This window comes from Hordeum vulgare, unplaced genomic scaffold (genome assembly GCF_904849725.1).
Source record: "Hordeum vulgare subsp. vulgare unplaced genomic scaffold, MorexV3_pseudomolecules_assembly, whole genome shotgun sequence".
Taxonomy (NCBI): domain Eukaryota; kingdom Viridiplantae; phylum Streptophyta; class Magnoliopsida; order Poales; family Poaceae; genus Hordeum; species Hordeum vulgare.
Window position 1 is genome coordinate 1 of NW_025422734.1, and position 53856 is coordinate 53856.

General features: G+C 36.3%; 8 protein-coding genes and 10 non-coding genes across 18 annotated transcripts; 9 read left to right on the plus strand and 9 right to left on the minus strand.

Moving 5' to 3' along the window:
* The first annotated feature begins 848 nt into the window (after positions 1 to 848).
* TRNAT-GGU lies at positions 849 to 920 on the plus strand. The gene has a single exon. It is a non-coding gene; the product is annotated as a tRNA-Thr (tRNA).
* Positions 921 to 1572: 652 nt separating this feature from the next.
* Positions 1573 to 1654, plus strand: TRNAY-GUA. Its single transcript has one exon. It is a non-coding gene; the product is annotated as a tRNA-Tyr (tRNA).
* Positions 1655 to 1951: 297 nt separating this feature from the next.
* Positions 1952 to 9714, plus strand: LOC123423430 (DNA-directed RNA polymerase subunit beta). The gene has a single exon (XM_045107854.1). It carries the CDS (start codon positions 5738 to 5740, stop codon positions 8966 to 8968), a length of 3231 nt encoding a protein of 1076 aa, XP_044963789.1. The 5' UTR covers positions 1952 to 5737; the 3' UTR covers positions 8969 to 9714.
* TRNAD-GUC lies at positions 2014 to 2087 on the plus strand. Its single transcript has one exon. It is a non-coding gene; the product is annotated as a tRNA-Asp (tRNA).
* TRNAC-GCA lies at positions 4502 to 4572 on the minus strand. The gene has a single exon. It is a non-coding gene; the product is annotated as a tRNA-Cys (tRNA).
* Positions 9715 to 16488: 6774 nt separating the features above from the next.
* LOC123423437 (ATP synthase subunit a, chloroplastic) lies at positions 16489 to 17827 on the plus strand. The gene has a single exon (XM_045107860.1). The coding sequence runs from the start codon at positions 16884 to 16886 to the stop codon at positions 17742 to 17744; it is 861 nt and encodes a 286-aa protein (XP_044963795.1). The 5' UTR covers positions 16489 to 16883; the 3' UTR covers positions 17745 to 17827.
* A 2558-nt stretch (positions 17828 to 20385) lies between these two features.
* Positions 20386 to 22109, plus strand: LOC123423433 (ATP synthase subunit alpha, chloroplastic). The gene has a single exon (XM_045107857.1). It carries the CDS (start codon positions 20489 to 20491, stop codon positions 22001 to 22003), a length of 1515 nt encoding a protein of 504 aa, XP_044963792.1. The 5' UTR covers positions 20386 to 20488; the 3' UTR covers positions 22004 to 22109.
* Positions 22110 to 22128: 19 nt separating this feature from the next.
* Positions 22129 to 22200, minus strand: TRNAR-UCU. Its single transcript has one exon. It is a non-coding gene; the product is annotated as a tRNA-Arg (tRNA).
* Positions 22201 to 22205: 5 nt separating this feature from the next.
* On the minus strand, positions 22206 to 25351 carry LOC123423432 (photosystem I P700 chlorophyll a apoprotein A2). Its single transcript, XM_045107856.1, has one exon. It carries the CDS (start codon positions 25253 to 25255, stop codon positions 23051 to 23053), a length of 2205 nt encoding a protein of 734 aa, XP_044963791.1. The 5' UTR covers positions 25256 to 25351; the 3' UTR covers positions 22206 to 23050.
* Positions 25281 to 27730, minus strand: LOC123423431 (photosystem I P700 chlorophyll a apoprotein A1). Its single transcript, XM_045107855.1, has one exon. The coding sequence runs from the start codon at positions 27531 to 27533 to the stop codon at positions 25281 to 25283; it is 2253 nt and encodes a 750-aa protein (XP_044963790.1). The 5' UTR covers positions 27534 to 27730.
* A 104-nt stretch (positions 27731 to 27834) lies between these two features.
* On the minus strand, positions 27835 to 37517 carry LOC123423438 (photosystem I assembly protein Ycf3). The gene is made up of 3 exons (XM_045107861.1): positions 30076 to 37517; positions 29089 to 29316; positions 27835 to 28365 (listed from the first exon to the last, which is right to left on the minus strand). Exons 1-3 carry the CDS (start codon positions 30197 to 30199, stop codon positions 28205 to 28207), a joined length of 513 nt encoding a protein of 170 aa, XP_044963796.1. The 5' UTR covers positions 30200 to 37517; the 3' UTR covers positions 27835 to 28204.
* Positions 30810 to 30896, plus strand: TRNAS-GGA. Its single transcript has one exon. It is a non-coding gene; the product is annotated as a tRNA-Ser (tRNA).
* Positions 32112 to 32184, minus strand: TRNAT-UGU. The gene has a single exon. It is a non-coding gene; the product is annotated as a tRNA-Thr (tRNA).
* Positions 33781 to 33853, plus strand: TRNAF-GAA. Its single transcript has one exon. It is a non-coding gene; the product is annotated as a tRNA-Phe (tRNA).
* A 701-nt stretch (positions 37518 to 38218) lies between the features above and the next one.
* On the minus strand, positions 38219 to 40188 carry LOC123423434 (ATP synthase subunit beta, chloroplastic). Its single transcript, XM_045107858.1, has one exon. The coding sequence runs from the start codon at positions 39805 to 39807 to the stop codon at positions 38311 to 38313; it is 1497 nt and encodes a 498-aa protein (XP_044963793.1). The 5' UTR covers positions 39808 to 40188; the 3' UTR covers positions 38219 to 38310.
* An 89-nt stretch (positions 40189 to 40277) lies between these two features.
* LOC123423435 (ribulose bisphosphate carboxylase large chain) lies at positions 40278 to 42133 on the plus strand. Its single transcript, XM_045107859.1, has one exon. The coding sequence runs from the start codon at positions 40590 to 40592 to the stop codon at positions 42027 to 42029; it is 1440 nt and encodes a 479-aa protein (XP_044963794.1). The 5' UTR covers positions 40278 to 40589; the 3' UTR covers positions 42030 to 42133.
* An 8107-nt stretch (positions 42134 to 50240) lies between these two features.
* Positions 50241 to 50314, minus strand: TRNAW-CCA. The gene has a single exon. It is a non-coding gene; the product is annotated as a tRNA-Trp (tRNA).
* Positions 50315 to 50453: 139 nt separating this feature from the next.
* TRNAP-UGG lies at positions 50454 to 50527 on the minus strand. The gene has a single exon. It is a non-coding gene; the product is annotated as a tRNA-Pro (tRNA).
* Positions 50528 to 53856: the final 3329 nt, after the last annotated feature.

The window sequence follows — 53856 nt, forward strand, 5'->3', positions numbered from 1 at the left end:
TAATCATTATTTACTTTGCGAGGACGTAAGTGTGCCAGACTGCTAAATTGTTTTATTATTCCTACAATATAAACTAGGGGATATAGGGGGTAACACTGTCCCTATAAATTCCTTTTTTCCTTTTCTTTTTTGTCCAGAATTGAACAAAAAAGAAATTATAGAAGATGTTTTCTTCCCCCATTAAGTCCGAGCCATAGAGTAAGAGTGAGATGAGTTTTCCAAATTCATCATAGACTTTCCCTATGGCTTGATAGAAGTAAGAAGCAAAGAGTTGTAACTTAAAGAGTCGTAACTTAAAGAAAAAAACGGACAGGGCTGACAGATTTACCTGATGTAAAGAAGATCCTAAAAGTCTATGATTAGTCGACTCTCTCCATTTAACACTTTCTCTCTCTCCTTTTTTCCACTGACTCAATGCTAGTTTATTAGATTCTTGTTTAAAAGAATCAAAAAAGTTCAATAGAACTAAGAACACATAAAAAATAGCATAGAGGATCAAGGCCATTACCAAAAGTTCCTCCCAAGGATCCTATCCTATTGGGTATCTGTTCCCTGCCTTTTCCCGCTAGGATTGGAAATCTTATATTTTCCATATACCATTGAATCCTTGGGGTTCCAGAATCCGCCTATTTTACTAGCCTTCGGAAACGGAAAACCATGAACCAAGAAGAGTTGGGTATGTTTTTTTTTCTTAATTTTATTTTGAGCTCTCAAGATATCAATACATATACAATCTATACATAATGTCTCTCTCTATATCTCTATATATTATATATATATAATATGTACATTATGCAGTAGACCCATAATGGGAAATCAAAGTGGCAAATTTTTGAATTAAATAAAAAGCCCTTTTAACTCAGTGGTAGAGTAATGCCATGGTAAGGCATAAGTCATCGGTTCAAATCCGATAAAGGGCTTTTTAAATTAGTGGTAGAGTAATCTCGTGCTAAGACGTAAGTCATTGGTTCGAATCTGATAGAGTACTTTTCTACTAAATTGATTCGCTTTTTTCTTTGTTTTTGAAGCTTTCTCTTTAGAGAATTTTATGACTTAGTGCGGGATGAATGCATTTTTGGTCTGAACACTAAATGAAGCACGGAATGGAAATAAAAAAAAAAATTGGACTCTTTTTCATCTTATCTTAGATCAATAAAATAACTACCTGTACTGAACTAATCTAGAATCCCTTTTAGTAATCCATTCTTATTCTATACATTTAAAATGAATTTCCCTAAAAGGTAGAGGATGATCCATGAATTAATCTAACCATCAACTAAAAAAAATCCTAGATGAAAACATAGCAGAAAAGTTAGAAAAACTCTTTGCTTTGGATCTAGTTATACTTTTCGAGTATATTGACAATTCAAAAAAACTGCTCATACTATGATTATAGTATAATCACGAGCGGTTGTATATGGCCCTATCGTCTAGTGATGCCCCTATCGTCTAGTGGTTCAGGACATCTCTCTTTCAAGGAGGCAGCGGGGATTCGACTTCCCCTGGGGGTAGGGAGTATTATGAAAGGAGGTTAATCATAGATTAGCAAAAACCCTAGAATAAATTCTTCCTGGGTCGATGCCCGAGTGGTTAATGGGGACGGACTGTAAATTCGTTGACAATGTCTACGCTGGTTCAAATCCAGCTCGGCCCAAAAATCTAGGGCTTCGTGAATATGAACTAAATCCTTTTGTTTTTCTCCCATAAAATAAAATGTCTGATCTATAGAAATAAAAGAGAAATAAAAAAGGGGATTTTTTTTTCTAATCCATATCTCTCTCATTCCTTTCTTACAAACAAAAGAGTTTTTCTTGTTGAAGGGTGGATTATTATCCATTTTTAGTGATAAAAAATCACGACATACTAGTTATGTCACTCTCACTATACCCACGTATAATATAATATTAATATGTGGGTATGTAGTATATGATTCGTCCTATTTCTTAGAGTACGACAGACGAATCGAATCTTCTTATGGTTCTATTTAAGAATGGGTATGCCATACACCCCGCGGGGATTGTAGTTCAATTGGTCAGAGCACCGCCCTGTCAAGGCGGAAGCTGCGGGTTCGAGCCCCGTCAGTCCCGAACTAGGGTTCAATGAATGGAGAAATTCATATTTCCTTTTTCCATGAAAAAAAAGGGGCAGGGAGCAAGATCAAATACCCATAGGGCACCCTTACTTCACTTTTTTATTTTGCATCTCTCATTAAAGAGGGAGGGAAGGAGTATAGGAATTTTTTTTCACTACTCCCGATCGATAAAGATAAAGAAAGACACACATACGATATGTGGATTAGTAGAATTTTAGGATATTACTCTATCTTTCTTTATGATGATACCATCCTCATCTTAATTTCCTATTCCACTGTTATGGAATAGAGTACCGGTATTTTACCGGAATCCATACATAAATTGTATTCCCTTTTTATTTCAGACCTCTTTTCCCCATCTCACTTCTACTGCTTATTTGGATGTCTATGTGACCCATAGAAAGTTGCTCATATAATACATACATAATTGTATGTATAACTATAAGAAAAAGGAAGAGAAATTGTATAAGATTAAGAAAGCTCGTGGGTTAGAGATATAGAAAAGAAAAAGTAGAAAAAAAAGGATTAAAAAAGAGGGAATTCCTAATCCAATCAAAAAACCCATTTTGGTCTTAGTATGGATATAGGATCTTCCTATGTTATACTATATAACTCTCATCCATGAATTGATTTGATAGATCCGATATTCATAATATTGAATTGATTCAGTATTATCAGAATGCAAGCCCTACCCTTGAATTTACAAGATACCCCTTTTTCCTCTCCATGGGATTACATCCCGAGTTATTGTGAAAATAAAAAATAAAGAGGTTATGGAAGTCAATATTCTCGCATTTATTGCTACTGCACTGTTCATTCTAATTCCTACTTCTTTTTTACTTATTATTTATGTAAAAACAGTCAGCCAAAATAATTAAGTGGAATTCCAATTAATCATTGAAGAAATGAAAAAGGGATTAAATAAAAAAAATCCAAGTCTTAAATGAAAGGATCTGGTTGGAATCTTAAAGTGTGGTAGAAAGAACTACATATAGTTTTTTCTACGACACTTTAGAGTCCTTTCTATTATATTATCTTTGAATCTACATAGAATAGATTAGTAGATTGAAATAGTTAAGTAGTCTAATTCAATTTCTTTTTTCATTGCATCCACTTAATTTCAATCAGGTCAAAATAAAAAAATCGAAGACAATTCTTGACCAAAGAATCCATGGAAGGAAAGAAAAATAATATAAGAATAGACTATAGTAAAAAGTAAAAGGAAAAAACCAGCGAATCTTTCATGCTTAAATATCCCGCGAGATGCTTCAAAAGAGAATAAAAATTATTCTAAGAATAAAGAAAGAGTATAAAACAAATGGAAAATGTGTGATATGCCGTGAATAGTTCCGTGGAAGAAAGTCTAATTTTCTTATGTATAGAACTTTTTTTAACCATTAGTCATTTCTAGTAGAAATTCTTAATTGGTATAATGGCTCTTTCTTACAATACAAGAGTTTCTTACAGGAGTGAAACAAAACTAAAGAAAAAGATTAAAGAATAACGTTTGACAAAATAATTAATGCAAAACGATCAATTAAAAAAAGAATTGATACAACAATTTGATTACTTAATCAATTAGTAGTATCGTATCCCTAGAGTCCACTCCTTCCCCATACTACTAGTGAAAGAGAAAATGTAAAGACTACCATTAAAGCAGCCCAAGCGAGACTTACTATATCCATCTAAATTATGTCTCCTATTTCTATGAAGGGATTATTCTACTATTGATCAATAATCATAGTGGAATCAAGGGTACAGAGTCAAAAAGGGCTTCTGCCCTAAGGCCATGGATCAATCAGTTCAAGGAATTTACTCCTAACAAATTCTTATAGGAATTCTTGTAGAATTAGAGAGCATTAAAAATACGATACTATAAAGCCCTTTTTTCCTTACCTTAAAAAAGAAAGAGTACGGGAATGATGTCCTGAATAGAAGAAGCGGGAATAGGAAGATTTTTTATTCCTTTTGTTACTCTAGTGTATGTAGGTCACATAAGATGTACGATAAAAAAATGTATGATAATTAGGAAGTCTTGATATTCTTTCGTGGAGTCCCTTCTGGAATCTTAGATTGAAAAAGAGAAGAATGCCCCTTAGGGACCTTTCTTTGGATACCAAGATTTCTGACATCTTATCCTCGTATTTAAAAATTCTCAAATCGAATCAATTAAGAACCAATTCAAATTCATATAATAAAAGAATAAGGAAACACTACCTCACCCCTATTGATAACCATTTTGGCCACTACCGCCAAAACAAACCCTAACCCTAGTTTAAGGATAGAACTATGGTATGGTTTCTCTAAACCCAGTATCGGCAGGCTTAGTTACTCTCTTGCCCGAACTTATGCGAAGTAAAAATTGATTGAATTCGATCAGTACTAGAAAACCTAAGTATTTTATTGATCAGGCGGCACCCAGATTTGAACTGGGGATAAAGGATTTGCAGTCCCCTGCCTTACCGCTTGGCCATGCCGCCAAAAAATCCGATCGAAAATCTAGAAAACAGCAAGTATTCATCCACGTTTTCTTACGAAAAGCCCCTTTCTTTTATTTTGAATATAATTAAACTTACTTTTTTCCAATCTTTTTCAAAAAAGATACTCCTGCTTTTTTTGATCCAGTTTCGATTATTCTCCTCGATAGATTCTATCTTAAAACATACATTGCTAACACAATAAAACTTCCCATTTCTTTCTATTGAGATGAAAAAGAAGAAAAGTGGATTTCTAGTCACAGGCTGCAAAATTCAGAACAAATTGGAACCATTAACTAGAATTCTCTTTCTTTTTTGAATTGCAGTAGTGAACTACTCTTAAATCGGTATTATCTCCCCCCCTTCAATTTCAATGGCATAATAAAATATTATGGCTTTATGCTTAATCCGTGTATAGGTGAACTTTAGGTCCGAGCAGCATTATTATCCAAAGATCCCCTTTATGTACATATCTCTATGGGGAATCGTGCTTTAATTTTTCAAAGTATTAAATTAAATATCTTGAATAAAAAAAGGAAATTTGCTCTGATATTAGAGTATAACCTGACTATCTTGGCCTACCCAAGTGAAATTACGATAAAAGAAAAGCATGGATATGGGGAGAGGTGGATAATTAGATTGGCATGTACTTAAAAAAGGGACTTACTTTATTTTAGAATTCCACAATGAAATACTTAATTTTCTAGCAATTATACTACTCCGATCCGAAATAAAAAAGAACCCTCAAATTATTTTTAGAAATTAAAGTAAGCACGCTATTCTAAATCGAAGTAAAGTAAAACTTTCTAGTGTATTATATTACGGCTTTATTACATTCATAGAAAGGGGATAAAATGAGAAATCTTTGCCATTCAATCTGATTAGAATATTATAAAGTATAAGTGGCATAATTTTTTTTGTAGGAATATTTTAGCAATTCATTTTCATTTCATTTGTACCCCTGGTAAACTAGAATTTTCGTCGAAATGGTCTCTATTCATATGTATGAAATACATATATGAAATACGTATGTGGAGTTCCCTAGAATTTCATGTGATTCAGTAAACAGAATATAGATTCCATGATTGCTAGATCAATCCGTAGGGATTGATGAAGAGTGAGCTGATAATGGAATTTTTCTTTGATAAACAGGAAACTTAAGATTAAGATGCTCCGGAATGGAAACGAGGGAATGTCCACAATACCCGGATTTAGTCAGATCCAATTCGAGGGATTTTTTAGGTTCATTAATCAAGCCTTGGCAGAAGAACTTGACAAGTTTCCAACAATTAAAGATCCAGATCACGAAATTGCATTTCAATTATTTGCGAAAGGATATCAATTGCTAGAACCCTCGATAAAAGAAAGAGATGCTGTGTATGAATCACTCACCTATTCTTCCGAATTATATGTATCTGCGAGATTAATTTTTGGTTTCGATGTGCAAAAGCAAACCATTTCTATCGGAAACATTCCTATAATGAATTCCTTAGGAACCTTTATTATAAATGGAATATACCGAATTGTGATCAATCAAATATTGCTAAGTCCTGGTATTTACTACCGCTCGGAATTAGATCATAAGGGAATTTCTATCTACACCGGGACTATAATATCAGATTGGGGAGGGAGATCGGAATTAGCAATTGATAAAAAAGAAAGGATATGGGCTCGCGTGAGTAGAAAACAAAAGATATCTATTCTAGTTCTATCATCAGCTATGGGTTCGAATCTAAGAGAAATTCTAGATAATGTTTCCTACCCTGAAATTTTCTTGTCTTTCCCGAATGCTAAGGAGAAGAAGAGGATTGAGTCAAAAGAAAAAGCTATTTTGGAGTTTTATCAACAATTTGCTTGTGTAGGTGGGGACCTGGTATTTTCGGAGTCCTTATGCGAGGAATTACAAAAGAAATTTTTTCAACAAAAATGTGAATTAGGAAGGATTGGTCGACGAAATATGAATCGGAGACTTAATCTTGATATACCTCAGAACAATACATTCTTGTTACCACGAGATGTATTGGCCGCTACGGATCATTTGATTGGAATGAAATTTGGAACGGGTATACTTGACGATGACGATATGAATCACTTGAAAAATAAACGTATTCGTTCGGTTGCGGATCTGTTACAAGATCAATTCGGATTGGCTCTTGGTCGTTTACAACATGCAGTTCAAAAAACTATTCGTAGAGTATTCATACGTCAATCGAAACCGACTCCCCAAACTTTGGTAACTCCAACTTCAACTTCAATTTTATTAATAACTACTTATGAGACCTTTTTTGGCACATACCCATTATCTCAAGTTTTTGATCAAACGAATCCATTGACACAAACTGTTCATGGGCGAAAAGTGAGTTGTTTAGGTCCTGGAGGGTTGACGGGGAGAACCGCAAGTTTTCGGAGCCGAGATATTCATCCGAGTCACTATGGGCGTATTTGTCCAATTGACACGTCTGAAGGAATCAATGTTGGACTTACTGGATCCTTAGCAATTCATGCGAGAATTGATCACTTGTGGGGATCTATAGAGAGTCCGTTTTATGAAATATCTGCTGAGAAAGCAAAAGAAAAAAAAGAGAGACAGGTGGTTTATCTATCACCAAATAGAGATGAGTATTATATGATAGCAGCAGGAAATTCTTTGTCCTTGAATCAAGGTATTCAGGAAGAACAGGTTGTTCCAGCTAGATACCGCCAAGAATTCTTGACTATTGCATGGGAACAGATTCATGTTAGAAGTATTTTTCCTTTCCAATATTTTTCTATTGGGGGTTCTCTCATTCCTTTTATTGAGCACAATGATGCGAATCGGGCTTTAATGAGTTCTAATATGCAGCGCCAAGCAGTTCCACTTTCTCGGTCCGAGAAATGCATTGTTGGAACTGGATTGGAACGCCAAACAGCTCTAGATTCGAGGGTTTCCGTTATAGCCGAACGCGAGGGAAAGATCATTTCTACTGATAGTCATAAGATACTTTTATCAAGTAGTGGGAAGACTATAAGTATTCCTTTAGTTAACCACCGTCGCTCTAACAAAAATACTTGTATGCACCAAAAACCTCGGGTTCCACGGGGTAAATCCATTAAAAAAGGACAAATTTTAGCAGAAGGAGCTGCTACAGTTGGGGGGGAACTTGCTTTAGGAAAAAACGTATTAGTAGCTTATATGCCATGGGAAGGTTACAATTTTGAAGACGCAGTACTAATTAGCGAACGTTTGGTATATGAGGATATTTATACCTCTTTTCACATCCGGAAATATGAAATTCAGACGGATACGACAAGCCAGGGCTCCGCTGAAAAAATCACTAAAGAAATACCACATCTAGAAGAACATTTACTCCGCAATTTGGACAAAAATGGAGTTGTTAGGTTGGGATCCTGGGTAGAAACTGGTGATATTTTAGTAGGTAAATTAACGCCTCAGATAGCGAGCGAATCATCATATATCGCAGAAGCTGGATTATTACGGGCCATATTCGGCCTTGAGGTTTCCACTTCAAAAGAAACTTCTCTGAAATTACCTATAGGTGGAAGAGGGCGCGTTATCGATGTGAAATGGATCCAAAGGGACCCCCTCGACATAATGGTTCGTGTATATATTTTACAGAAACGTGAAATCAAAGTTGGGGATAAAGTAGCCGGAAGACATGGGAATAAAGGGATCATTTCCAAAATTTTGCCTAGGCAAGATATGCCCTATTTGCAAGATGGAACACCCGTTGATATGGTCTTCAATCCCTTAGGAGTACCCTCCCGAATGAATGTGGGACAAATATTTGAAAGCTCGCTCGGATTAGCGGGGGATCTGCTAAAGAAACATTATAGAATAGCACCCTTTGATGAGAGATATGAGCAAGAGGCTTCAAGAAAACTTGTGTTTTCAGAATTATATGAAGCCAGTAAAGAAACAAAAAATCCATGGGTATTTGAACCCGAGTACCCGGGAAAAAGCAGAATATTTGATGGAAGAACAGGCGACCCCTTTGAGCAACCTGTTCTAATAGGGAAGTCCTATATCTTAAAATTAATTCATCAAGTTGATGAGAAAATTCATGGGCGTTCTACTGGGCCCTACTCACTTGTTACACAACAACCGGTTAGAGGAAGAGCCAAGCAAGGGGGACAACGAGTAGGAGAAATGGAAGTTTGGGCTTTAGAAGGATTTGGTGTTGCTCATATTTTACAAGAGATACTTACTTATAAATCTGACCATCTTATAGCTCGCCAAGAAATACTTAATGCTACGATCTGGGGAAAAAGAATACCTAATCATGAGGATCCTCCAGAATCTTTTCGAGTGCTCGTTCGAGAACTACGATCTTTGGCTCTAGAACTGAATCATTTCCTTGTATCTGAAAAGAACTTCCAGGTTAATAGGGAGGAAGTTTGATCGGAATAAATATAAATTCTTTTCTTATTTCTATTTTATGATTGACCAATATAAACATCAACAACTTCAAATTGGACTCGTTTCCCCTCAACAAATAAAGGCTTGGGCTAACAAAAACCTACCTAATGGAGAAGCCGTTGGCGAAGTCACAAGGCCCTCTACTTTTCATTATAAAACCGATAAACCAGAAAAAGATGGATTGTTTTGCGAAAGAATCTTTGGACCCATAAAAAGCGGGATTTGCGGTTGTGGCAATTCTCGAGCGAGCGGAGCTGAAAACGAAGACGAAAGATTTTGCCAAAAATGCGGGGTAGAATTTGTGGATTCTCGGATACGAAGATATCAAATGGGATACATCAAACTCGCATGTCCCGTGACTCATGTGTGGTATTTGAAAGGTCTTCCTAGTTATATCGCGAATCTTTTAGATAAACCTCTTAAGAAGTTGGAGGGCCTAGTATACGGCGATTTCTCTTTTGCTAGGCCCAGCACTAAAAAACCCACTTTTTTACGATTACGAGGTTTATTCGAAGAGGAAATTGCATCCTGTAACCACAGCATTTCTCCCTTTTTTTCTACCCCAGGCTTTGCAACATTTCGAAATCGGGAAATTGCGACAGGAGCAGGTGCTATTAGAGAACAATTAGCAGATTTGGATTTGCGAATTATTATAGAGAATTCTTTGGTCGAATGGAAGGAATTAGAAGACGAGGGGTATAGTGGAGATGAGTGGGAAGATAGAAAAAGACGAATAAGAAAAGTTTTTTTGATTAGACGCATGCAATTGGCGAAACATTTTATTCAAACAAATGTAGAACCAGAATGGATGGTTTTGTGCTTATTACCGGTTCTTCCTCCCGAATTGAGACCTATTGTTTATAGGTCTGGAGATAAAGTAGTGACTTCAGACATTAATGAACTTTATAAGAGAGTTATCCGTCGGAACAACAATCTTGCCTATCTATTAAAAAGAAGTGAATTAGCGCCAGCAGATTTAGTAATGTGCCAGGAAAAATTGGTACAAGAAGCCGTGGATACACTTCTTGATAGTGGGTCCCGCGGGCAACCGACGAGGGATGGTCACAATAAAGTATACAAATCACTTTCAGATGTAATTGAAGGTAAAGAGGGAAGGTTTCGCGAGACTCTGCTTGGGAAACGGGTCGATTACTCGGGGCGTTCTGTCATTGTTGTGGGTCCTTCGCTTTCATTACATCAATGTGGATTACCTCTAGAGATAGCAATAAAGCTTTTTCAGCTATTTGTAATTCGCGATTTAATCACGAAACGCGCCACTTCTAATGTCAGGATTGCTAAAAGGAAAATTTGGGAAAAGGAACCCATTGTATGGGAAATACTTCAAGAAGTTATGCGGGGACATCCTGTACTGTTAAATAGAGCACCTACTCTGCATAGATTAGGCATACAGGCCTTTCAACCCACTTTAGTAGAGGGGCGTACTATTTCTTTACACCCATTAGTGTGTAAGGGTTTCAATGCAGACTTTGATGGAGATCAAATGGCTGTTCATCTACCTTTATCCTTGGAAGCTCAGGCGGAAGCCCGTTTACTTATGTTTTCTCATATGAATCTCTTATCTCCTGCTATTGGGGATCCTATTTGCGTACCAACCCAAGACATGCTTATCGGGCTTTATGTATTAACAATTGGAAAGCGTCGAGGTATTTGTGCAAATAGATATAATAGTTTCAGAAACTATCCAAATTTAAAAGTCAATTACAATAATAATAATTCTAAGTATAGGAAAGATAAAGAACCCCATTTTTCTAGTTCTTATGATGCACTGGGAGCTTATAGACAAAAACTAATCAGTTTAGATAGTCCCTTGTGGCTACGATGGAACCTGGATCAACGCGTCATTGGGTCAAGAGAAGTTCCGATTGAAATTCAATATGAATCTTTGGGGACTTATCATGAGATTTATGCTCACTATCTAATAATGGGAAATAGAAAAAAAGAAATTCGTTCGATATACATTCGAACCACTCTTGGTCATATTTCTTTTTATAGAGAAATAGAGGAAGCCGTACAAGGATTTAGTCAGGCCTATTCATACACTACCTAAACAAGAAAGTTAGATTCGGCGATGCCCCTCCCCTTTGCTTTCGGGGGGCATTCCGATTTCCCTAGTATCATCATTATTTGCCACGCGAATCCAGATTGAGATTGAGGCAATTAAGTTAATTAAATTTTCGAATCACTGACTCAGGCCCATTGTCGAATCCTACTCAGCAATTGTCGAATCCTACTCAGCCGAAAAGGGGGGTACTTATGTATGGCGGAACGGGCCAATCTGGTCTTTCATAATAAAGAGATAGACGGAACTGGTATGAAACGACTTATTAGCAGATTAATAGATCATTTTGGAATGGGATATACATCCCATATACTGGATCAACTAAAGACTCTGGGCTTCTATCAAGCCACTACTACATCGATTTCGTTAGGAATCGAGGATCTTTTAACAATACCCTCTAAGGGATGGTTAGTCCAAGACGCGGAACAACAGAGTTTTCTTTTGGAGAAACACTATTATTATGGGGCTGTACACGCGGTAGAAAAATTACGCCAATCTGTTGAGATATGGTATGCGACAAGTGAATATTTGAAACAAGAAATGAATTCAAATTTTCGGATAACGGATCCTTCTAATCCAGTCTATCTAATGTCTTTTTCAGGAGCCAGAGGAAATGCATCTCAAGTACACCAATTAGTAGGTATGAGAGGATTAATGTCGGACCCTCAAGGACAAATGATTGATTTACCTATTCAAAGCAATTTACGCGAGGGACTTTCTTTGACAGAATATATAATTTCCTGCTATGGAGCCCGCAAAGGGGTTGTAGATACTGCTGTACGAACAGCAGATGCTGGATATCTTACACGTAGACTTGTTGAAGTAGTTCAACATATTATTGTGCGTAGAAGAGATTGTGGTACTATCCGAGGTATTTCTGTAAGTCCTCAAAATGGGATGACGGAAAAACTTTTTGTCCAAACACTAATTGGTCGTGTATTAGCAGACGATATATATATCGGTTCACGATGCATTGCCGCGCGAAATCAAGATATTGGAATTGGATTAGTCAATCGATTCATAACTGCCTTTCGAGCACAACCATTTCGAGCACAACCAATATATATTAGAACCCCCTTTACTTGCCGAAGCACTTCTTGGATCTGTCAATTATGCTATGGCCGGAGTCCTACTCATAGTGATCTGGTGGAATTGGGAGAAGCCGTAGGTATTATTGCGGGTCAATCAATTGGGGAGCCAGGGACTCAACTAACATTAAGAACTTTTCATACTGGCGGAGTATTCACAGGGGGTACTGCCGACCTTGTACGATCCCCTTCGAATGGAAAAATCCAATTCAATGAGAATTTGGTTCACCCCACACGTACCCGTCATGGACAGCCTGCTTTTCTATGTTATATAGACTTGCATGTAACTATTCAGAGTCAAGATATTCTATATAGTGTGAATATTCCCTCAAAAAGCTTGATTCTAGTGCAAAATGATCAATATGTAAAATCTGAACAAGTAATTGCGGAGATTCGTGCCGGAACGTCCACTTTACATTTTAAAGAAAGGGTACAAAAGCATATTTATTCTGAATCAGACGGCGAAATGCACTGGAGTACTGATGTTTACCATGCGCCCGAATATCAATATGGTAATCTTCGTCGATTACCAAAAACAAGCCATTTATGGATATTATCCGTAAGTATGTGCAGATCCAGTATAGCGTCTTTTTCACTCCACAAGGATCAAGATCAAATGAATACTTATGGTAAAAAAGATAGGGAAATTCTTGATTATTCAACGTCGGATCGAATCATGTCCAATGGCCATTGGAATTTGATCTATCCTTCTATTTTTCAAGATAATTCAGATTTGTTGGCGAAAAAGCGAAGAAATAGGTTCGTCATTCCATTACAATATCATCAAGAACAAGAGAAAGAACTAATATCCTGTTTTGGGATTTCGATTGAAATCCCCTTTATGGGTGTTTTACGTAGAAATACTATTTTTGCTTATTTTGACGATCCCCGATACAGAAAAGATAAAAAGGGTTCAGGAATTGTTAAATTTAGATATAGGACCCTAGAAGAAGAATATAGGACTCGAGCGGAAGACTCAGAAGAGGAATATGAGACCCTAGAACACGAATACAGGACCCGAGAGGACGAATATGAAACCCTAGAAGAATCTAAATATGGAATCCTAGAAGACGAATACGAATATGAAACCCTAGAAAACGAATATGGGAGCCCAGAGAAACAAATATGGGAACCCAGAGAACGAATATAGGACTTTAGAGAAAGACTCAGAAGAGGAATATGGGAACCCAGAGAGCAAATATAGGACCCAAGAGGACGAATATGGAACTTTAGAAGAAGACTCAGAAGACGAATATGGCAGCCCCGGGGAAAGCGGCGAGGAAAAATATGGTACTTTAGAGGAAGACTCAGAAGAAGACTCAGAGGACGAATACGAGAGCCCAGAGGAAGATTCCATCTTAAAAAAAGAGGGTTTGATTGAGCATCGAGGAACAAAAGAATTTAGTCTAAAATACCAAAAAGAAGTAGATCGGTTTTTTTTCATTCTTCAAGAACTTCATATCTTGCCGAGATCTTCATCCCTAAAGATACTTGACAATAGTATTATTGGAGTGGATACACAACTCACAAAAAATACAAGAAGTGGACTAGGCGGACTGGTCCGAGTGAAGAGAAAAAAAAGCCATACGGAACTCAAAATATTTTCCGGAGATATTCATTTTCCTGAAGAGGCAGATAAGATATTAGGTGGGTGTTTGATACCGCCAGAAAGACAAAAAAAAGATTCTAAGGAATCAAAAAAAAAGAAAAATTGGGTCTATGTTCAACGGAAAAAAATTCTCAAGAGCAAGGAAAAGTATTTTGTTTCCGTTCGCCCTACAGTGGCATATGAAATGGACGAAGGAAGAAATTTAGCAACACTTTTCCCGCAGGATCTCTTGCAAGAAGAAAATAATCTCCAAATTCGACTTGTCAATTTTATTTATCATGAAAATAGCAAGTTAACTCAAAGAATTTATCACACAAATAGTCAATTTGTTAGAACTTGCTTAGTAGTGAATTGGGAACAAGAAGAAAAAGAAAAGGCTGGTGCTTCCCTTGTTGAGGTAAGAGCAAATGATCTTATTCGCGATTTCCTAAGAATTGAGTTAGTCAAGTCCACTATTTCGTATACACGAAAAAGGTATGATAGGACAAGTGGAGGACCGACTCCCCATAATAGGTTAGATCGCGCCAATAGCAATTCTTTTTATTCCAAGGCGAAGATTGAATCACTTAGCCAACATCAAGAAGCTATTGGCACTTTGTTGAATCGAAATAAAGAATACCAATCTTTGATGATTTTGTCGGCATCCAACTGTTCTCGAATTGGTTTATTCAAGAATTCAAAACATCCCAATGCGATAAAAGAATGGAATCCTAGAATTCCTATTCTAGAAATTTTTGGGCCCTTAGGGGCTATTGTAGCTAGTATATCGCATTTTTCTTCATCTTACTATTTACTAACGCATAATAAAATCCTGCTAAAAAAATATTTGTTCGTTGACAATTTGAAACAAACCTTCCAAGTACTTCAAGAACTTAAATACTCTTTAATAGATGAAAATAAAAGGATTTCCAATTTCGATAGTAACATAATGTTGGATCCATTCCTTTTGAATTGTCACTTTGTCCATCATGATTCTTGGGAAGAGACATTGGCAATAATTCACCTTGGACAATTTATTTGTGAAAATGTATGTCTATTTAAATCGCACATAAAAAAATCTGGTCAAATTTTCAGTGTAAATATGGATTCCTTTGTTATAAGAGCAGCTAAACCTTATTTGGCCACTACAGGAGCAACTGTTAATGGTCATTATGGAGAAATCCTTTACAAGGGAGATAGGTTAGTTACGTTTATATATGAAAAATCGAGATCTAGTGACATAACGCAAGGTCTTCCAAAAGTGGAACAAATCTTTGAAGCGCGTTCAATTGATTCATTATCCCCCAATCTCGAAAGGAGAATTGAGGATTGGAATGAGCGTATACCAAGAATTCTTGGGGTCCCTTGGGGATTCTTGATTGGAGCTGAGCTAACCATAGCCCAAAGTCGTATTTCTTTGGTTAATAAAATCCAAAAGGTTTATCGATCCCAAGGGGTACAGATCCATAATAGACATATAGAGATTATTATACGCCAAGTAACATCAAAAGTGCGGGTTTCCGAAGATGGAATGTCTAATGTTTTTTCGCCTGGGGAATTAATCGGACTATTGCGAGCGGAACGAGCAGGGCGAGCTTTGGATGAATCGATCTATTATCGGGCAATCTTATTGGGAATAACAAGGGCTTCCCTGAATACCCAAAGTTTCATATCTGAAGCAAGTTTTCAAGAAACTGCTCGAGTTTTAGCAAAAGCTGCCCTACGAGGTCGCATTGATTGGTTGAAAGGCTTGAAAGAAAACGTAGTTCTGGGGGGGATTATACCTGTTGGTACCGGATTCCAAAAATTTGTGCATCGTTCCCCACAAGACAAGAACCTTTATTTCGAAATAAAAAAAAAAAATCTATTCGCGTCGGAAATGAGAGATTTTTTGTTTCTCCATACAGAATTAGTTTCTTCAGATTCTGACGTAACAAACAATTTTTATGAGACATAAAAACCCCCATTTAACATTTAACCCTAAGGATACATAAAACATATTTTTTACTTTACTAGACTTTTGAACTTAGAACACTAACAGGTTAAATTTTAGATTTTTAAGATTTTTATTTTAATAAGTAAAACAAGTCAGTTAATTCATTAAATTAAGGTTTTGTTTATACCATGTATCAATGTATCAATGGCCAACTCTTAGTACAAGGTTCTCTCAGAACAATTATTATTTTATTTATTTCAAGCTATTTCGGATCTTTCTTAATCTTCAAAAAGAAATAAATTCCGTAATGGAATGTTAGGATGAAAAAAAAAGGAAGTGTGGAAAAAATGACAAGAAGATATTGGAACATTAATTTGAAAGAGATGATAGAAGCAGGAGTTCATTTTGGTCATGGTATTAAGAAATGGAATCCTAAAATGGCCCCTTACATTTCGGCAAAGCGTAAAGGTACTCATATTATAAATCTCGCTAGAACGGCCCGTTTTTTATCAGAAGCTTGTGATTTAGTTTTTGATGCAGCAAGTCAGGGAAAAAGTTTCTTAATTGTTGGTACCAAAAAAAGAGCAACAGATTTAGTAGCATCAGCTGCAATAAGGGCTCGTTGTCATTATGTTAATAAAAAGTGGTTCAGTGGTATGTTAACGAATTGGTCGATTACGAAAACTAGACTTTCTCAATTTAGAGACTTAAGAGCGGAAGAAAAAATGGGAAAATTCCACCATCTCCCAAAAAGAGATGTGGCAATCTTGAAGAGAAAATTATCTACCTTACAAAGGTATCTCGGCGGGATCAAATATATGACGAGATTGCCAGACATTGTGATCGTCCTTGATCAGCAAAAAGAGTATATAGCTCTTCGGGAATGTGCCATTTTGGGAATTCCTACTATTTCTTTAGTCGATACAAATTGTGACCCGGATCTCGCGAATATATCGATTCCAGCCAACGATGACACTATGACTTCAATTCGATTGATTCTTAACAAATTAGTATTTTCAATTTGTGAGGGCCGTTCTCTCTATATAAGAAATCGTTGATTAAGAATATATAGTGAATTCTTGGACAACTGCGTAGATTTATGGAATGACTTACTATATCTTTTTTTGCATAGAATTTGTTTTGCATAGAAAAAAGAAGGGGAATATTGATATATATTAGAGGGTATTGATATATATTATGATCTGATGTGCTTTCTTGGTATCCTAAATATCAAATTAATAGTTCAAGTTGCTGAGTTGAGAAAGAGATGGTTGAATCAAAAGAATTCCTTTTTTGAAGTTCAATTTTTATCAGAGGACAATATGAATATTATACCTTGTTCCATTAAAACACTCAAGGGGTTATACGATATATCGGGTGTAGAAGTAGGCCAACACTTCTATTGGCAAATAGGAGGTTTTCAAATTCATGCCCAGGTACTCATCACTTCTTGGGTCGTAATTACTATCTTGCTAGGTTCAGTTGTCATAGCTGTTCGGAATCCACAAACCATCCCGACCGACGGGCAGAATTTTTTTGAATATGTCCTTGAGTTTATTCGAGACTTGAGCAAAACTCAGATTGGAGAAGAATATGGTCCCTGGGTTCCCTTTATTGGAACTATGTTCCTTTTTATTTTTGTTTCAAATTGGTCGGGTGCTCTTTTACCTTGGAAAATTATAGAGTTACCCCATGGGGAATTAGCAGCGCCCACGAATGATATAAATACTACTGTTGCTTTAGCTTTACTCACGTCAGCGGCATATTTTTATGCTGGTCTTAGCAAAAAAGGATTGAGCTATTTCGAGAAATATATTAAACCAACCCCAATCCTTTTACCAATTAACATCCTAGAAGATTTCACAAAACCATTATCGCTTAGCTTTCGACTTTTCGGGAATATATTGGCGGATGAATTAGTCGTTGTTGTTCTTGTTTCTTTAGTCCCCTTAGTAATCCCTATACCGGTCATGTTTCTTGGATTATTTACAAGCGGTATTCAAGCTCTTATTTTTGCAACATTAGCCGCAGCCTATATAGGTGAATCCATGGAGGGTCATCATTGAATTGACTAGTTTTGGAATATAGTATTTTTTTTTTCAGCTTAGCTCAATTCATGCATGGTTCCAGATAATCTGCTTGGTTGCAATAGTTAGAAATGCGTATGAATATATAGCCTAGAGTTGTAGGAGAGAGAATAGAATAGACTATATTATGGAATTTTCAAAGTATATATGCATTAAGGAGGGTGGAGTCAGGCTAGATCTATACTATAATAAATATCCTTAATATCTATAAGTGGAGTCCTCTTTTATGCGGGTTTCCACTTTAAGCAATGATTTTAGAATCCGATTCAATAGAAAATGAGAAAATATGCAAACAAAATAGAAGAAACAAATGTATATAGGATATTGATATTATATTATATATTCCTAGGTTAGATTCATTATCTAATCCGATATATGGATATAGAATTCCCTTCTATGTAGTTCGGACAATTCACATTTCAATTTGATTTCAATTTGTACTTTTTAGTTACTTTACTTCTCCCCAATAGAGCTTAGAAGTAAGAATTTTTTGGTTGATTGTATCCTTAACCATTTCTTTTTTTTTGACACGAGGAACTACTCACCATGAATCCACTAATTGCTGCTGCTTCTGTTATTGCTGCTGGATTGGCCGTAGGGCTTGCTTCTATTGGACCTGGAGTTGGTCAAGGTACTGCTGCAGGACAAGCTGTAGAAGGTATTGCGAGACAGCCAGAAGCAGAAGGTAAAATACGAGGTACTTTATTGCTTAGTCTAGCTTTTATGGAAGCTTTAACAATTTATGGACTAGTTGTGGCACTAGCGCTTTTATTTGCGAACCCTTTTGTTTAATCCTAAAAAAAAAAGTTCTTTCGATTTCGATTAGATACTTTTTTCTTTTTTTAGTAAATTGGTATTTGCTTCCGCAATTCCAATTATATCAATACTTTATTTAATTTACTCCTATTTATTACTCCTGGAATTATCTATTTATCGGGACAGATAATACCGCATTCTAGGAAGGGCTGAGTTGAGTATGATTAATTTAGAAGATATGCTCGCCTTCTTATTTCCCGTCCTTAGTTTAGGAAAGTGGAAAGTTTTTTCCTTTTATTTTAGGAATTTTGGGAACGGAACATTTCAACAAAGGAAGCCTTTCACCGGTCAAACAAGACCTAAGACTTAATCTAAAAGAAATTACTAGATTGAATCTATTTGCATTAAAAAAACCGATCAAAAAAGGGCGAGCGAAGTAAGTGATCGAAAAACTTTGTTCTTTGTTCGTCCTATCTATAAGAGGAGAGCATATGAAAAATGTAACCCATTCTTTCGTTTTTTTAGCTCACTGGCCATCCGCTGGCAGTTTCGGGCTTAATACCGATATTTTAGCAACAAATCTAATAAATCTAACTGTAGTGGTTGGTGTTTTGATTTTTTTTGGAAAGGGAGTGTGTGCGAGTTGTCTATTTCAAGAATAGATTGGATCTATCCGGCTGCACTTTAGAATATTTTTTAGTATTTTTCGGATAAATAAGAAAAGGGTGCACGATCTCGACGAATTACTTCTGAATAAATTCAGAAATCATATGGAAGAACCATAGCATTTCGCGACTCATTGGTAAATCAATTTTGATTCTCTATAAACCAAGAATGTGAGACCATTAACACGGTTAAAGCTAAACTGCTTGAAGTCCAGGCAAAAAGAGGTACTCTTTCTACAACTATATTAGTATTAGTACCGAATTTAAACGGGAAATAGCTAATGTAAAATTTATCTGATATAGAACACTCATATCGATAAAATGGTTTGAACTATTTACTAGAAAAAAAAAGAAGGGGCACCCTGCCCTTTTTTAACCAATGCCGAATCGACGACCTATGTATAAAAAAGAGAAATTTTTTGGATTTGAAGAAAAAAAAAAAAGAATTCTATTAATTTTCATTTTCCATTTATTTAGTTAGTTTTTCTTAATGAAATTGAAATTATTAACTAAAGGGCAAATATAAATAAAGAAACAACTTTGCTGACCATGATATATTTTTATCTAGGCGGAAGAGTCCTCTTAATATTTATCTAGTCTTATATAGGTTTCGGTATATTGAAATATAAACATAAAAAATAAGATAGAGGATAGGCTCATTACTTATACTTAAAAAAAGATATGGAAATTGCTATAGCAAAAAAAGAAAAAAAGGAGCGTGAGAGCCAAATGAATCGAAAGATTCATGTTTGGTTCGGGAAGAGATCATAAAAGTTGTAAACTTACAAAATAATCTACTTTCATTAAAAGATTTATTAGATAATCGAAAACAGAGGATCTTGAGTACTATTCGAAATTCAGAAGAATTGCGTAGAGGGACCATTGAGCAACTCGAAAAAGCTCGGATTCGATTACAGAAAGTCGAACTAGAAGCGGATGAGTATCGAATGAATGGATACTCTGAGATAGAACGAGAAAAAGCAAATTTGATTAATGCTACTTCTATTAGTTTGGAACAATTAGAAAAGTCTAAAAACGAAACCCTTTATTTTGAAAAACAAAGGGCAATGAATCAGGTCCGACAGCGGGTTTTCCAACAGGCCGTACAAGGAGCTCTAGGAACTCTGAATAGTTGTTTGAATACCGAGTTACATTTCCGTACGATTCGTGCTAATATTGGCATTCTCGGGTCCCTGGAATGGAAGAGATAATTAAATTAATTAGGCCTTGAACTTCTACTTTCGTTTAGAATTTAGGCATTATTTTTCCCCTTGCTTTCGAAAAAAGAGTCAAGAAACACTAATGGCAACCCTTCGAGTCGACGAAATTCATAAAATTCTCCGCGAACGTATTGAACAATATAATAGGAAAGTAGGGATTGAGAATATAGGTCGCGTAGTTCAAGTGGGGGATGGGATTGCTCGTATTATAGGTCTTGGTGAAATAATGTCGGGTGAATTAGTCCAATTTGCAGAAGGTACTAGGGGTATTGCTCTGAATTTGGAATCCAAAAATGTTGGGATTGTATTAATGGGCGATGGGTTGATGATACAAGAGGGCAGTTTTGTAAAAGCAACAGGAAGAATTGCTCAGATACCCGTGAGTGAGGCTTACTTGGGTCGTGTTGTAAATGCTCTGGCTAAACCTATTGATGGGAAAGGCGAAATTATAGCTTCCGAATCTCGCTTAATTGAATCTCCTGCTCCAAGTATAATTTCCAGGCGTTCCGTATACGAACCTCTTCAAACAGGGCTTATTGCTATCGATTCGATGATTCCTATAGGGCGCGGTCAGCGAGAGTTAATTATTGGGGACAGACAGACTGGCAAAACAGCAGTAGCTACAGATACAATTCTCAATCAAAAAGGGCAAGGTGTAATATGTGTTTATGTAGCTATCGGTCAAAGAGCATCCTCCGTAGCTCAAGTAGTAACTACTTTCCATGAGGAGGGGGCCATGGAATACACTATTGTAGTAGCTGAAATGGCGGATTCACCTGCTACATTACAATACCTCGCTCCTTATACGGGAGCAGCCCTGGCTGAGTATTTTATGTACCGCGAACGGCATACTTTAATAATTTATGATGATCTCTCCAAACAGGCACAAGCTTATCGCCAAATGTCCCTTCTATTAAGAAGACCTCCCGGCCGTGAGGCTTATCCAGGGGATGTTTTTTATTTGCATTCACGCCTTTTAGAAAGAGCCGCTAAATTAAATTCTCTTTTAGGCGAAGGAAGTATGACCGCTTTACCAATAGTTGAGACTCAATCTGGAGACGTTTCCGCCTATATTCCTACTAATGTAATCTCCATTACAGATGGACAAATATTCTTATCGGCGGATCTATTCAATGCCGGAATTCGACCCGCTATTAATGTGGGTATTTCTGTTTCCAGAGTAGGATCCGCGGCTCAAATTAAAGCCATGAAACAAGTAGCTGGCAAATCAAAATTGGAACTAGCTCAATTCGCAGAGTTACAAGCCTTTGCACAATTCGCCTCTGCTCTCGATAAAACAAGTCAGAATCAATTGGCAAGGGGTCGACGATTAAGGGAATTGCTTAAACAATCCCAGGCAAATCCTCTCCCAGTGGAAGAGCAGATAGCTACTATTTATACCGGAACAAGAGGATATCTTGATTCGTTAGAAATCGAACAGGTAAATAAATTTCTGGATGAGTTACGTAAACACCTAAAAGATACTAAACCTCAATTCCAAGAAATTATATCTTCTAGCAAGACATTCACCGAGCAAGCGGAAATCCTTTTGAAGGAAGCTATTCAGGAACAGCTGGAACGGTTTTCCCTTCAGTAACAAATAAATTTGGCATATCTACTCTTGTTATTTTGCATGTCTACTCTTGTTATTTGAATCATGCAAAAAAGTTTTCTTTGTTTTTAGTTTAGTATAGTTATTTAAAGAATAGATAGAAATAAGATTGCGTCCAATAGGATTTGAACCTATACCAAAGGTTTAGAAGACCTCTGTCCTATCCATTAGACAATGGACGCTTTTCTTTCGTATTTTATTCTTTCTTTTATTCTTTCTTTTATTTGTTGTCTTCTTCCGAGAAAAAACTGTTAGACCAAAACTCTTTTAGGAAATCAAAAAATCCAGATACAAATGGATGATGTATATATCATGCATATATCATTAAAGAAGGAGTATGGGGCCGGTAGTGGGAATCGAACCCGCAACCCCAAGGTTATGAGACTTATGAGCTACCAAACTGCTCTATACTCTTAAACTAAAGAGGGGTAACTAGTGGATAAAAGAGGGTTCGATACGTCCCTCTACCATATCTATACAAATAGAATAGTCCATTTATACAGAATGGTAAAGAGGGCTCCTCTATGATTATCAATTCCAGAAATCCATACAAATACGAAAGGGTATTTTATCCTTACCAACTGGATCTTGTTGCACCCGGTAATAAACATTCATAAACCATTTCTCGAAGTACGTGTCCGGATAGCCCAAAATGTCGATAGTTAGCTCTAGGTCTTCCGGTCAAAAAACAACGTCGATGAAGGCGTGTAGGTGCACTATTACGCGGTAGGGATTGCAATTTTTCTCGCATTTTCGTTTTTTCACTCAAACTCAAGGGAGAAACTTTGCTTCTTATCTTTTTTTTTAAAGATTGACGAATCAAATGATATTTCTGTTCTAATTTCTGCCGCTTCTTCTCCCTCTGAATCAAACTCTTTTTTGCCATAATGTGCCGTTGCTATTATTATCAAGTATACGGTTCTAATCCTAGATGGAAAAATAAATAGAAAAAGAAATTTAAGAAGGCGGATCCTCCCTCTCTATCAAGAGTAATGAACTAGGTGCTGATACAGTACAAAAAAACAAACTAAATTAACCAAACTTGCCTGATGTTGAGGCAATCAAGAAAGCTGCATAAGTGAATATATAACCCACGGAAAAGTGAGCTAATCCAACCAATCTTGCTTGCACAATGGAAAGAGCCACAGGCTTATCTCTCCAGCGAATTAAATTAGCTAAAGGTGTGCGTTCATGAGCCCATGCTAAAGTCTCAATTAATTCCTGCCAATACCCCCGCCAAGAAATTAAGAACATAAATCCAGTAGCCCAAACAAGATGTCCAAATAAGAACATCCAAGCCCATACCGATAAACTATTCATCCCAAAAGGATTATATCCATTGATAAGTTGTGAAGAGTTTAACCATAGGTAATCTCTTAACCATCCCATCAAATAAGTGGAGGATTCATTAAATTGTGAAACGTTGCCCTGCCATAATGTGATATGTTTCCAATGCCAATAAAAAGTAACCCACCCAATGGTATTTAACATCCAGAAAACTGCCAAATAAAATGCGTCCCAAGCAGAAATATCACAAGTACCGCCGCGCCCTGGGCCGTCACAAGGAAAACTATACCCAAAATCCTTTTTATCCGGCATTAATTTGGAACCGCGTGCGTCTAAAGCGCCCTTTACTAAAATCAATGTAGTTGTATGCAAACCTAGAGCAATAGCATGATGAACCAAGAAATCCCCAGGTCCTATTGTTAAGAAAAGCGAATTACTATTCTCATTAACAGCATTCAACCATCCGGGCAACCATAGGCTTCGACCCGCATTGAAAGCGGGGCCATTCGTTGAAGATAAGAGTATATCGAACCCATATGTCGTCTTGCCATGAGCAGATTGTATCCATTGGGCAAATATAGGTTCGATCAAGATTTGCTTTTCTGGAGTACCAAAAGCAAGCATGACGTCGTTATGAACATAAAGGCCCAAGGTATGGAATCCTAGAAAGAGGCTAGCCCAACTTAAATGAGATATGATAGCTTCTTTATGGTCTAACATTCTTGCCAATACATTATCCTCATTCTGTTCCGGATTGTAATCCCTAATGAAAAAAATAGCTCCATGAGCAAAAGCCCCTGTCATGATGAACCCCGCAATATATTGGTGATGAGTATATAAAGCAGCTTGAGTAGTAAAGTCTTGTGCTATGAATGCATAAGGAGGTAAAGAGTACATATGTTGAGCTACTAAGGAAGTAATAACCCCTAAAGAAGCTAGAGCAAGACCTAACTGAAAATGAATCGAATTGTTGATTGTGTCATAAAGGCCCTTATGCCCACGCCCTAATCGACCCCCCGGAGGAGTATGCGCTTCTAAAAGATCTTTAATACTGTGCCCAATTCCGAAGTTAGTTCGATACATGTGACCGGCAATGAGAAAAATAAATGCAATAGCTAAATGATGGTGAGCCATATCAGTCAGCCACAAACTTTGTGTTTGTGGATGGAATCCCCCAAGAAGAGTTAGAATGGCAGTTCCCGCTCCTTGAGCGGTACCAAATAAATGATTACTCGAATCAGGGTTTTGGGCATAAAGATTCCACTGACCCGTCAAAAGGGGTCCCAACCCCTGGGGATAGGGTAATACATCTAAGAAATTATTCCATCGAACGTACTCCCCCCTGGATGCGGGAATAGCAACATGAACTAAATGTCCTGTCCAAGCCAAAGAACTTACCCCGAAAAGTCCTGACAAATGATGATTGAGACGAGATTCCGCGTTTTTGAACCACGAAAGGCTTGGTTTCCATTTGGGTTGTAGATGTAACCAACTCGCTATTAAGGACAGCGTAGAAAGAAATAATAGAAAAAGAGCTCCAGTATAAAGATCTTCATTGGTGCGTAATCCTATTGTATACCACCACTGATAAACCCCAGAATAAGCAATATTCACTGGACCAGCAGCACCTCCTCGAGTAAAGGCTTCCACAGCGGGTTGACCAAAATGAGGATCCCAAATCGCATGAGCAATAGGTCTTACGTGTAAAGGATCCTGTATCCATGATTCAAAATTTCCTTGCCAAGCTACATGAAACAGATTTCCGGACGTCCATAGAAAGATTATTGCTAATTGCCCAAAGTGAGAAGCAAAAATGTTCTGATAAAGACGTTCTTCAGTAATATCATCATGACTTTCGAAATCATGTGCGGTAGCAATACCAAACCAAATACGACGAGTAGTGGGGTCCTGAGCTAAGCCTTGGCTAAACCTGGGAAATCTTAATTCCATAATGCCTTTCAAATCCTCCTAGCCACTATCCTACTGCAATAATTCTCGCTAAGAAGAATGCCCATGTCGTGGCAATTCCACCCAGAAGGTAATGGGTTACTCCTACAGCACGTCCTTGTATAATGCTCAAGGCTCTAGGCTGAGTAGCAGGAGCAACTTTTAATTTGTTATGAGCCCAAACGATAGATTCAATGAGTTCTTGCCAATAACCACGGCCGCTGAATAAAAACATTAAACTGAAGGCCCAGACAAAATGAGCACCTAAGAAAAAAAGACCATATGCAGATAATGAAGAACCATAAGACTGAATGACTTGCGATGCCTGTGCCCACAAGAAATCTCGAAGCCACCCATTAATCGTAATGGAACTCTGTGCAAAGTTTCCCCCTGTAATATGAGTTACCACCCCTTGATCACTTATGGTACCCCAAACATCCGACTGCATTTTCCAACTGAAATGGAAAATGACTACCGAAATTGCATTGTACATCCAGAATAAACCTAAGAAAACATGATCCCAAGCAGATACTTGACATGTTCCCCCTCGGCCAGGCCCATCGCAAGGAAAGCGAAAACCTAGATTTGCTTTATCGGGTATCAAACGGGAACTCCGAGCAAATAAAACACCTTTCAAAAGTATTAATACAGTCACATGTATGGTAAATGCATGAATGTGATGGACTAAAAAATCTGCGGTTCCTAATGGAATCGGTAACAAAGCCACTTTGCCACCTACTGCTACTAACTCGCCGCCTCCCCACGTTAAGCTAGTACTTGTTGTTGCACCAGGAGCTGTTACGCCAGGCGCAGTAGCATGGATATTTTGTACCCATTGAGCAAAGATAGGTTGTAATTGTATGGCGGTATCCGAAAACATATCTTGTGGACGGCCTAAAGCACTCATGGTATCATTATGAATGTACAAGCCAAAACTGTGAAAACCTAGAAATATACATACCCAGTTAAGGTGGGATATGATTGCATCGCGGTGTCTAAGGACGCGATCTAATAGATCGTTGTATCGAGTAGTTGGATCATAGTCTCTTACCATAAAAATTGCTGCATGTGCAGCAGCACCGACTATTAGAAATCCGCCAATCCACATGTGGTGTGTGAACAAGGAAAGTTGTGTACCATAGTCAGTAGCTAGGTATGGATAGGGAGGCATAGAATACATATGATGAGCTACAACAATGGTTGTAGAGCCTAGCATAGCTAGGTTAAGAGATAATTGAGCATGCCATGACGTTGTTAAGATTTCATAAAGACCCTTATGGCCTTGTCCTGTAAATGGGCCCTTGTGAGCCTCCAAAATATCTTTAAGTCCATGGCCAATACCCCAGTTGGTCCTATACATATGACCTGCGATTAGGAAAAGAATAGCAATAGCTAAATGATGGTGTGCAATATCGGTCAGCCAGAGACCACCGGTTACTGGATCTAGTCCTCCACGAAAAGTCAGAAATTCTGCGTATTTGGACCAATTTAAAGTGAAAAAAGGGGTTGCTCCTTCGGCAAAACTAGGATAAAGTTGAGCCAAAAGGTCCCGATTCAAGATAAATTCATGAGGAAGTGGTATCTCTTTAGGATCCACCCCAGCGTCAAGAAATTGGTTAATTGGTAAAGATACATGAATTTGGTGTCCCGCCCAAGAAAGAGACCCAAGTCCTAATAATCCCGCTAAGTGGTGATTCAACATGGATTCTACATCTTGGAACCAGGCCAATTTGGGAGCGGCTTTGTGATAATGGAACCAACCAGCAAAAAGCATTAACGCTGCAAAAACCAATGCACCAATTGCAGTACAATAGAGTTGTAATTCACTAGTTATTCCAGATGCTCGCCAAAGCTGAAAAAAACCAGAGGTTATTTGGATTCCTCGGAAACCCCCACCTACATCACCATTCAATATTTCTTGCCCTACTATAGGCCAAACTACCTGAGCACTGGGTCCAATGTGAGTAGGATCACTTAGCCATGCTTCATAATTGGAAAAACGGGCACCATGAAAGTACATGCCACTCAACCAAAGAAAGATAATGGAAAGTTGCCCGAAATGAGCACTAAAAACTTTTCTAGAAATCTCCTCCAAATCACCAGTATGACTATCGAAATCGTGAGCATCAGCATGTAGGTTCCAGATCCAAGTGGTAGTATCAGGGCCCTTAGCTAGTGTTCTTGAGAAATGGCCGGGTCTCGCCCATTCCTCAAAAGATGTTTTTACAGGATCCCTATCCACAACAATTTTTACTTCTGGTTCCGGCGAACGAATAATCATTAACTCCTCCTCTTTCCGGACAAGACATACAAAGAGACCCGCCAACTGTCTTTTTTTTTAGTGAATCTTTGAAAGATAGATTTTGAAAGATAGATTTTGAAAGATAGATATTGTGATTAGTTCTTTTCTTTACTATACTACCACCCTTCTTTTTTTTTAGTTATTCACTGGAGCAATTATATATTAAAGTCAATCCGAGGCAAGTGTTCGGATCTATTATGACATAAAGGTTAGGTGCCTAACGGACATTGTTTATCTTGAAAAAACAAATATTTCTCGGCGTAAGAAAAAATCTTTTTTATTTTAAATTTAAGAAACTAGTGTATTTTTTTTTAGGGCATAAGCTCCTATCTATATCTACTTTCCTTGAGCATAATATAGGGTTTTTTATTTTTTATTTGATTCTAAATTCCAAGATAACTCATTAGAATTATTAATAAGATGGTTCTAATATATTAGCAATATTTAGATTGGCCCCCTTTTTTTTATTCACTTTATTACTTCTATTCTAGACCCTATCCCTATGGTTTATTCTTATGAAATATCTTATAAAATAGAAGGTATAAGAAATGGATATAATGAAATTCTTGATTCGATCTTACGACCTAATTTATTTGATTAATGGATCAACAACCAAACCATCCATTTTAGGAAAAAAAAGGAGCATGGTCTTATTCAAATTCAAAGCGCTTCGTAATCTTCAACCAGTTTTGTGCTTCAATATAATTTCCCGGAGTAAGCGCTATAGCTTGTTTCCAATATTCAGCAGCTTGATCAAACCAAGCTTCCGCAATTTCCGAATCACCCTCTAGAATGGCCTGTTCTCCTCGGTCGGAATAGGCAGTTCCTTCCCTTAGAACCGTACTTGAGAGTTTCCTACCTCATACGGCTCAGAAATTGCTATCTTAATTTCCCCTATCTTAACTGAATTCGATTTATCAAAAATCGATCCAATTTGTTCTTGTGTTAAGCAGAAGAAATTAATTACCTAAGTTTCAAACCCTAATTTTTCTCAATAATTAGTTTGATCTTTTTTCCCACCTTCAGAAGAATGAAGCATAGATAGATATAGAGCCTTCGTTCAAATTTTCTGAAAGGTAACTATCCCGGTTTCATATATGAAATCTCTATAGAATCCTTGAAAAAGACTTTTTTCCATAAGAAAGAAAAAAGAACTTACTATCTTTGGGATCTGATACTACACCGCTGCTTAATCCCTTAGTGGATCGGCTCTATTACATAAGCGGATTCCTAAATTTTGCCCCATATCATGGGATAAGTAAGCAGTTTTTTTTAGTTGTATCGACCCAGTCGCTCACTAATTGATCTTTACGGTGCTTTCTCTATCAATTTGAGAAACTTTATCCATAGAGTAGTAGTATAGGCCATACTTTCTTCGTTTTTTGATTCTCGTGAAGTGTCCTTCCTTCCTACAGCTGATAGGGAAAAATCGTTGTTTTTACGATCCCTATGTAGAAAGCCCTTTTTTCCAGTATTTACTAGAAAATTTGATCCTCTCTTTTTTTGTCTTTCTATAGTGGAGATAGTCGCACGTAATGACAGATCACGGCCATATTATTAAAAGCTTGCGGTAAGAAGGGGTTTCGTTCTAGTGCCCGGAAATAATATTCCAAAGCCTTTGTATGCTCTCCATTGCTTGTGTGTATAAGGCCTATGTTATAGAGTATATAACTTCGATCATAGGGATCGATTTCTAGTCGCGTAGCTTCATAATAATTTTGCAAAGCTTCCGCATAATTTCCTTCGGATTGAGCCAACATCCGTTACGGTCGTTCATTCTATTCAAAAAATCTCCGTTCCAAAACCGTACATGAGGTTTTCATCTCATACGGCTCCTCCCTTCTGTACATAATAGTACTAAGCGAAATAATCTTAATCTATAGAATCAAAATAGAATTAGTCCCGTCTCATTATGAACCGAAAGGGGCTGGTATTTTTCCAAGAAATCTCTAGCCAACCTTCCCACAAGAGGTTTTTCTTAACACCAATGAATTCTATTAATGCTAGAGGAAAACGATAGCTCCAATAATTTCTTTGTTCTCAACGCCTCCTATTTAGAGGAATTAGCTACTTCAACGATCTTTGATGGTTATAGGGGTATCCAAAGTACAAACCTGATGGTTGTTTGTTATCCCAACCATTCTTCCCAGCCCTGATACCGATCAGGAAAGGGGTAATTTCTACCAAAGTTTTTCTCTTGTTGATTCCTATTTCTAGGTGTAGTGCTTTTCTCCCCTATGCTGCCTACGGATACTAATAGAGTGGCCTGTAATCCATACCATACCATATCCTGTAGGTGTAACCTTTCGCTCAATACTCAAATCTACAATTGAAGTATCTGAAGCCGCATCAATCGAGGATACACGACGGAAGGAATTGTTAGTTCGCCTCACCTTCCCGAAGCGTGGGTTTGCTTGCTTTACAAATTTGGTTCTCTCTATGCCAACCCCTTTTCTTTTTCCTAAGACTGAGGTATAGGTAGGTCTAAAAAAAAGCAAAAAAAAAAAGAGTCAAATCGCACCATCTCTATAATAAGTAAATGCCTTTTTTTCTCCTGAGGTTGTCGGAATTATTCGCAATAAAATATTGGCTATAATTGAGAAGGTCTTATCAATGAAATTTCCATTTACACGGGATCTAGGCATAATTCCCAAGCCATTCTATATAGAATTGTTTTCATTCCTTCACAAAATAACATAAAAACAAACACATTCGATTCTTATAATTATAAATAGATTGATCCATATGCTCTAAATCCATATGTTTTAAATGGATAAGAGAGATATGGATTTTCCGCTCAGCTCAAATTGTATCCTTTTCCTTCTGCTTGGACACGAAGAGATATGCAATATTTGACTAAGACTGGATTTCATTCCACTTTCCTATTTCTGAACAACAACTTATGTCATCAACTATTTCGTGTTTTCAAAGTTATTAATTGTCTCATACTCTATTTTTGATTTCAATGGTGTAGCGTATCTTATGCAAACGGAATTCTAAGGTTTCTTTATTTTATTATGCAATAAGAAGAATTCTTGCATTCTCTTTTTCTTTAGTTGCGGGAAAACCTAAATTAAAACTTTTATTTTATAGCGAGCGCAATTTCTAGTAAAAAATCCTGTATCCTTCCACCTAGATCAAAAGGAATTTTTCCAATAGAACTAGGGAACCCCCGAGCGGTTGCGGTTGTACCTGTACTGCAGGAATAAGAAAACTCGCTATTCACTCAGTTTATTTTCCATAATAAGTTATGTAGGAAAGATGGCCGAGCGGTTCAAGGCGTAGCATTGGAACTGCTATGTAGACTTTTGTTTACCGAGGGTTCGAATCCCTCTCTTTCCGTTTTTCTTAATTCATCAACGTTAAGGATCACAATGTATCAAATCAAATAGCAATTTATTCCAGTAATAATATCTTATATTATCTTATTTTTATTTAATAGAAATTAAAAATTCTCTATAGCAAATTACTGTGGTATGTAAACATAGAGGAAAAAAGCAAAAAGGATCCTAATCCTAGGGTTAATCAATTTTAGCTAGTTGATGGGAAAATACGAATTAATGGTAATGGTCTTAGGGCTATTTAGTTCGGGGAAAGGGGAAGGGGAAGAAAATTCTATGAACCTTTCCTTTTTTCATTAAGTTCAAGTCTGACGAGAGTAATATTCTACAACTAACAACTCATTTATTTTGAGACCGACCCACTTCCTATCTAGGATTTTATTTACTAGTCCTTTATATTCCAATGTGTCAATCGTCAAATGGCTTGGCAATTTCCCCGGGTCCGATGAAGCAATATAATTTTGAACCAGACCTTTTGATCTTTGGTTATCTTTCGTAGTAATAATATCTCGGGGTTTGCAACGAAAACTTGGTATATTGACTATACGGCCATTAACTAAAATATGTCTATGGTTGACTAATTGGCGGGCCCCAGGAATGGTTGAAGCCATACCCAATCGAAAAAGGATATTATCCAAACGCATTTCAAGTAATTGTAGTAAAACCTGGCCTGTTGACCTTTTTGCTTTTCCAGCGATATGTACATATCTAAGTAATTGTCGTTCTGTCAGACCATAATGAAAACGCAATTTCTGTTTTTCTTGAAGACGAATACGATATTGCTCCTTTTTCCCAGAATTGAATTTTTTTTTAAGATTACTTCCGGATTTAGGTGTTTTTCTAGTGAGTCCTGGTAAAGCTCCCAAACGGCGTATTTTTTTTAAACGAGGTCCTCGATAACGGGACATGAAGACTCCTTTTTTTTATTGAAATTTCATTTTACACAATTAATTTCATTGTATTTACATTACAGAATACATCGAAATTAAAACTGAATTAAACTACAGGATAAACAGAGTAAAATCAACTAAAGTACCACAAAAAATGGAATTTCATCAAAATCTGTATTTTTTGTATTTTTTGTATATATATTATTTATTTTATTGTTTTGTATCTAGCAAAATAGTAAGGTAAAAAACATAAAAGATCCTGGATTCTCCATTTAATTCGGAAAAAAAGAGATTCTTGTTCGTAGAACATCGATAGAGAAAAAAAAAGCCGACTATCGGATTTGAACCGATGACCCTCGCATTACAAATGCGATGCTCTAACCTCTGAGCTAAGTGGGCTTACATAACGGAAATAGTGTAACAAATAGAAATAGGTATAGTATAGGAAATCCGTAAAATCTCAGATATTAGTTATTACTCTTAGCTATTAACTAGTTCTAAATTTGAAGTTCTACTTATAAAAAAATACTAAATAAAAAAATACTAAAACTTCTTAAAGATAAAGTTAGCTTGATATGCTTAACTATAGGATATTTAAAAAGAAAATTATAGACTTTATGGGTATTTTCATTCGATCATTATAGACTTTATTATTTGTTAATAATTTGAGGATTAATATTTCACTAAGGGGAACATAAAGTCAGAGTAAATAAAATTGATAATTCTGATTAGAAAAAAAGAATAAATATCCAGCGTTATAGTATAATTTCGAATACTATAAAAAAGTAAGACGGGAGGTGGGGGAGATAAAAAGTTTTGGATATATTGATTCGGATTGAATTGCAAATACATCAAGGATAGAATCAATGTAATTCAGAATTGCAATAAGCAAGCGGGGTCTCTCAAATAGAGTCGAACTGAACTGCTAGACTACGTTGAGTGATGAACTCAATGATTCAAAAAAAAAACTAAGAGATGGATGAAATTACACAAGGAATCCTGGTCTCAAAGAAGAGGGAAGTGGGGATATGGCGAAATCGGTAGACGCTACGGACTTGATTGTATTGAGCCTTGGTATGGAAACCTGCTAAGTGGTAACTTCCAAATTCAGAGAAACCCTGGAATTAAAAAAGGGCAATCCTGAGCCAAATCCGTGTTTTGAGAAGGGATTCTCGAACTAGAATACAAAGGAAAAGGATAGGTGCAGAGACTCAATGGAAGCTGTTCTAACGAATCGAGTTAATTACGTTGTGTTGTTAGTGGAATTCCTTCTAATTCTAAATTAGAGAAAGAGGGGTTTTATACTTTATACATTTAATAAACACGTATAGATACTGACATAGCAAACGATTAATCACAGAACTCATATTATAATATAGGTTCTTTATCTTTTTTAAAATTTCAAAATAAAATTCGAAATGATTATGAAATAAAAAACTCATATCATAATTTTATTTTGAATTATTGTGAATCCACTCCATTCGAATATTGAATAATCAAATTCTTCAATTCAAATTCAAAGTTTTGAGAACTTTTAAAAAGAAAGTGGATTAATCGGACGAGGACAAAGAGAGAGTCCCATTCTACATGTCAATACTGACAACAATGAAATTTCTAGTAAAAGGAAAATCCGTCGACTTTTTAAGTTGTGAGGGTTCAAGTCCCTCTATCCCCAAATCCTCTTTTTTTTTCTTTTTATCAATGGGTTTAAGATTCATTAGCTTTCTCATTCTACTCTTTCACAAAGGAAAGGAATGCGAAGAGAACTCAATGGATCTTATCCTATTCATTGAATAGATTTCTTTTTTATTAGAGTATCGGCAAGAAATCTTGGTTATTCACTCTATTTTTAAGTATTATTTAAGTAAACCATGCACAATGCATAGGGCTACCCCCCCCCTTTCAAATTTTGAATTTGAAATACTTTAATTGATTTTTTAGTCCTTTTAATTGACATAGATACAAATACTCTACTAGGATGATGCACAAGAAAAGGTCAGGATAGCTCAGTTGGTAGAGCAGAGGACTGAAAATCCTCGTGTCACCAGTTCAAATCTGGTTCCTGGCAGAGAAAAAAAAAGATCCACCGAATAGGTATTGATCCAAATACCTCGAGATGGATTGTGATACATATTTATTAATAATATATAATATAGATAGAGTATGATTTATTCATCTAAGTGGATAAATCTATAATATAAATATAGAGGCACTTCTTTTTAGAGAAGTTTTAAAATATACCCTTTCTTTATGATAAGGAAGGGGGTGAGATTAGGTTCCCCTTTATTTTTTTGCGTTTCTTTATTTTGTATTCCACTATTCCGACGAATATTTTTTTAGTCTTGCTTATCTTTATCTTATCTTATTTTCCTAGTTGTGCTAAGTCATGTGCGCGATACAAAGTTCCTGGTAGAGAACTTCTTTGAGTCATCCTATTTTTCTGTTCATATGAAGGAAATTAATATGTGATTTTCAAAATAGGGGAATCCAAATGAAACCCTTTTTTGGCTCAGTCTATCTGGAATGCTTTTGTATAATAGGAATTAATTATAAATAGGTATTCCGTTTCATCTAGGAAAAGAACCTAAAAATATTCCTTGACTTGAATAAAATCTGGAGTTGTGTTGTATAAGTGAGCACGAATTTCTTATCATTCAATGAGCATCTTGTATTTCATAAAAATTGGGGGTTATATAGTCCTTACGTAAGGGCCAGCCTATCCAACTTTCAGGCATTAGGATACGTTTAAGGCGCGGATGATTATCATAAGAGATTCCCACCATATCATAAGATTCGCGTTCTTGAAAATCGGCACTTCTCCAAATCCAGAAGACAGACGGAATTCTAGGATTATCCTTTTGGGCAAAGACTTTTATGCAGACTTCTTCTGGATTATCTATACCGTATTGTATTCTTGTAAGATGATACACGCTAGCTAAAGATCCACCGGGTGCTACATCATAAGCACATTGGGAGCGTAAATAATTATAACCATATACATATAAAATGACAGCAATGGAATCCCAATCCCCTGCTTTTATTTGTAAAGTCTCTATTCCTCGGTGATCAAAGCCCAAAGATCTATGAACCACCTCATGTTTGACTAGCCAATTAGATAACCAACCCTGCTGCATTGTCTTCATCTCTCCCTCTTTGTATAAATATTTCCCATTTCGGATGCAAGTTTGAAAGATTGCTCTGCTTTTTCTTTTTCTACACAAAAGAGCCCCCCCCTCCTAATTCACTAATTTGTAGGAAGGTACTGGACTTTTGGATTTTAAAAAAGTTTCAGAAGATATATCTAATGTCGATGGTGATTGATAGAGCAATTCTTGCTCATAAGTTCCTGTATGAGTACTGCGCCTAACATAAAGCTTGTGACTGGTAGTAAAACATCTTTTTTTATTTTGAGATAGAGTTCGATCCTCAACTATTTCTCGCGATATCTTCTTACGAAGTTTTGTTAGGGCATCTATAACTGCCTCCGGTTTAGGAGGGCAGCCCGGCAAGTAGACATCCACAGGAATTAACTTATCAACTCCCCGAACAGTACTATAGGAATCCGTACTGAACATTCCCCCTGTAATAGTACAGGCTCCCATAGCAATGACGTATTTTGGTTCAGGCATTTGCTCGTATAATCTCACTAAAGACGGAGCCATTTTCATTGTTACCGTACCGGCTGTTAAAATTAGGTCTGCTTGCCTAGGACTTGATCTTGGTACCAATCCATAACGATCAAAATCGAATCGTGAACCTATTAATGAAGCAAATTCAATGAAACAACAACTGGTACCGTATAGAAGGGGCCATAAACTGGAGAGTCTTGACCAATTCGAAAGATCATTTAGTGTAGTTGAAATAACAGAATTGGAACTTGTTTGGTCAAGTAAGGGAAACTCAATCAAATTCATAACTGTCTCAATAGAATCTTTTCCTTCTTTTTTTTTGTCTAAATATTCAGTTAAGACCATTCCAAGGCTCCTTTTCGCCATGCATAAACTAAACCGACAACTAAGATAAGCACGAAAATCAAAGCTTCGATAAAAACGGATACACCCAATACGTCGAAACTCATTGCCCAAGGGTATAGAAAGACGGTTTCCACATCAAAAACAACAAAAACGAGCGCAAACATATAATAGCGTATTCGGAATTGTACCCAAGCCCCTCCCATGGGTTCTATACCCGATTCATAACTAGAAAGCTTCTCTGGTCCTTCACTAACCGGGGCTAAAAGCCCTGAAATCGAAAATGCCAAAATAGGAATAAGGCTTGCTATTATTAGAAATGTCCAAAAAATATCATATTCGTGAAGCAGAAACATAATGTACTCCCATTAATGTGGAATAGGCGGAACTTAAATTAGTCAATTCAATTCAGCATTGTCAATTTATCCAGAACTTCTCTCTTTTCCTCGGTGAAACAAGAATCTTTTTTGTTCAAACAAAAGCGCTTAGTTTAGCCTTTGTTTCCTCTGTGCTGCATCTTCTTTAAAGATTCATCCAATGGAATCCCAACTCCCTTTCTTTTGGATTTCCATTCTATTTAGATATGGTGTATGTAGATCTAATTCTTATAAAGAAAACTTTATCGTTTCACTTTGTCTCGCTTTCTCTAGAATCTCTATAAAAAAAGAATAGCTCTATCCTTTATTTACTATTTAATAATAATAAGAGACTATTAAATAAAAATGAGAATACTACTAATTAGAATAATTAGAACCTAATTAAGATAGTAGGACTAATCTATGCAGTATAATGAGAAGTAATACTATAAAAATAAAAATAAAGAACTCTATTTCAGAACTATGAGACAGAATATTCTGTTTTCTTATTTACTCTTTACTTTATTTTTTCTATTTTTCGTTTTTCTTTTCCTGTCTGTATGATTTTGATTTTCGATGAATGAGCCTTTGGTAATGCTTTTATCTCTATTCTATGTCGCAGGCGCCTATCCAGTCTATAAACAAATACTAATGCGAAAATGAAAACTATACTAAACTAAAGAAAACATAGGATAGAGATCCTAAAATAGAAAAAAGGGCATATTAGGGCTATACGGATTCGAACCGTAGACCTTCTCGGTAAAACAGATCAAACGGATTATTATCGAAATGATTTGAACTGTTTCAAAGACCCAACATGCATTTTTTTGCATTGGGCTCTTTCATAAACTGATTTAAAGATCAGTTAGTCCACCATAGTTTTTCTTTACGGAAAGATAATGAGATGGCTCCCTGTGCTCTGATTGATTTTTTGTATTATGATCTATCTAGGAGCAATACCAAAGTGTTTCAAAGGAGGATTACCTTGACTTAGGTCTGCCTCTGGTCTAAATTAAATCAACCTAAGTGAAATGGAGTCTCTATCGTTCCACTGCAAGAGTTAACTATGAGACTTCATACACCTTAAAGTTCATAGAACGAAAAGAAGTTTTTTGGAGGCCCTTATCCTCATTACGCCTAGCATTTAGTGGGCTGGATATTTACCTTATCAACTAGCAAATCCATAAGGGTTCTATTTGATTAGGCACCTGAATTGGCACCTGAATCGGACTGAACCGACTGTTTGTCAGGCTACTGTTCTCCTATTCTCTCGAATCTATGAAGTAAGACATTGATTTTGCAATAAGATCGATTATGTTCATTGCATAATAAGCTCCTTTGAAAAGCATTGGCGCACGTGTAAACGAGTTGCTCTACCGAACTGAGCTATAGCCCTTATCAGAGATATCTTAACATATAGAGAATTTCTTGTCAAGATGAATATTTTCTAATGCCAGAGGATATCCCTTTGATCTGTATCTGTTTAGTATTTAGTTTAGTATTTAGTATATAACAGACCAATAACAGAGCGGTATTGCTTAGAAAAGGGATTCAATATATAATCGATCGAAGTAATGGGTCTTCCTTTGTGGTGATAAATTGCCTACTTAACTCAGTGGTTAGAGTATTGCTTTCATACGGCGGGAGTCATTGGTTCAAATCCAATAGTAGGTAAGTAGGTAGAAAAATTACTAGATAGCATTGGACTTACTTCGCTTCGCTATCTAATAACTTTTTCTACCCCTCTTCCCTTTTTCTTTGTATCAACTATAAACCACTGGATTGTCTTCAATTGGATGGGGGAATCCAATTGACAGCCTCGATTCGTATCCTAGCTCGTCTGAGAGCGAGCTTCGCTTCAACCAAATCTTTCGTACCCTCAGCTTTACTCAAGTTAGCTTCGGCTATTTCAAGTGCCTTTTGAGCTTCTTCCGGATCAATATCACTACCCAGTTCCGCATCATTTCCTAAAATGATGATCTCATTATTAACTATTCTCGCAAAACCGCTCCACAGAACCGCCGTTAACCATTGGTCGTTGAGGAGGCGTATTCTCAAAGGACCCATATCTACTGCTGTGTTAATAGGGGCGTGGTTTGGTAATACGCCAATTTGGCCACTATTCGTGGATAAAATGATTTCTTTCACTTCACAATCCCAAATAATTCGCTTAGGAGTCAGTACATAAAGATTTAATTTCATTTCTGCGATTTGTTCTCCTCTTCTAAGGTTATAGCTTTCGTGCTAGCTTCATCGATGTTACCCACCAAATAAAAAGCCTGTTCAGGTAGGCCGTCTAATTCTCCGGAAAGGATTAGTTGAAATCCCCTAATAGTTTCCGCAAGAGCAACATACTTTCCTGGAGAACCAGTAAAAACTTCTGCCACAAAGAACGGTTGTGATAAGAAACGCTCAATTTTTCTTGCTCTTGCTACAGTTAAACGATCCTCTTCCGATAATTCATCCAAGCCAAGAATTGCGATAATGTCCTGAAGTTCTTTGTAACGTTGTAAAGTTTCCTTAACTCTTTGCGCAGTTTCATAATGTTCGTTGCCAACGATCCGAGGCTGTAACATAGTTGATGTTGAATCTAAAGGATCTACTGCTGGATAAATACCCTTGGAAGCTAATCCTCTGGAAAGTACGGTAGTAGCATCCAAATGTGCAAATGTTGTGGCAGGGGCAGGGTCGGTCAAATCGTCCGCAGGTACATAAACTGCTTGAATCGAAGTTATAGATCCCTTTTTAGTAGAAGCAATTCTTTCTTGCAAAGAACCCATTTCTGTACTAAGAGTAGGTTGATAACCCACTGCGGAGGGCATTCTCCCTAATAAAGCGGATACCTCTGATCCTGCTTGAACAAAACGAAAGATATTATCGATAAATAAAAGCACGTCTTGCTTATTAACATCTCGGAAATATTCTGCCATAGTTAGGGCAGTTAAACCAACTCTCATACGAGCTCCCGGTGGTTCATTCATTTGGCCATAGACTAGAGCTACCTTTGATTCTTCAATATTTTTTTCATTAATTACTCCGGATTCCTTCATTTCCATATAAAGATCATTTCCTTCACGAGTCCGTTCCCCTACTCCACCGAATACGGATACGCCCCCATGAGCTTTAGCAATGTTATTGATTAATTCCATGATCAGTACTGTTTTACCTACTCCAGCCCCCCCAAATAGTCCTATTTTTCCTCCACGTCGATAAGGAGCTAAAAGATCGACGACCTTAATACCTGTTTCAAAGATGGATAATTTCGTATCTAACTCGATAAAGGCAGGCGCAGATCTATGAATAGGGAACGTTGCACTACTATCTACAGGACCCAAATTGTCAACAGGCTCCCCAAGAACGTTGAAAATTCGTCCGAGAGTAGCTCCACCGACCGGAACACTGAGAGGAGCTCCCGTGTCAATCACTTCCATTCCTCTCATCAACCCGTCCGTAGCACTCATAGCTACAGCTCTAACTCGATTATTTCCTAATAATTGTTGTACCTCACAAGTCACATTAATTTGCTTATCGGCAGTGTCTCTACTCTGGACTACTAAAGCGTTATAAATATAAGGTAACTTGCCCGGGGGAAAAGTGACATCCAGCACGGGTCCAATAATTTGATCGATACGACCTGTACTTTTTTCTTCACTTGTGGAAACCCCGGGACGAGAAGTAGTAGGATTGGTTCTCATAATTATCACATAATTAAAAAAAAGGAATTTGTCGAAATTTTTCTTTTTTTATTGTTGAATAATGCCAAATCAAATCAAAAAAAATCCAAAAGTAAAAAGGAAATGAATTAGTTAATTCAATAAGAGAGAAAAGGGGACCAGGACTTGATTTCGTTGCCCAAGCGAATCCCATTCAATCGTTTACTCATGGAATGAGTCCGTTGGAAAGTTCAATCAATCTTTTTTTCATATACATTTTGCCTTTTGTGGAGGATCTGTGCCTACTCTACTTTCCTATCTAGGACTTCGATATACAAAATATATACTACTGTGAAGCATAGATTGCTGTCAACAAAGAATTTTATTAGTATTTAGTTAGGTATTTGCATTCCAAATAAGAAAAGAGACCTATTAAGAACTTGTAAAATAAGGATTAGGGATTAATTTGGGTTGCGCTATACCTATCAAAGAGTATACAATAATGATGGATTTGGTAAATCAAATCCATGGTTTAATAACGAACCGTGTTAACTTACCATAACAACAACTCAATTCCTATCGAATTCCTATAGTGGAATTCCTATAGGATAGAACATACACAGGGTGTACGCATTATATATGAATGAAACATATTCATTAACCTAAGCATGCCCTCAATTTTCTTTAATGAGTTGATATTATATTAATTGAATATCCTTTTTGTTTTACGAGATTTTTGCTAAAGTTTCATTTACGCCTAATTAACATCGAGTAGACCCTGTTATTGTGAGAATTCTTAATTCAAGAGTTGTAGGGAGGGACTTATGTCACCACAAACAGAAACTAAAGCAGGTGTTGGATTTCAAGCTGGTGTTAAAGATTATAAATTGACTTACTACACCCCAGAGTATGAAACTAAGGATACTGATATCTTGGCAGCATTCCGAGTAAGTCCTCAGCCTGGGGTTCCGCCCGAAGAAGCAGGGGCTGCAGTAGCTGCCGAATCTTCTACTGGTACATGGACAACTGTTTGGACTGATGGACTTACCAGTCTTGATCGTTACAAAGGACGATGCTATCACATCGAGCCTGTTGCTGGGGAAGACAGCCAATGGATCTGTTATGTAGCTTATCCATTAGACCTATTTGAGGAGGGTTCCGTTACTAACATGTTTACTTCCATTGTGGGTAACGTATTTGGGTTCAAAGCCCTACGTGCTCTACGTTTGGAGGATCTACGAATTCCCCCTACTTATTCAAAAACTTTCCAAGGCCCGCCTCATGGTATCCAAGTTGAAAGAGATAAGTTGAACAAGTATGGCCGTCCTTTATTGGGATGTACTATTAAACCAAAATTGGGATTATCCGCAAAAAATTATGGTAGAGCGTGTTATGAGTGTCTACGTGGTGGACTTGATTTTACCAAAGATGATGAAAACGTAAACTCACAACCATTTATGCGCTGGAGAGACCGTTTTGTCTTTTGTGCCGAAGCTATTTATAAATCACAGGCCGAAACCGGTGAAATCAAGGGGCATTACTTGAATGCGACTGCGGGTACATGTGAAGAAATGATTAAGAGAGCTGTATTTGCGAGAGAATTAGGGGTTCCTATTGTAATGCATGACTACTTAACCGGGGGATTCACCGCAAATACTACTTTGGCTCACTATTGCCGCGACAATGGCTTACTTCTTCACATTCACCGTGCAATGCATGCAGTTATTGATAGACAGAAAAATCATGGTATGCATTTCCGTGTATTAGCTAAAGCATTGCGTATGTCTGGGGGAGATCATATCCACTCCGGTACAGTAGTAGGTAAGTTAGAAGGGGAACGCGAAATGACTTTAGGTTTTGTTGATTTATTGCGCGATGATTTTATTGAAAAAGATCGTGCTCGCGGTATCTTTTTCACTCAGGACTGGGTATCCATGCCAGGTGTTATACCGGTAGCTTCAGGTGGTATTCATGTTTGGCATATGCCAGCTCTGACCGAAATCTTTGGGGACGATTCTGTATTACAATTTGGTGGAGGAACTTTAGGACATCCTTGGGGGAATGCACCTGGTGCAGCAGCTAATCGAGTGGCTTTAGAAGCTTGTGTACAAGCTCGTAACGAAGGGCGTGATCTTGCTCGCGAAGGTAATGAAATTATCCGAGCAGCTTGCAAATGGAGTCCTGAACTAGCCGCAGCTTGTGAAGTATGGAAGGCGATCAAATTCGAGTTCGAGCCGGTAGATACTATCGATAAGAAGGTCTAAAAAAAAATAAACGAAATAAAAAGAGAAAAAAATAAGTTATGAAATGCAGTAATTCTTCTTTATTCTTCTAATTGATTGCAATTAAACTCGGCTCAATCTTTTTTTTTATAAAAAAGATTGAGCCGAATAAAAATAGATCATGATATGATCATGAGACTTGACAAATCGAGATTCGTCTATTCTATATATCTAGAATATATATATATATTAAGGTATAATACAATAAAGAAATAAAAAGAAAATAATAAAATATAGTAGTATCATATGATAATGGAATCAAATACGCAGTATTTACAGAAAAAAGTCTTCGTTTATTGGGAAAGAATCAATATACTTTTAATGTCGAATCGGGATTCACTAAGACAGAAATAAAGCATTGGTTCAAACTCTTCTTTGGATTAAGGTGGTAGCTGTGAATAGCCATCGACTACCTGGAAAAGGTAGAAGAATAGGACCTATTCTGGGCCGTACAATGCATTACAGACGTATGATCATTACCCTTCAACCGGGTTATTCTATTCCACTTCTAGATAGAGAAAAAAACTAAAGGAGAATGAATGAAAAAAGACATAGTTTGGAAGTTAGACCTTTTTATAAGACTCTCTTTCAATTTCAAAAAAGAGGACGTTTGAAACTTTTAACAGGCGTAATCGTGAGTCAACATGCTAGAACTAGATAAGGAAGTTTTCTATAACCTTAATAAAAAGGATAAAAAGGTAGTTTTAGTTTATGACTCCGATCAAGAGCGAGAAATCCTTGATTTGGGATTGGACATAGAACCTGGACCCATCGGAGAGACGTTGAAAGGAGCGTATCCTGATGGTAAGAATTATACTTTCGTGGAAATACAGCGCTATAGACTTCAGTGTGGTAGAGTAGACGTTTTGTTCCTAATTTTTCTGGACCAAACCTCCGCTCCGACCCAACGATACAATGAATTTTTTCTGTTCATATTCATAAATAAAAAAGATTAGGAATCGCAATGCTACTATATGCGTCCAGAGCAGTATTTTGAATACTATTCTTCTATAATCCATTATTGCGCGGGGTCTTACTAACAGGACTTCGCGGCACAGGACGGGTCTTCGTCGAAAAGCTAACACCACCCGGCATTTTCATACCCTTTCTTTGGGTGGTATATCGCCTTTAAAAGTCTAAGAGGGTAGTAGGGGGGATCTTAAGAGGGTAGTAGGGGATCTTAAGAGGGTAGTAGGGGATCTATAGTAGGTAAGATAATTTGCCCTTTGATTTTGATTGAATATACTATTTTTCTGCCTTTACCACGCATTATTGTATGCGCTTCTAGAGAAGTATGTATGCAGGAAGTAAATTCTAGTCGCTTTCTTTTGAATCCAATTTCAAATTAGATTAGAAAGATAGAAAGGCCATGAGGATGGGAAAATAAAAAAAATCTTTTTAATTAGTTCTCCTTTTTTGGAATTTTCTTATTATCCTTATCATTTTTTTTACAGAATATTTTGCAAACTAAAAAAATACAATAGTCAATATTCCTTATAATAGATATACTTAATTATATCATAAGAATCTTAAGATATTTTTCGACTAGATAGAAATAGTAAATTTGAATTGAGACACCTATTCCATGACGGATTTAAACTTACCTTCTATTTTCGTGCCTTTAGTAGGCTTAGTATTTCCGGCAATTGCAATGACTTCTTTATTTCTTTATGTGCAAAAAAAAAAGATTGTCTAGTATTTTTTAGTGTAAGTAATATAATATGGTAGGGTATGTGACTTTTTCTACACACACTTTCTACACACAAATGAAAAACGGCTATGGATGCAGATATAGGCTACGAGCATAAATGCATGAATATGCAGAGCTTGGTATAGCGAGTTTTTTTTTATTTATTTTAATTGAATCAACGAATATTTTTTGAATAGAAAGTCAATGTATCTAACCTATTATTTCACAGGAGTACTAGTTGCTGAAGGCGATTTCAGAATCAAAAAAAGTAAAGGCAAAATTATTTAGCTTATTCTCTCAATTTCAATCGACCGCTGCTGGATTTAGTATATCTAATATGAATTGGCGATCAGAACACATATGGGTAGAACTTCTAAAAGGTTCTCGAAAAAGGAGTAATTTTTTCTGGGCCTGTATTCTTTTTCTAGGTTCACTAGGATTCTTATTGGTTGGGACTTCCAGTTATCTTGGTAAGAATATTATATCTATACTTCCATCTCAAGAAATTCTTTTTTTTCCGCAGGGGGTCGTGATGTCTTTCTACGGAATCGCAGGCCTATTCATTAGCTCCTACCTGTGGTGTACTATTTTGTGGAATGTAGGTAGTGGTTATGACCGATTCGATAGAAAAGAGGGAATAGTTTGCATTTTTCGTTGGGGATTCCCTGGAATAAAACGTCGCGTCTTCCTTCGATTCCTTATGCGGGATATCCAATCAATTAGAATTCAGGTTAAAGAGGGTCTTTATCCTCGTCGTATTCTTTATATGGAAATCCGGGGCCAGGGGATCATTCCCTTGACTCGTACTGATGATAAGTTTTTTACTCCACGAGAAATTGAACAAAAAGCTGCCGAATTGGCCTATTTCTTGCGCGTACCAATTGAAGTATTTTGAGGTATCTTTTTTGAACTGAATTGAATGAAGAAAAGATAAATTGGAAGAAGAAAAGTTTTCTCAACATGGGGAGGAAGTCCCTTCGAAATTGGATTTGTTATTGTAAGGGGATTTTTAAGTATTTATCTAAAGGAAGGAACAAACGAGGATAAGATAAAATTATTTTAAATTTTTTTTGTCGAAGTTAGATATATTGCATACTATTCTTCTCTTCCATTTTCACCCGAAAGGGCTTTTTTTATTCTATTTCACTATTTCATTCCATCTAGATCTAAGAAAGAACCCAATGCACTGAAATTCCACTAATATACAAAAAAGAAGAATAGATACAGGGTATCAAACCTATAGAGTTTTTGCTTCAAAGAAATAGAAATATCATGAAATAGAAATATCATCATATAGAGTCAGGGAATGGAATAGAGTCAGCGAATGAAGCATATTCATTAACAACTCCATTTACAGATCAAAAATGAAAAAAAAGAAAGCATTGCCTTCTTTACTATATCTTGTATTTATCGTACTTTTGCCTTGGGGGGTCTCTTCCTCATTTAACAAATGTCTGGAACTTTGGATTAAGAATTGGTGGAATACCAGGCAATCCGAAACTCTCTTAACTGATATTCAAGAGAAAAGGATTCTAGAAAGATTCATAGAATTAGAAGAACTTTCTCTCTTGGACGAGATGATAAAAGGGAAACTAAAGACACATGTACAAAAACCTCCTACAGGAATACACAAGGAAATAATACAATGGGTCAAAATAAATAATGAGGATCATCTCCATATCATTTTGCATTTCTCGACAAATATAATCTGTTTGGCTATTCTAAGTGGTTCTTTTTTTCTGGGTAAAGAGGAACTTGTCATTTTGAATTCTTGGGTTCAGGAATTCTTCTATAATTTAAATGACTCAATAAAAGCTTTTTTTATTCTTTTAGTTACTGATTTTTTTGTTGGATTTCACTCCACCCGTGGTTGGGAACTAGTAATTCGTTGGGTCTATAACGATTTTGGATGGGCTCCTAATGAGCTTATTTTCACTATTTTTGTTTGTAGTTTTCCAGTAATTCTAGATACATGTTTGAAATTTTGGGTCTTTTTTTGTTTAAACCGTCTATCTCCTTCGCTTGTAGTCATTTATCATTCAATTAGTGAAGCATAAATTCATTTGATCTCCCGATATTAATATTAATCAAATTAGCATCTTTCTTTAGAAAGAAAGCCCTTTTCCATTTTACCAAAATTCTTTCTATTTATACCTGCTTTAAGGTATTCATCATTGCAGTACAACTGTTGCAGTAGAATGCCAACAAATTCGTGTATAGGGAACTAGATTAGCTTAGCTACCTATCTAATTTATTGTAGAAATTCTGGGATCTGTGATTGGACATGGAAAATAGAAATACTTTTTCTTGGGTAAAGGAACAGATAACTCGATCGATTTCTGTATCGATCATGATATACGTAATAACTCGGACATCTATTTCAAATGCATATCCCATTTTTGCGCAGCAGGGTTATGAAAACCCACGAGAAGCAACTGGGCGAATTGTATGTGCCAATTGCCATTTAGCTAGCAAGCCCGTCGATATTGAAGTTCCCCAAGCTGTGCTTCCCGATACTGTATTTGAAGCAGTTCTTCGAATTCCTTATGATATGCAATTGAAACAAGTTCTTGCTAATGGAAAAAAGGGAGGGTTGAATGTAGGTGCTGTTCTTATTTTGCCCGAGGGATTTGAATTAGCGCCGCCCGACCGTATTTCCCCTGAGTTAAAAGAAAAGATAGGAAATCTTGCTTTTCAGAGTTATCGTCCCGATAAAAAAAATATTCTTGTGATAGGCCCTGTTCCCGGTAAGAAATATAGTGAAATTGTCTTTCCCATTCTTTCCCCTGATCCTGCTACGAAGAAAGATGCTCATTTCTTAAAATATCCTATATATGTAGGGGGAAACCGAGGAAGAGGACAGATCTATCCTGATGGTAGCAAGAGTAACAATACAGTCTATAATGCTACGTCAACAGGTATAGTAAGAAAAATACTACGTAAAGAAAAAGGGGGGTATGAAATATCCATAGTTGATGCATCAGATGGACGCCAAGTGATTGATATTATACCTCCCGGACCAGAACTTCTTGTTTCAGAGGGGGAATCCATCAAGATTGATCAACCATTAACAAGCAATCCTAATGTGGGAGGTTTTGGTCAGGGGGACGCAGAAATCGTGCTTCAGGATCCATTACGTGTCCAAGGCCTTTTGTTCTTCTTCGCATCCGTTATTTTGGCACAAGTTTTTTTGGTTCTCAAAAAGAAACAGTTTGAAAAGGTTCAATTGTACGAAATGAATTTCTAGGTCCCGGAATTTCTTACCATCAAGTTGGTAAAAAGCCTCGATTTATTGGCAATTGCTAGAATTATCTATGATCTTTTTTGGAAATCCTTTTTTTGTTTAGACTTTTTTTTGTTTACGAGATGTCTGGAATTCCTTATTTATATCTCATGCAAAAGAAGAGAATCCAAGGCAAAGGCGAGAACAATAAAATTTAAATTTCTTTCGAGGGATTGCAGGTCTTCTTAATCGTCTATTCGGCACAAGAAAAAGGCTTTTTCTTGTGCCGATTCTTCTTGTATCAAAATAAGAATCCTTTTTCTTCCTAATTCGTCAAAGATTACTTTACTATTTCTTCTTTATTCGGGTCTGTCTCTTGGGCCTCTTTTTCTTTTGCTTAGGTTTAGCCGAGGTAGTGGACAAACAGAGGGGAAGAAAATATGGCGGGGGACAAATTTCTTGTGATTGTAAGCAAATAGAATTGCTTGGCTTGTTTAATTAAGTTTAACTTCAAACTTACAGAAATTTTGCAAAAAAAAGTAAACTCTTCCATTGAAGGTTTTTTTTTTATTTTTAGGCTAGTTGAATAGTTTTGATTAAGGTTTTATTAGTTTATTACTCGAAACTAAATCAAGGATTTTCAGGATACTTCCTTTGTGGAATAAGATATTGGATCCTCGAGTGATCTCTTTTTCTTGTTGCTTCATAAGAGTGAATCGAATAGATTCAATTCGCGTTATAAGAGTAAAAATTCCGCGGGTCCTTTCCGCTCTAATCAGATAAAGGGGGTAAGGACCCGCTAAGCTCCTACTTTTTCATGTTTACAATCTGGTCCCTCCGATTACTATAGAGATGAACCCAATCCAGAATATGAACCATAAAAGAAAACACCTACTAAACCAATCACAGGAATACCAGCTACAGTACCTATCAGCCAAAGAGGAATTCTTCCAGTAGTATCGGCCATTTCCCCTACTTTCCTCCACATTTTATCAATTGGTCATGCTAGAGACAAAAACAGTCATGGGTAGTTATAAGGATGGTATCTTTCCAAATGGGATAAGAGAATTCTTATTAGTCTCTTTCTTTCTCTCAATTGAAGAAGTAATTGGAAAATAAAACAGCAAGTACAAAAATGAGTAATAAACCCCAGTATAGACTGGTACGATTCAATTCAACATTTTGTTCATTCGGGTTTGATTGTGTCATAGTTCTATAGTTGGAATTTGGTTTATCGTTGGATGAACTGCATTGCTGATATTGATCCCAAGAAAAAAACAGTAGGTACAGCTAGTCCGTGAATAGCCAGCCATCGCACTGTAAAAATAGGATAGGTTCGATCTATGGTCATTGAGGGCCTCCTAAAAGGATCTACTAAATTCATCGAGTTGTTCTAAAGAATCAAAACGGTCGGTTATTAACGGAATTCCTTGTCGGCTTTCCGTGAAATATTCGTTTGGCCTAGGACTTCCAAACACGTCATAAGCTAAACCCGTACTGACAAATAACCAACCCGCAATGAATAGGGAAGGTATAGTAATGCTATGAATAACCCAGTATCGAATACTGGTAATAATATCAGCAAAAGAACGTTCTCCCGTGCTTCCAGACATGCTGAACTCCCAAAATTTTTGTACATTCAAAAAAGGAATTGATTCCGTAAAAGATGGGATCAACCAGTAAATAGAAAATTACTGATATTTCATCCTTGTGAGATTGTCAATTTTGTACCAAAGGTGTATTTTGAGTATACCGAATTAGTATAGCTATCCTTCCTATGGCACAGCAATCTGGTTTTGCCTGGTTCCGAAACATAATTACTTTTTTTTGTCTATAGGTAAGCTATATGTTATTCAAGGCGTCAATAGAAAACCCCTTTTTTGTAGGTTCTATTTATTTTCCTTGGCTTCGGAATAATAGAGTAATTCGGAATAGCAGCCAAAATCTTGGGAAAATCTAAGTTAATGATCAATAGGTTTGGATAAATAATTTAGGAAGGATATTCTCATACTGACACAATACAAGGACAAGTATATATATGTGAAATTTATCCTTTCATAATTCGTAATTAATCCTTGTCTTGTTTGTTGGATTAGGTCTAACTTTCTTGACCAAACTGCGAGCGTGGAACTTTACGAGATGAAATAGGGAAAGACAGAAGATAGAATAGAACTTAAAAGGATAATTGAAGTGACTCGTCTTCGAATCTACTTTGGTTGGAGTTCGAAAAAGGAATAAAAATAAAGTAAATTCAAGGAAGAGCTTTCTTTTTTTTTTAACAGACCCTCGGGAGGTCGTGGAATGCTTTTCTTCTCCTCTTATTCCATATAGAATACAATCAGTTAAAATTAAAATAAGAAGGAATAGGGGAATATTCGATCGTTCAGTCCAAAAAGAGGGTCCTATTGAAAAAGAAATTATCCAAAATAGAAAGAAGTTTTTTTTTCAAATTCAATTGTTTATTTATCTCTTATTCCGAAATTTCCCTGAAAATCCAATTTCATTTTTTCATTCAATGGGGTTATATGATCTAGTTCTTAATATTATTACTTTACTCAATTGAAAAATTCCATAACAAATCTCTTGATTCGAAATTAGGGACTCATGTATCATCTGATGAATCCACTTTCTTTTACACTTCTGTATCTCACTCTATCTTGTTTTTTAGTATTATCTAAAATAACTGATGAATTATGAATTTTCCATAACTTAGGTAAATGCTTTACCAACATATGTAGTGTAGTAAAAAAAAATAAATGGAATTTAACTCTTTCATGCTTACTTTAACTAGTTATTTCGGTTTTCTACTGGCTGCTTTAACTATAACCCCAGCTCTATTTATTGGCTTGAACAAGATACGTCTTATTTGAATTGACTGAATAATAATAATTCAGAAAAGCAAAATCTTTCTTTGGGATTCCTGATATTCTACGACTCTTTTCCAGACTAATTAGGAATTCTTTTCTTGGTCATTGAGATTCGTGGATAATTTAGAGTACTATTTAGGGATAGATCGTACCTCTTTTTTTATCCCCCCGAACAAATCGAAATGATTGAAGTTTTTCTATTTGGAATCGTCTTAGGCCTAATTCCTATTACTTTAGCGGGATTATTCGTGACTGCGTATTTGCAATACAGGCGTGGGGATCAGTTGGATCTTTGATTGAGTCATTTTTTTTTTTTTATTGACCTCCTCTCTGGTCTGGAGGAGGTCAAATTGGAGTTACAATTCAATTTTGTTAAATTATTTTACTCTGCTTCGACATAAGATAGATGGAATCACGCTCTGTAGGATTTGAACCTACGACATCGGGTTTTGGAGACCCGCGTTCTACCGAACTGAACTAAGAGCGCTTTCATTCATTCAAAAAGAAAATCTTTTTCTATTCCTAATGTATCTCACGTACGTATAGTCTCCACAAATTCCAGTTATACCCACTTTACTTTAATTGATCTCGTTGCTACTGCCTATAAAGAAGAAAGAAGTAATAGGTAGGGATGACAGGATTTGAACCTGTGACATTTTGTACCCAAAACAAACGCGCTACCAAGCTGCGCTACATCCCTTTTCCAAATTAAATTGTTGTGCAATGCCATTGTACACAATTCCTGTCTTCTTTTCCACATCATAATTTTCTTATTCTTTCTCTATCTATATATAGAACCCTCGTGTCATTTCTTCTTTTTGGTCTCATATAATTAAGGAATTATATACAGCTAAAATCCAATAGAATTTCGCCTATAAAAGAAAGATTACTTTTCCTTGATAATATATAGGAAGAAGGGGTCATCTTTTTATTTTTTAGGGATAGGACAATTTCGGAAAATTTCGTCGATTATGGTTCAGTTTATATATAGCATAAGTTTATGATCATATATGTATTCCAACAAGGAAGGAGGATTTTCAATGCGGGATATAAAAACATATCTCTCTGTAGCACCCGTGCTAAGTACTCTATGGTTTGGTGCTTTAGCAGGTTTATTGATAGAAATTAATCGTTTATTCCCGGATGCTTTGTCATTCCCTTTTTTTTAATTCTAGTTATTGCTATGGGAGGGATAGATTTCTTCGTGATATGACAAAATTTTATCTTATCCTTTTCAATCTTTTTTTAGTATCGGAAGGAAAAAGAAAGAAAAGATGGATTGGGTTGAACCTCAGAGTCATTAAAAATTTGGTAAACCCTATTTTTAAAAATAGAAATTCAATTTAAAGGGGTACCCAAGCTAAATCAGGCCTCAGAAATCAGAGCATAGAAAAAGGCGGGGCTGACTAATTAAATGAAAGGATTTCGAACCAAAATCTTTGCTAATTCGACAAGGATTGTATTCTTTAATTATTTCTCTATTTTTTATTACTTAATTTAAGAATAAAAAAAAATTATTCTAATGAATTTTATTCTTCTTCTTCGGATTCAAAATAGAAGAATAAAAGAATAAGTAGAAGAATTAAATTAAGTCAATCCAAAAGGAAAAGGAGGTTCATGGCCAAGGGAAAAGATGTTAGAATCAGAGTTATTTTGGAATGCATCAGTTGTGTTCGAAAAGGTGCCAATGAGGAATCGACGGGGATTTCTAGATATAGTACTCAAAAGAATCGCCACAATACACCCGGACAATTAGAATTCAAAAAATTTTGTCGTTATTGTCGCAAGCATACGACTCATCACGAAATAAAGAAATAGGAACATCGTGTATTCGATCTTTCCAAACAACAGAAAGAGTAAGAACTTCATATTTTATATATAAATAAAACATAGTATAGAATACAAAATACAAATCAACTCATCTGATTTCCGGTCGATATTATTTCATATGTATAGAGGGTATTCATATACTATAAATATGAATCAAATAAGATATGGATCAAAGAAAAACTACTTCTTCTGGATCCTAAATTAATAAAATAAAGAAGTGCATTTTCCAATTTTAAATTAAATAAGGAATAAATCATGTATACATCTAAACAACCTTTTCTTAAATCTAAGCAACCCTTTAGTAAATCCAAGCAAACTTTTAATAAATCCAAGCAACCCTTTCGTAAATCCAAGCAAACTTTTCGTAAATTCAAACAACCTTTTCGTAAATCTAAACAACCTTTTCGTAGGCGTCCCCGGATTGGCCCGGGAGATCGAATTGATTATAGAAACATGAGTTTAATTAATAGATTTATTAGTGAACAAGGAAAAATATTATCGAGACGAATAAATAGATTAACCTTGAAACAACAACGATTAATTACTCTTGCTATAAAACAGGCTCGTATTTTATCTTTTTTACCGTTTCGTAACTATGAGAACGAAAAACAATTTCAAGCCCAGTCAATTTCAATAATTACAGGTTCTAGACCCAGAAAAAATAGACATATTCCTCAATTAACGCAAAAGTACAATTCCAATCGAAACTTAAGAAACTACAACCAAAATTTAAGAAACAACAACCGGAACTTAAGTTCCGATTGTTGATGTTTTATTCGAATTCGCAAGGGCCAGACCTATATATATTATAAAGAAAGTAATCCAGCTCGTCGATTCCTACCACTTAATCTTAATTTATTGTATCTTCCCGGAGTTCCCTCTCCGGGAATTCATCTTTTATTATTCCAGTATATTACTTTATTTATACCTTTAATTGATGATCTTTATTTTATTGGAAATCGTGTAAAGATTATTTGGATTTGATACAGCTACTTGTGCAAGCATTTTACGATTAAGAATCAATTTCTTCTTGTACAGGTTGTGTATTAATTTACTATAACTATCGAATACTTTATATACCCGCGTTGCTGCGTTTATCCGAGTGATCCACAAACGACGAAAATCCCTCTTTTGCCTACCTCTATCTCGATGAGAGGAAACAAAAGCTCTTTTTACTTGTTGGGTAATCATTCGATTAAGTCTTAAATGAGCCCCTCTAAAGTTTGAGGCAAATGAACGCATTTTTGTTCGTCGTCTCCGGGCTATATATCCTCGCGGAACTCTGGTCATTGAATCAAATTAACCTTAATGAATAACTAATGATTTCTCTTCTTTTAGCCACCCTTTTTCTCATTAATAACAAAACTAATTATTCCGATATATAAAATATTAATTCCAATGGCTTTTGCTATAGTAACCTTCCCAACCACGATTTTTTATTCCACTCCGTTCAGTTATTTCTATACGAAATAACAAATTCATTCTAAATAATACTAAAAAAAATAGTGGGTTCCATCGTTTCTATGGTTCCCTTTTAAACGGTGAGGCCCTCTCTATACACCGGAGCCCTTTCTTTCATCAAAAAGTATTACGAACTTGTATAGTTCACATTCTTTGGCTCTACCTATCCATTATAGAGTAAATAGCTCTTTTCACAATAAGAGTTATCCATACAGTGACGGTATTTAATTATGAAAGTTGGCTAAGTAGCTGACCCTGTTAGTCCGTTCTTTATAAGATAAAAGAGCATAAGCCTTTTTCTTTTTATTACTATTTCCTCCGCTTAATGGATAACCATTTGCTACCAATGGGAGAATTGCTTCTTATTTCCAAATTTAGATAATTCGATTTGCACCAAAGGAAACCAGAAATTCCATATACCATAGAAATCTAGGATAGAGAAGCTATATCCTATTCATTGGTACTAATCAGGGATACTTCAAATTTTTTTTATATTTGTTTGAAGTCATGATCTGAACGAGTCGCACATACACCCTAGCACATGTTCCTCGACGCTGAGGGCATCCTTTAAGCGCAGCCGTTTTTCTAGCATTTCGTATTGGCTGTCTTGCGTTTCTAATAAGTTGTTTAACCGTTGGCATGTTGTATGTATATAGAAAAAAATGGATTGGTTTAGATCCATCTTAACCTGATGATTGCTCATCATGAAGTCTTTCTATTTTCTATTAAATCGAGGAA

Bases quoted from the DNA above. Each gene is read 5' to 3' on its own strand.
- LOC123423433 (XM_045107857.1), top strand. From the start codon at position 20,489: ATGGCAACCCTTCGAGTCGACGAAATTCATAAAATTCTCCGCGAACGT.
- LOC123423432 (XM_045107856.1), bottom strand. From the start codon at position 25,255: ATGGAATTAAGATTTCCCAGGTTTAGCCAAGGCTTAGCTCAGGACCCC.
- LOC123423438 (XM_045107861.1), bottom strand. From the start codon at position 30,199: ATGCCTAGATCCCGTGTAAATGGAAATTTCATTGATAAGACCTTCTCA. The intron at 29,317-30,075 runs GTGCGATTTGAC...AACGACCGTAAC, and splicing joins ATTTACTTATTATAGAGATG to GGATGTTGGCTCAATCCGAA. The intron at 28,366-29,088 runs ACGTGCGACTAT...CTGCCTATTCCG, and splicing joins TATGGCCGTGATCTGTCATT to ACCGAGGAGAACAGGCCATT.
- LOC123423437 (XM_045107860.1), top strand. From the start codon at position 16,884: ATGTGCTTTCTTGGTATCCTAAATATCAAATTAATAGTTCAAGTTGCT.
- LOC123423430 (XM_045107854.1), top strand. From the start codon at position 5,738: ATGCTCCGGAATGGAAACGAGGGAATGTCCACAATACCCGGATTTAGT.
- LOC123423431 (XM_045107855.1), bottom strand. From the start codon at position 27,533: ATGATTATTCGTTCGCCGGAACCAGAAGTAAAAATTGTTGTGGATAGG.
- LOC123423435 (XM_045107859.1), top strand. From the start codon at position 40,590: ATGTCACCACAAACAGAAACTAAAGCAGGTGTTGGATTTCAAGCTGGT.
- LOC123423434 (XM_045107858.1), bottom strand. From the start codon at position 39,807: ATGAGAACCAATCCTACTACTTCTCGTCCCGGGGTTTCCACAAGTGAA.